Source organism: Gobio gobio (genome assembly GCF_949357685.1).
Source record: "Gobio gobio genome assembly, chromosome: 19".
In the NCBI taxonomy this organism is placed as follows: Eukaryota; Metazoa; Chordata; class Actinopteri; order Cypriniformes; family Gobionidae; genus Gobio; species Gobio gobio.
In genome coordinates, this window is record NC_137112.1 from 33,099,889 (window position 1) to 33,171,977 (window position 72,089).

At 39.5% G+C, this 72,089-nt stretch overlaps 4 protein-coding genes across 4 annotated transcripts; 3 read left to right on the top strand and 1 right to left on the bottom strand.

Annotated features, from left to right (window-relative positions):
• The first annotated feature begins 551 nt into the window (after positions 1-551).
• cntn2 (contactin 2) lies at positions 552-37,514 on the top strand. Its single transcript, XM_079843838.1, has 23 exons — positions 552-781; positions 14,123-14,223; positions 17,323-17,464; positions 17,963-18,138; positions 18,259-18,354; positions 18,467-18,679; positions 18,784-18,886; positions 19,026-19,207; positions 21,966-22,102; positions 22,381-22,516; positions 22,729-22,879; positions 23,016-23,143; positions 23,535-23,710; positions 25,420-25,540; positions 26,806-26,964; positions 28,062-28,211; positions 28,371-28,441; positions 28,592-28,826; positions 30,409-30,524; positions 31,007-31,193; positions 32,072-32,184; positions 35,035-35,203; positions 35,312-37,514. The coding sequence occupies exons 2-23, from the start codon at positions 14,166-14,168 to the stop codon at positions 35,413-35,415; spliced, it is 3,123 nt and encodes a 1,040-aa protein (XP_079699964.1). The 5' UTR covers positions 552-781; positions 14,123-14,165; the 3' UTR covers positions 35,416-37,514.
• A 1,716-nt stretch (positions 37,515-39,230) lies between these two features.
• chia.1 (chitinase, acidic.1) lies at positions 39,231-42,439 on the top strand (the record flags this gene model as incomplete). The annotated part of the gene is made up of 11 exons (XM_079844928.1): positions 39,231-39,255; positions 39,338-39,367; positions 39,488-39,692; positions 39,804-39,860; positions 40,021-40,186; positions 40,282-40,406; positions 40,493-40,616; positions 40,697-40,879; positions 41,815-41,931; positions 42,019-42,145; positions 42,231-42,439. The coding sequence occupies 11 exons, from the start codon at positions 39,231-39,233 to the stop codon at positions 42,437-42,439; spliced, it is 1,368 nt and encodes a 455-aa protein (XP_079701054.1).
• A 2,884-nt stretch (positions 42,440-45,323) lies between these two features.
• On the top strand, positions 45,324-48,744 carry chia.2 (chitinase, acidic.2; the record flags this gene model as incomplete). The annotated part of the gene is made up of 11 exons (XM_079844927.1): positions 45,324-45,348; positions 45,447-45,473; positions 45,607-45,811; positions 45,942-45,998; positions 46,088-46,253; positions 46,356-46,480; positions 46,588-46,711; positions 46,811-46,993; positions 47,116-47,232; positions 47,321-47,453; positions 48,491-48,744. The coding sequence occupies 11 exons, from the start codon at positions 45,324-45,326 to the stop codon at positions 48,742-48,744; spliced, it is 1,416 nt and encodes a 471-aa protein (XP_079701053.1).
• Positions 48,745-57,379: 8,635 nt separating this feature from the next.
• LOC307143626 (acidic mammalian chitinase-like) lies at positions 57,380-59,914 on the bottom strand (the record flags this gene model as incomplete). Its single annotated transcript, XM_079845353.1, has 11 exons — positions 57,380-57,636; positions 57,734-57,866; positions 57,955-58,071; positions 58,156-58,338; positions 58,423-58,546; positions 58,683-58,807; positions 58,906-59,071; positions 59,175-59,231; positions 59,413-59,617; positions 59,774-59,800; positions 59,890-59,914. 11 exons carry the CDS (start codon positions 59,912-59,914, stop codon positions 57,380-57,382), a joined length of 1,419 nt encoding a protein of 472 aa, XP_079701479.1.
• Positions 59,915-72,089: the final 12,175 nt, after the last annotated feature.

Sequence of the window (72,089 nt, forward strand, 5' to 3'; positions counted from 1 at the left end):
ATTGAGATATTTAGGAGACCTAATTTGTGATTTTTCTGTTGAAAGAAACACCTAATTTCAGTCCTTAGAATAAAATGAATAGGCCTTTTCTGTGGCTTACTGTTTTGCATAAATGTTCAATTCCACTTTCAGAGGAGAAAAGTATTTGTATGCAGCAGTGTTGTGCAAGATTATTCAGACATTATTCGGCATCTTTATGAATCAGTGTGGCGGTGGTAATAAATAACAAACGGAACATACGGTATGGTTTCCTCGAGATCTGAGCGTGTGCATATTGTGCCATTGGGGTTTCATTATGAGGTGTGAAGGGGTGTGTTAGTGTATTTGTGTGTGGACTGGTGGGGGAAGGGTACACATTTTACCTCCTTTGAGGAAACCTTCTACCTTCTTTGTGTACCATCACTGTCTATTAAAAGAAAAAAGGTTCATTTACTTGGTGTGCATTAATCGTATTCCCTCATTTGAATCAAATATAGCGTGAGAGGGAGGGGAGAGAAAGGTAGAGAGAGAGAGAGAGTTGAGGGAGTGGGAGGGAAATGATTTAGGTTATCATGAAAGGAAGATAGAGACAGAGTGAGGAAGAGGGATCGTGTCGTGCAGACGACAACATCCTTATTGCGACGGAGGCTGCAGTTGCTTGGTAAAGAGAGAGAGAGAGAGAGAAAAATTTGTAACATTAGTAAAGGCCAGTGCCCGTTATTGACGCAGCGCGCGGCATCAGCAGCGTCACTGGAGGAGGAAGAGACGCGAGCACGTCCTCATTCAAAGCTGTTTTATAAAGGTAAGAAAGCGCTTTTAAAAACGAAACCTTAATGATTAATTTTACATCTGAATTTATATTGCCTTCAAATGGCTGTTTGGCTTTTTGATGACTATTTTAGGACGACACGCGTTGTGTTTATAGTCTGATCTGAGAATTTAAGCATCCTATTAAAATCATCTATTTGAAAGGGATTGCGCAATACAGTCTAGCGGAATTATTATTTGGTAATATTCCGGTTATCTGTGTCACACTGCAGTTATTAGGAGGCCATTATGAAATAAACACGTTTATTGTAGAATGTGGCAGACTGGTGAGAACCGATAGTGGCAGCGTTTTGTTTACACGGGAGTGACGACCCTCATTGAAATCATAGCGGCTGATAGACAGGCATGTGTTTAGTAGGCTACCTTAAACACCTGTCCTGACTACTGGACAAAGTCAACCTAAATTACTCTTTGAGAAAGTCTGTTATATACCAGAAGTGTTATTATAAGGGAGACATGGGGCAATTGCAACGCTGAAACGTTCTGTGTTGAATTAAAGACTATGTGGAGGGGAGACCGGGGCTAGTTGTCACAGATGGAAGTTTTGAGGCAAAATGTCCAATTAATTACATTACAATTAAATGTGTGGTTTTGTATGTTGGTTTCAGACACCTTGTGCAAAACTTGACAAGTTGTCACATTGTTATTATTGGGGCAAGTTGTCACACATGGTTTAAATTAAATAAAATGTTAATGACTTTTTTTGTTTCATAATGGTTTGACTTCTAAAAATCTTGTAACAATATATTTCATACAATCAATAATTTTTTACAATGTTCAATAGTTTTTTTATAGCCAAGAATTTTAGGCATGTATCTATACAGAATTTTACTTTAAAAAAATAAACTACATTTTAAATCTGTATAGAGATATTATTGTACTGTAGCCTTGAAATATTTTGCAGGAAGTTGAAATAGTAAATTAAAGGATGACAATAAAGGCATTTGCAATTTAGACATCTTCAGCAACATGTTGTAAAGAATGCAGACCCGAGTCTGAACAAACTGCTCCAGTTAATAAATTCTGATCATACACAAAAGCTGACCAAGGTCAGTATCCCCCAATACTAACCGCCTTGTTCTGTGACTCAGCCTTATGGCACGAAATTCTCGCTCATGTGTCGGGGTTTTATTCTGTTCTTATCAGTTGAATCTGCAGTACTCCAGAAAAGCCGTCCTGTTACTGAGAACTGATCGAATCATTCTAGGCATGTTTTTCACCATGCTTTTCAGTGGGGTTCCCTTTGAGTTTTGTTCTTCACTTGTGCTCTCAGTTAGGGCTTTCAGCTCTTTAATCTCTGCCTGCCTCTTTCATGCTATCTAGAGCACCAGAAGTATTGAATCTAAGTTAGATCTAATAAGCATGACCATAAACTGAATTTGACTGGTCTTTCACTTCACAAATGAATCTTGATTTTAGTCCAGCTGCATTTTGAAAACTGGCAAGGTAATTTGGGCAAAGCAATAAAAGGTAGTATATAAATGGTCAATGACACAGGTTTATTGGTGACGCTTGTAGTGAGAGAGAGCATTTCAGAGGTGTTTTGGAGGCTGGGGACAGTCATGGCCAGGGGTTAAACCTGATAGTGATAGACCGAGCAGCGCCAGCAAATTAAAGCTCAGTGAAGCACTGTGGAAAAGTACACCATGGACTGCTAATGCTGGCCCGCAGCAGCCCCATCAGTGTGCTCAGGTGTGCGGCTAGAACCAAAAATGTGAGCACAGTTAGAGACTGAGAAAGAAAAAAAAACCCAGAGTAGTACTCAAGCAGATCTTGGACACGATGGTGCTGAATCTGGCAGACTCTGATTTTGGCAGACTTATGACCTAGAATTTCTTATAAAATAATTCATGTAAATATAGCTTCACAATCTACTGGAATGAGGGCGTGTGCTATATCCACCCAGCCTCATAAAACATTCACAAGATAGAAGCAGATGAGGTTGAGCGATCAAGTAGACTCATACCGCCGGGCAGAGGTGTGTCCAGAATCTTTTTGACCGGTCGGGCCCATGTGGGGCACTTCGTTCTTTGGTGACATGAAAAAGAGCCAAAAAAAAACATCCGATTTATAATGTGAAAAATTTTATTTAATGTTAAAAATACAGTACAGTAATATTTTGGAATATTACAAATTATAATTGTATTTTAATATTTTAAATGTAAAATGTATTTTTTCCTGTGATGGCAAAGCTGAATTTTCAGCAGTCATTACTCTACATTCTAATATGTTGATTTGGTGCTCAAGAAACATTTCTTATTATTATCAATGCTTAAAAACAGTTGTGCTAATATTTTTGTGGAAAACATGATGCATTTTTTTCAGGATTCTTTGATGAAAAAAGCATTTATTTAAAATATGAATCTTTTGTAACATTATTATTGTTTTCATGTCACTTTTGATCAATTGAATGCACCCTTGCACAATAAAAGTTTAAATTAAAAAGAAGGATAAAAAAGAGAAGAATAAAATCTTTGGAATGGTAGTGTTAGTGTAACATGATTAGGAACCCATTTACTTTTAATTAGAAGTTGAAGTTAAGCATTAAAAATATTAAAACATATGCTAATTGAGATTGTGTAGTCTACTTGAATACGGAGGGTGCTCTATTATTATTATTATTATTATTATTAATAATATTTTCGGTAACACTTTACAATAAGGTTGTATTAGTTAACAAGAACTCTGTTCAGCATTAGTTAATCTTTGTTAATGTTAGTTAATATAAATACAGCTGTTCATGGTTTGTTCATGTTAGTTCACAGCATTAAATAATGTTAACAAGATTTTAATAATGCATTAGTAAATGCTGAAATTAACATTAACAAAGGTAAATAAATGCTTTATAAGTGCAGTTCATTATTAGTTCACGTTAACTAATGCCGTTAACTAATGTTAACTAATTAACCTTATTGTAAAGTGTTACCATATTTTCTATACAAATGTTAATCATCTTTGGCCGTTTTTTTTATGTGCCATTTTAAAGACAGAAAATAGTCAAAAATACTTTGTGCTTTTTTTTATTTGTGTTCAATATAATATATTATTTTTTAATTGCACACCTCAAAATCCTAAAATACTTCAAATTTTGACCTAGCTGGTCAAGCTTTGCATTTTGGAGTGGCAACTGGCCTGGTCTATCAAATTTCTTGGGTGCGTTAAAGGGATTGTTCACCCAAAAATGAAAATTCTGTCATCATTTACTCACCCTCAAGTTGTTCCAAACCTGCATGAGTTTCTTTGTTCTGCTGAACACAAAAGAAGATATTTAGAAGAATGTTTGTAACCAAGCAGAGCGAGCAACCATTGACTTTGAATCATCTGCTTTGTTACAAACATTCTTCTAAATATCTTCTTTAGAAGATGATGATGACAAAATTTTCATTTTTGGGTGAACTACCCCTTTAAGGTGGTACTTTAATCCTCTACTCGCTATTTACACTTTATTAGCCAGTCCCTATTTGTAGAATAGTCTGTCTCAAACATATCTGTTCTTAGGCTACATTTTATGCTGTTTACTCCCAAGAACTTGAAGGAAATGAAGGAGATTCTGCACCTCAAAAAGTACTAATGGTTTCCATGCTGCTTTTCTACTGGAATGTCAAGGTTAGGCCTTGTGATTAATCTCAGATCAATAAACCTATTTCTGCAACTGTGCAGTGTGCAAACTTATAGCTAGTCCACATGATTAATTTGTTCATGTTGTGAAGTGTTTGAATGACTCATTGCTGAAAACAAAATGCTTTGTCAAATACCCTTAAAATGTGTTTTATGTGGTAACTTCTAAGCTCACTGCGGTAGGCTGTGTTACGGCTGTACACCGATTACATCACTTGGCCACCGCGGCTCCGCCCAAACTGTCGTTTAGCTTTTTCATAATAAAAACCATTTAGTTCAGCTGGGCAATGAACTCTACAATAATAAACTGAAAGCATCTGCTCTGCTCCATATACAGTATGAGCTGCAGAGTCGCAGCAGGAGTCAGATTTCACTTGTGATGAGAGTAAAGGCACGTCCACACCAAGAACGATAACTATAATGAGTCTACACTCTATAACTATTAGCATCCACACCAGCGGACAATATCGCTCTGTTTATTCTAAGCACCTGCTTGTCTGTCACTTTAATGCTCAGGCTTGTTACAGCAGGATGGATCTGCAACAAATAGCTGTTTTCAAACAGGTTTCAGCATTTCCTGCATTTGAAATTTGAAATGACACACTTTTGCTATAAATACCATTTTATAATATCATTATTAAATGCTTTCTTCTATATTCACATTTCATAAGTGGTAGCTAAAAGACCCTTGTAGAAAGCTAAAGTGACCCAGTAATCCTTTCATGGATCATGGATGAAGTGAGAATAAGACACATCCGCGGCGCTATGTGAGAATCTGTGTTAATGTGAGATGAAATTAGATTAGTATGGGAGCTGGAAGTACATTCCTGTCCAGCTGCTGAAAAATGATCCTATAGAGAGCAAGAGCAGTGAAGCCATGAGCTCAGACAGTCAGGATGATGTGCTTGAAGAAGCCAAGTGAATCTGAACTCAAGCATCGCACATTTGAAAGACTCATTCATCCATGAGAGTGTGTACTTACTTAACCCTGAACTGCACACATCCAGGTCATGGGTGCCTTAAGCAATTCAACCGATCACTGGGAGTGGCAATAAAAACGTCTTATCAAATAGAGAGGGGTAGTTCACTGGAAAGGTCGGAGACCATAAGGTCAGATGTCTTTGTCCGAGGGTAGAAAAGGTCAAGGACCTCCACATCTGTTGGGTTATGGGGGCCTCGTTGAGATATGGCCATAGAGAGAATGGATGGGCCTGTGTGTGAAGAAGGAGGTGGCAAATAAGGAGGACCGGGGAGTTTCTCAGCTCTCTGATCTCTACTGTGAAGTGCTCAAGTACAGATGAGCTTCTGTTTTGTGTCCTGCAATGAGCACTTCTGGGATATAGAGTGGTCATTGTTCTGGGATATAGATGTGTCAGTGAGAACATGCCATGATCCAATTGAAGTCACTGGGCATCGTAATTGCCGTCTCTTCCTCGGTACGGCCATTCACCGCCCCAGCGTCATGTTTTAATGGCTCTTATCACATAAATGTGTAATAGAGTGAGTACTCTCTGCAGTCTCTCCTAGTCTCTTCACTATGAGATCGATCGGCAACATTTGTTTCAGTCAAGAGAATAGTTGAATAGTTAGCTGGAATATTATTAATGATATTATGGTTAAAATTAAGGTTACAAATGTATTACAAGATTAAATGCCATTCAAAAGTTGGGGGGTCAGTAAGATTTTTAAATAATTTAATACTTCTATTAAGCAAGAATTCATTAAATTGATCAAATGTGACAGTAAATACATTTATAATGTTAAAAATATTTCTATTTCAAATAAATGCAGTTCCTCCCGAACTTTGTTAACAAAACATATTTTATTGTCTGACATTCCAGTTTTGTTTTGTTTTAACTCCCTCGTTATCGTTCACCTGTTTCTATTTGTTTCTTGATTTCTCAGCTATATTTTGTTTCCAGCCTATTTTTCCCATTATTTTGTTAAGTTTGGGACCCTACGTTTTTTTCTTCCAGTCATGTTCCTGTTGCCTGTTTGACCCCCAGAACTTGATCTGGTCTTGAACAGCTCTCATTTATGTGGTAACCATGATACTCTTATTTTTCTGGATTCTTTGATGAATAGAAAGTTCCAAGAAACTCACACATTTTCTGCATCCCTCCACCACCCCGTCTCCTCACACTTAACTGGTTACTATCCTAACCAGAGATACAGGGGGAGTGCTCTGGGTTCGGGCCAAATTCCAACCTTCGAGTCCTCCCCTCGGACAGCACAGCAAATACTCATACTCTTTCTGATTATTTGTAAGTGTGAACTGGTAAACTGATATGGTACCAATATACATCGATCAGGCATAACATAATGACCACCTTCCTAATACTGTGTTGGTCCCCCTTTTGCTGCCAAAACAGCCCTGACCTGTTAAGGCATGGACTCGACCCCTGAAGGTGTGCTGTGGTATTAGGCACCAAGATGTTAGAAGCAATTCCTTTAAATCCTGTAAGTTGCGAGGTGGGGCCTCCATGGATCTGACTTTGTTCAGCACATCCCACAGATGCTCAATTGGATTGAGATCTGGGGAATTTGGAGACCAATTCAACACCTCAAACTCGTTGTGCTCCCCAAACCATTCTTGTGGCTGAGTGCATTATCCTGCTGAAAGAGGCCACAGCTACCAGGGAATAACGTTTCTATGAAAGGGTGTACATGGTCTGCAACAATGCTTAGGTAGGTGGTATGTGTCAAAGGAACTTCAACATGGATGGCAGGACCCAAGGTTTCCAAGAAGAACATTGCCCAAAGGATCACACTGCCTCCGCCGGCGTGCCTTCTTCCCATAGTGCATCCTGGTGCCATGGGTTCCCCAGGTAAGCGAAGCACACACACCTAGCCATCCACGTAATGTAAAAGAAAACGTGATTCATCAGACCAGGCCACCTTCTTCCATTGTTCCTTGGTCCAGTTCTGATGCTTGCTCCACTGTTGGCACTTTCGGCGGTGGACAGGGGTCAGCATGGGCACCCTGACTGGTCTGCGGCTATGCAGCCCCATACGCAACAAACTGTGATGCACTGTGTATTCTGACACCTTTCTATCAGAACCAGAATTAACTTCTTGAGCAATTTGAGCTACAGTAGCTCGTCTGTTTGATCAGACCACATGGCTTCACTCCCGACATGCATCAATGAGCCTTGGCCGCACAGGACCCTGTTGCCGGTTCACCACTGTTCCTTAGACCACTTTTGATAGATACTGTTAGGGTTAGGGATAGATTGATTCGATCTATCAACGTTTAACTTTTATTCCTTAAACTTAAACTAAACTAAAATGTCAAAGAATGTTCCTTTTGAGATACGGGACAAAAAAACACTATAATCTGCCTTTTGAAGGTCACCATATTTCAGCCTGTTCTCTCTTCAAAAGGACAAGCATATCATCGTACTCTATGAAGTGAGCCAAGCTATTACAGGACATTTCATCTTGGCGGGCTGTCAACACTCACAGACTATCATGTTGATTTTTCAGTTACAAGAGGACTAGTGGGTCCACATGAGGCTGTTTGTCTTCTCAGGTCCCTCGCCCTCACACACTTTCTCTTGTGAGTTTGATACATTGCCGTGGCCTTCAGGGCCAGACTGGCACCACCTTACGTACCATCTGCAAGGCATGGGGAGGAAATGGGGTGAGGTTAAATGTGTGGATGCATATAAGGACAATTGAAACAGGTGGTGCTCAAGCTGCCACAGTAGTTTTATGTACTGAATGTGAGCATCATGCATATTTAATGTTTATGGGTGATTCTTCATTTAGGGCCACGTTTGACTACTTAAATTCTCGAAGAATGAAACTTAATTAATTTGACATGATAAATTCTAAACCGCTTTGATCAATAATACTTTCCTTCTATTTTTTGTTTAGCTTTTAAACCCCTTTACTGTTACTACAGGATGCTTGGCGTTCTTTTTATTTATTGTCTTTTTTTTGTATCACATATTTTAGTAATCATCATAAATTAGGTATCATTCAAAACGCTTAAGAACTCAAAAGTCATCCTGTGAAAACCATTTTGAAATTGGATGTAACGTTGCCATGGAAACAGTACTCTAAATTATTTTATCAGGCTCCTCCCCTATGGGTGGTGTCAGGTTTCATATTACAAAATTTATGTTAACTACTTTATAATCAAAACATTTTCTAATCTTGACAAAACACATATTGTTGGAAAGGTCTGAGTCTCAAGGTTCCTTATGTACTATTTTGTGATAGCAGTGATATTTGGACAGAAATGTATTAATTTGTTACAGGAGAATGCATGGAATGTGTGAGACACCTGGCTATTTTTGGTACAGCGCCTAAACAAAATAACATATGAACTTAAATATTTGTGATATCATCTTTCAATTTGGAACACAACTTGGTTAGATAAATGGCTTTGATTTTATAGTAATTTTAGAGTCAAATTATTTTGTCAAATATATATTTTATATAAATATTTTTTTAGTACAGTACGTACATTTGATTTACAGTAAATGTATAGCTTTTTCATACTTTCATTTCAGCAATCATCTGCTGAGTGTCTTCTTTAAAACAAGACCAAAACATAGGTCTATATTCCAAGTTAAGGGGTTAATGCATTTATTATAGATGGGTTTAGTATTTCAACATTCTGAAACATGTGGAATAAATAATTTTAAATGGTCTAAATGAAGAAGTATTAATAGAGAAAATTATATATTATAGTAATAGAAATATTCAAAGCTAATATAATATATCCTTTGAAAATAGGATGATTGTTTAAAAAAAAAAATCTTGAGAATCACTCGTATAAAGTCTTGAATATGTCCGAAAGTCTTTTAGCATTGCAGATCTGCAGTACAAACTTTGCCTGCAGACTTACCGGGAACCGCAGAGCAGCGGCCCTTGCTGCGATTGCCATTACTTAAAATACAAATTGAGAGGTGCCACAGTGCAGCTTAATACCAATTTAGAGGATCAAGCTTTGCTTAATGAAAATATCATATTTGGTAATGAAACGTATCACTGTTTAGACTAAGCAATTTTAACACTTAGGATCTGTGAAATCTGAGCCATTGAACAGAGATCTGGTTTCAGATGTTCACACAAGCCAAGGCAAAAACAGCATTTTAAGCTGACGATTCTTATCACCACCGGCTGCCACGTTGCTGTCTAAAGCCATGCCAAATTAAATTGTTTTTTTTCTGAATGAAAGGTACCACACTCGTATCAGTCACATTTGTTACTTAATTAGCCTCATTTGGTGCTTGGCTTTAGTTTATAAAAAAGACCCATGGTCATTTCTTTTTGGATAGCAGCCCTTTAAACCTCATTTAACATTTCTTTTGATTATTGCCGCTTCAGTGAGTGACAGCTAGGTGAAATATCGAGAAAGGCAAGACTTAAATTATGCATAAGAGGCAGTATGTCAGCAGAGTCAATGAGCCCTTGCAGGATTTGTAGACCTCCACCCTAAGTCGCATAGTTATCATCGTTGGGAACCGCTACAACATATAAAAAAAATAGAGACTTTATTAAAAGTGCTTGGTTTCAAATAAAAATGGTTAACATTGAATAAAAATGTTTTATGATGTGCAATATAAATCTGAATGTTTAAAGACAATGATTAGGTAATGACAAAATTAGCTTTCATGCAAGTCTTTAGGGCTGCAAAGAGTAGAAGAAAAAGTGCAATGGAAAATGTTAGTGCAAGTGTACCGTATCCCATTCATGACCCAATAAGCATCCGTCTGCCCTTGTGTTTCATTTCAGTACATGGCTGGATAGAAACATAATAAGTCTACTGTAAGCTTGGGTAAGCTCTTGGTAGTATCTGTTAATTACACATTGCCGTTTACACTTTAATTATACTCTCTGCTCTGTTTTATTGTCATGGTTCATAGATTCTAGGCTTAATGGCATAGTCTTTATAATGATTGGGTTTAATGTACTCAAGACTTTCAGTCTGAAAACAGCAAGTTCTGTTCAGACACTCACTCAATGACTCACTGCTCTGAGCAAACAATCACAGCAAACAGCTAATCGTGGCATGAATACTCATGAAAGGATGCTCATGGTGTTGAATCCACTGATCTGTAGTTTTAGATTTGCTGTGGAGTGACGACTAAGACACATAAGTGTTTATTTTCTTGTTAGAGAATTGGTAAGGGAGGCACCTGCAAATGCAACGCAGTAGACCTAAAACAAAAGCATATAGGTGTGCTTTTTCTGCATTATTATTCATCCCACCGTTGTTGTTTTAGCCCCAGCTATCAAGTGCTAACTTTATCGGCAAACTTGAATTGCAAACACTGAATATTTATTTGGTGACAAGGCCGTGACTTGGGGACACTAAGCCATACATTTTAGATCAGTCTTGGATTGGTTCAGTGAATAACAATTAGATTTACTTTAGGAATATTCAGACCCTCTAGATATTTGTTGCTGTATCAGCTGAAACATATAGGAATTTTGTAGACCAGCATTTTTTTACCCTTCATTTTTAAGCAGGTGCCCAACTGAACCTGAGGATAAAACTATGTAGACTGATAAATTCTTTAGATATGTTTTTCTTTTTTGTGACGTTTCTACACGGATGTCTGACATAAATAGGCCACCTGCTGGGAAATATCCATTTTGGTGGGTGGGGGAAGGGGGTTTGTCCCATTAGTAGATGTCAGGGCGACAGTAAAAGAGTCATTGCCTTAGGCAGTCCTTGAGTCCTACAAGAAACTTGATGGAATGGATGGAATGGCCATAGGGAACACTAAGACTTTTTCAGATGGGAATGTCCAAACCAACTTACATTCAAAGCAAATATATTATAGGATATAAAAGCCGGAAAAAGCTCTCAGACTGGCCTATACAAGCTGCAGCGAGTCTCAGCCTCAGACGTCATGCCCATTGACCGTTGGCTGAACGTCTGATGCATATGGCACAGAAAATGGAAAACCTTTTTCTAAGTCATAATCTGATTTGTTGAATTCTCAAGAATTTTTGGGAGATGTGTGTGTCACGTTATTTAACGGTCCACCTGGAAACAAAGCCGTCGTGATGCCAAACCCCCTTATGGAAAAAGAAAGCCGTTGTGTTTACAACTGTGACAATGAGCGCTTATCAACTATACACTGGATTATAATAATAATAAGTGTTTTGCAGAAACAAATAACACAAAATACACAAAAGAGAAAAATAAACAATAATCATGAGAGAAAAATAAATAAAGGAGAAAAAGAATGCGCAATCAAAACTGTTCAAAAATTAAAACGATATAAAATTGATACAAATGTTCAATTAAAACATTGGACAAAGTATTATCAAAAGTATGTCAAGTTCACTGCACACTATTGTTACTGTAAACTTGCAGGACGTTCTTGAATTAATTGCACACCAGTCTTTACATTTTCACTACCCCAAACATGACGCTGAACAAAACGTGTGATTGGCTGCTTTACATGTCGGTCAGACATCCTTTTGGGTAATCCTTGGCGTATGAAAGCTGCAGTGGAATCCAGCCCTTCTGCCATCTTTAAAAATAAAGGTTCCAAAAGAGGGGTTTTGCATCAATGCCATAGAATAAACCAATTTTGAACCTTTTTCTAGTATAAAGAACCTTTTGTTGAAAGGAAAGGTTCCATGGATGTTAAAGGTTCTTCATGTAACTATATATACGCCAATAAAGAACCTTTTTATTTGTTAGAGTGTATTTGTGGAAATTGTCGCCAACAGAAAGCACTCAGCCGTGTGCCCTCATACTGGCTGGACAAGCTGTTATGATTCCCCTCAGCTCTGAGGTTTGAAAGAGACACAGCAAAATAAGAGATTTTAACAGAGCCGTGTTTGAAAAAGAGGCATGATTCACTGTTGGGAGGTGTGAACCTGAGAAATACACAAAGATCTGGATAACTGGTTTCGAAATGCAATTAAATGTGCCCCCATTACTTAGATTATTTTAAATAAGCATGTTTTTCCAGGATCTAAATGTTGCCTTTTTCTATAGTATATTTTTTTAAAGTGTTGATTGTGTAATATTAAATTGAAGAAATACATAAATAAAGAAGTATAAAAATAAAGTAACATTTTATTTTAAATATAGTACATATTTTATTTTATTTAAAAGAATATAGTGAAAACAAGTTTGAATTATAAGCATTTGATAATGGGGAATTGTTGCACTGTTTTTGGGTCCCAGGCTATCGCCCATGATAGAGAAGGACTGAAAAGAAATTAGTTCTATGCATGTTTGAGGCCATAAATGGTAAATCAAAGCACAACAGAGAACTCACTGTACATTTTTAGCATTTGTGCATTCCTTGACAAACATCCCTCTCATATTCATGCGTGGATCTACTGCGGCAGGGAAATCATGTCAGCCACATCCTGGCAGCCAGCACATTATACCATGCTAAGTAGACTGCGGTTGAAAAGACTGTGTCAACACACCAAAGCAGTGCTGATAAAACAAGCATTTGAGAGCAGTCAGGTGGCAATCAGAGTCTTGTTTGGTGTAATTAAGAAATTTCTCTGATGAAAGCCCCTTTCTCTCTCTTTTAAACCTCTACAAACGACCGCTGGGATGCTTCCAGAGGAACGTTCACATCACAAACAGCACATCTGTGCTGACGCTTGGTGGTTCTCAACTTCGCCTGCAGACTTACCGGGAACCGCAGAGCAGCGGCCCTTGCTGCGATTGCCATTACTTGAGCCAGGAAAAAAGATGTGCAATTGCCAATTACAGGGCTGGGGGGTTATGTTGCACAGCGGAGGAAACAATCCTGCACACTTGAAGCAGATGTGAGGACCGGATGGCGAATGGTGCAAAACAGCTGCTGCCCCGGTGCTTTCTTGTCAATTTAACCGTAAGACAATTGGTGTAACATGCCCCTGTTTTATTAGCCCCGGCTCCAAGCCGTTCATCAGCAGGTGACACATTGGGGCAAGGGAGCGGTGAATATTACAGTGTAGAATAGATTTTCAGGGTGTCAGAATAACTCAGAATTTGTCGGCAATTGAAAACACATGGCCATGCGTCCTCACATTGGTTAGCCCAGGCTGTTATGATTCTCCTCAGCTGTGAGGTTCGAAAAGGACAAAGAAAAACAGAATATATCCACAGCTGGCTTTATTATTAAGAAGCCTATACCTGCTGAACGGAACTCATCTCAGACCAGCCTCAATCTCAACTAGGGATAAAACAGTTAAGGTTTGACAATAAACCGCAGTGTTAGTGTTATCATATTTTATCATTAAAAACTAATTTGATTGCTGTAAATACTGTCCAGCATTAAGCACAGTGCCTGCCATTTTTGATCAGACCAATTTGAAAATTGGACCAAATTTTTATTTACCTCTGTAAATTTTATCCGGCTTATGCAAAATAAGCTAATGTGCAATTTAAATTCTAAACAATTTGGATAATAAAGCAACTCATCTCTTTTGTTAAACATTTAAAGGCTGAAATGTGAGGTTTAATAAAAAAAAATATATGTATTGTACGTCACTACCACCAATATTTTTTTGGTTCATTTCAAATCTGGCCATCATTGTTAATGTTATTATTTTCATTTTCATTCAAACAAAAAGTGCATAGAGCTGCTATTTGATGGTATTCGAAACAACTTCACATGGTAAAATGATTTCAGTGTGTACCGTTTCATTTCTACTCTCAACAAAGGTTTTTTTTAGGGAGAGTCATCTGGCTTTCTGTTTTTTTCTTTCCTAGGAGCTGAAAGCATCTCTCGTCTGGGTGTGGTTGCGGTAAGAGGATGAGGATTCTGTTGTGTCTGCTGTCTCTCAGCTCTCTGCTTCTGAGCTACACATTGGGTAAGTATGATCAGGGGTGGTTGCATAAACTCCCAAGACTAGTCTTACTAGTTAGTCACATTTTTTCTTTAAGTCTTCTCAAAACCTGAGAGAGTGGTCTAATTTGATACAAAAAATTAAGAAAGATTGCCCCTTTACTAACCGCTAGCTGGTCATACTACTAGACACAGTCTTAACATAATGGCTGTGTTTATGCCATTGTCTCCCATCATCTCATCTCATTCAAGATCCCATTTGCATACTTAGTAGGTCTTGCACAGCCCTTCCCCCATTAGCCAAACTTTGTTACCACTCACCCGTTGCTGTTGTTGTTTTTCTGTATTCCCTCTGCTCCAGCATTTCCTTGTTAAAACATCATTGAAATGTACGTTGTCACTTTGATGGTGTCTGGGATGTGTGGTTTTAGGGTTGTGCATCAGTGGGGGGCCACAAATTCAGATTAATTATTCATTGTGTTATCTTAGATCAGTGGGCAGAAGGGATTTGATTTACTTGAGAGGTGTTTTTGTCGGCTGAAGTAATCCAGGCCCATTAAACATTGATAAAAATGTGGCTCTGTCCATAATGCTATTAACGTGGCAAACGGCACTCTAGTCAAAGTTGTCTTAGTCACACAGGCATAAAATGTGGTCCACTTTGCAACAAATTGTGGCAAGGAACCGCCGTCTGACCGACATTAAGTGACCAAGCAATGCAAGTTTTATTTTTACATCCCATTTAGTGGCAGGTTTATCTGAAAAAAAAAAAAAATCTCAAAATTTAATTACCGGATTAGCTGAAATGAGTTTATACAAAGATTATTAGTACCACCTATTTCACAGACATTTGTTCTTCAGCAAAACTGCTCACTGTTTCAACTACTTTTACTTTTAAAGAGACTTTGTTTCCAGGCTGACACGTCAATCCGAGTGCAATGTCTGCTAGACCTGTGTTGCTCATTTTTTCATTTAAAGTACATACAATACTATTCAAAAGTTTGGAGTCAGTACGATTCAGTACTCCGTGCTGTTTTTGAAAGAAGAGTCTTATGAAAAGTCCAAGACCACATTTATTTTATAAAAAATACAGTAAAACAGTTACATTGTGAAATATTATTACAAGTTAAAGGGATGGTTCACCCCAAAATGAAAATTCTGTCATCATTTACTCATCTTCATGTCATTCCAAACCTGTAAGACTTTTGTTTATCTTTGGAACTCAAATGAATAAAAATATATTTTAATGAAATTAAAGATTTCTGTCCCTCCATTGACAGACTACGCAACTACCACTTTCACGCTTCAAAAAGTTCATAAAGAGGTAAACGGAAGCTCAAGCATGCTTGCTTGATGTGCGAGAACCAATGAGGTTCATTCTGGTGTGTTACGCAGCACGTTTGAGCTTCCGCAAGAAACCAATAAGGTTTGTTCTCACACGGCAAGCAAGTACGTTTGAGCTTCTGTTTATGTTCGCTATTCAAAGTTTATATGTGAATAAAAGCCTTAATTCAATCTGTCCATCATATAAAGCGACCCGTTGCATTCATATTTTTTCATGATTCTTTGAATAGAAAGTTAAAAAAAAAAATTATGACAATTGGAAATTGTCAGTGTAAAGAGCAAAACCGTGTAATGGCAATGGAATGGAACAAATAATTTAAGAAATACACAAACACACTTATTCTCATATAAATTATTCTGAGAAAAATGTCCAGGTACGGATGTATCATTGCAGGCATTCAGATTGAATTGGCTAACAAAACAATTACTATGTTTTAATCTAGTACACAGAAGCAACCACACATAAAGACTGTGATGATCTGTTAAGAAACTTCAGTGGAAAAGAACTTAAGTGGCAGTTTGGATCTGTTTATCCCCATTACTGGGAGCAGCCAACACACCACTGAGTTTCATTGTAATCTCAGAGCAGAAAACCTCCCGGGGAGCCGGTTCCCCTTCTCAACTCATCTCTCCTCCTCTGCCTCTCTCCTTATTGCCCTAGATTCCCGTGGGTCTCAGCAGAACTCCATACACACACTCATTTGAGCACACACATGCATACATATACACGCCTGTGCATGTAGATCTCCAATGAATTTAAAATTACAAATTCACAAATCTAAGCGCACACACAGTCACTGAAATGTACTAAAATTCTTTCAAAGGATTTTTGTCTTGTTTTACAAATCTTTAAGAATGATATTTTACTGGAAAACAAGATGTTTTTCTCAAAAAAAGCAATTTGATAAGATAAGAGTGTTCTTCTTTAAAATTATGTTGACTTATTTTTTCATAAACCTTGTTCAATTTTGTTAGATTTATTTGCTTATAATTTTCCGGTGGGGTATAACTTCCTTGAAAACAAGTCTTCAAAAAATAAATCTATCTTGTTTTAAGGATTTTTTTATATTTTTACTGGAAAACAAGATAAAAATACTGATTATTTTTTTGTAGTACTCAAATCCATCACAAGCTCCATTTAATACACAGTCCAAAATAGAAATAAGAAACACAAATGCATACACGGTCCCAAATAATCCAAACTCATTCTTGACCCAATTCATAATGTATCAGATGCGTTCTCGGCTACCTGGAGACTTCACTGTATGTCTTCAAACTCCCCTGTTTCCCCCGTTCTGTCAAAATATCTGAGTGCATGCAATTATATCTGACAGCTTGTATCCCCTGCTGACTTTCCCCGGGTGGAGAACACTCCCACTCTGAGTGCAAATACGTTGTAGTCGTTAGGCACGCATGGCCCCCCTCTGTCTGTCTGGTTGGCACAGTACACTAGCTGTCAAAGGAGGCAGTACAAAAGACCTGAGCATGACAAGACTACTTGATATACATTAATCTCAAGGATATTTTACTATACCCTTGATTTATTTAGTGTGATTTTCATAGTTAATCATCCAGAGATAGAACCAGAAGGTTGTTGGTTCAAACCCTTTGAAGTGTGATCATCATGTAAAAGGCCATTAACACCAAGCTAGACTCCTATTTGATAAATAAAGAACATGTTTTGTTTGACTAAAAAAAATATTGGGGGGGGTTAAAAAAATGCGACAATGTTTGTGTAAATGTTTCTCTCAGACATTGTTTGTGTGCATTTTTTTTAAAGGTGGAGATGTGTGTGTGTCGGGTCACGACAGTGGGCCGGTGTTTGAGGAGCAGCCATATAGTCTGATTTACCCTGAGGGGATGCCAGAAGGCAAGGTGACCCTGAGCTGCCAGGCTCGCGCCAGCCCTGCTGCTGTTTACCGGTACTCAGATCAGATTTTTGTCACTTACACCTTATTGAACAAAACAGGACCTCAATTTAATTATTATGACCTATCCTTTTAGAGGATATAGACATAGTAGTTGTAATATTGTAAATGTCTTTACTGTTACTTTTGATCAATTTAATGCATCTTTGCTGAATAAAAGTATCAATTTCTTTAAAACCTTTTTCTAGTTTTAAACAATTTTTTTATGCTTACAAAAAAACAGTGGGATATGAAAAATAAACCTGATCTTGATATATTCTCTGAAAATATGTTTCAATATACAAGTTTGCTTCTCAAGAATTTAAAAACCTCATTATTTTTAGGAGGTTTGAGGAAAACAAGGCAAAAATACTGATTAAGAATTGTAAAAAAAATTCATGATATGTATGCTGTCCCCAAAATGTTATACCAAAATTAAATAAATCATTGATTATCCAATTTTTGACAGCCTCCTGGCTATTGAAGTTAAATCTTGTATGTGATTTTTCACAGGTGGCGTGTGAACGGCACTGAAATAGTATTTGTTGAGGATTCGCATTACACACAGGTTGCAGGAAACCTTGTGATCAATAATCCCCAGCATGGGCGAGATGGTGGGTCATACCAGTGTCTCGCCATTAACCGCTGTGGCACCATTGTTAGCCGTGTGGCTAACCTCAAATTCGGCTGTGAGTACAACTCAAACATTTATTATTGTCCAAGTGTGAAAATTAGGCCTTTCTGAATAAAAACAGCACTAGATGAAATTGCACACTACAGCTGCTGATTTAATGTTGTGTGTTTTTTAGATCTCCATGATTTTCCCCCTGAGAGCAGAAGTCCTCAGACGGTCCATGAGGGTATGGGAACCTTTCTTGCCTGCCAGCCACCAACCCATTACCCAGGTGTGCACACACACTATCAGTTAGCAAGACATTTCACTCTGTATTTAACCTGATCAGTATATTTATTTCCTCGAATGTTAATTACATCTTGCATCCATTTGCTACCACCAAGCTTTGTCCTACCGCTGGTTCATCAACGAGTTCCCCAACTTCATCCAGCCAGAGGCGGGCAGATGGTTTGTTTCTCAGGTGACGGGTAACTTATACCTTGCTAATGCTAGAGCCAATGACACGGGCAACTATTTCTGCTTCACCACCATCAGTATGGACATCAGCACCAAGAGCATCTTCAGCAAAGCCGTCCAGCTCACTGTTTACCCTGATGGTTAGTTCAAAGTTCTATATTTCCCTTTGAAACAAGAAACAAGCTCAACTACCTGCTGTTATCAAACTTAATCTTATATCTTGTTTTTTCCCTGGGTTCTACAGCAAATCCAAGGAAAGCATCCCCGATTATCCGAGTGCGTTTTCCTGCAGAGACATATGCATTATCAGGACAAACTGCACAGCTGGAATGCTTTGCATATGGCAAGTAAGTCCCCTTTAGCTCCCCACTTCCCTTCGGAGATCACTGGTTCATCGGTTCAACATAATCCATCACTCAGTCAGCTATAAAAATTGAACTTTTTTCTCTAACATCCTCGTGCTCACTTTTTAATTTCCTCCCTTAGTCCCATTCCTAAAATCCGCTGGAGGAAAGTGGATGGGATTTTGCCCCCTAAGGTCGGAGCAAGTGCGGAAGGACCCATCCTAATTATTCCTGAACTGAATTTTGATGACGAGGGCATGTATGAGTGTGAGGTTTACAACTCAGAGGGCCGTGAGACACATCAGGGACGCGTTTCTGTGCAAGGTAGGCATGACGTCAGAACAAGATGGATATTTTTGAAGATTTTCCTCTCGTTAACTTTAGTAGAAGTTTGATTTGTAAAAACGTTGTGTATAACAGTGTTGTTATTGTTAACTAAAACTATTAAAAACTAATTTGTTCACTGAAATAAAATATAAATATTAGATAAAAAACTTGCTATTTTAAAGGTTCCATATTTAGTTTGGCAGTATCCTACAATAGGTTTACATGCGTTCAAGGTCAAAAAACACTTGAAATTTCTCCTAAAGGATCCTAAAGGATTCAGACTCTCTAGAGATTCAGAGATTCAGACTCTCTGCGTTCAAGGTGCGTTCTCTGCGACTCTCTAAACTCCTCCTTTCCGAAAGCCTTCTCTGCTCTGATTGGTCAGATGGCCCAGTCTGTAGGTCTACCTCTTACAGCACGGATCGGAAACGTCCATTACCATATTTTAATTTCAGCTCTGGAGTCTTCCTCAGCACTTTTATACACAGTGACACAAACAATAACAACATTGTCATTTTTACTGTATCAATTTAAGAAATGCATGCAAAGTAGATTTACTTTCGCAGTGCAGAAAACAGGGTCTTTTCGACATGTCGACAGCACGTATCAAACTTCTCTAGGCTTCAGCTACAACTACAGTGTTTGAGTGTCAAAGTAGATGTTTTTCATGGGCAGCCAATGAAAAACATAGACCATGCAAATTTGTTACAAACCTACATAGGTCCGTGCAGGAAGTGAGACTGGAATTACGGACTACTTGTTTCAGGTAGTTCAGAATCGGTTCTTTCTTTTGGGAGACAATAACTCTTTTTTTTTATCATGCGCCTTAATCTTTGAAACTTTGCAAACCTTTTACATTCACATACAGCTAACTCATTGCACAAAAGGTAATATCCGAAGAAAAGAAAAAAATCTATGAATGAAAATTAGAAATGTTGCTGAAATAAAATTATTAATTTCTAAAAACGAATTAATAAATTAAACTGAAACTGAAAAAAAAGCTGAATAAAAAAATGACAACAAACAAATAAAACAAAATTACAACCCCGTTTCCAGAAAAGTTGGGGCATTTTGTAAAATGCAGTAACATCAAGAATTGTTGCAGTTGTTGATCTAGCTGACAAATAAACAAAGAAAAGATTTATAAAGAAAGAAATACCTCCATGTCAATGGTTCCTTCATACATATGCAAGTCACCCATGGCGTTTCACTGATGCACCCCCATACTATGACAGATATTTGCTTTTGTCGCTGATGAAGGTCCCTTTCGTCTTTGGGACTGAGAACTCAATGCCCGTTTTTCCCAAAACCATTTCCACTGTTTTTTAAACCAGGGGTTTTCAAACTTTATGACGCTAAGAACCCCCAAAATATGGTGAACCTTTATGGGGGATCCCCTTCCTAAAACCCATCTATATATTTTTATGTATGAAACAACATTTTAAAGTGTAAGATAAATAGTAAGTGTGACATTATAAATGCAACACAGTGTTTCCACACTTAAATTGGCTATACTTAATGTTGGATGTATAAACCTGAAGAAGAAAATGTTCAATTAAAAATTATTTCTATAAGCAACTTTCACAATAAATGTATGTAAGCAGCTTACGTACTGCGTAATACTGCCTTACAACCCCAGTGAGCAAGATAAAGGGGACTATAGGGAGAAACTCACTAGAAAGATACAAAGCAAACACATACAATTCTGGAAAGTATATACAGTATATGGCAAGAAAGGAGAGAACCATTCAGACTGTTCGGTAGACTTTATCCATTTTTGCTTTGTCTTTTTATTCTCTGGAATTTTCTGGGGTCCCCTTAGAACCTTCTGGAGGACCACAGTTTGAAAACCCCTGTTTTAGACCATCTGAGATGAGCTTGGGCACAGAGAACCCATTGGCATTTGTGCGTATACTCTAAAAAAAAAGGCTCGTAATCATAGGGGAACCTTTTTTAGTGCTATATAGCACCAATTTTGGTGCTTCAGTGGTTCTTCAGCGGTTCTTCAGAGGTGCTATATAGCACCTTAGTCAAAGAACCGGTGAAGAATCTCTGAAGAACCGCTGAAGAACCTCTGAAGAACCACTGAAGAACCACTGAAGCACCAAAATTGGTGCTATATAGCACTAAAAAAGGTTCCCCTATGATTACGAGCCAAGAACCATTTTTGGTGCAATATAGAACCTTTTTTTTTTAGAGTGTAGAATTGATGTATAGCTTTCTCCTTGCATAACAGAGATTCAAGTTGCATTTCTTGATGCAGCGGCAGACTGGGTTACGTGACAACGGTTTTCCAAAGTGGCTGTATTTAACACAGTAGCATGACAGTTTCTCATGCAAAAACAGTTTAACTTGGATATTCTATAAACTTTTCACTTTTATTGTGTGTTTTGCAACCATAAAAATCAAAATTTGTTTATATTTACAAAATTCAATTAAGTTGGTCCGTGAAAACAATGGAAATATTTTCTTTGTACGTTTGTTAGATAAAGAAAGGTTCAAGAGAATGAACAAATTCTTGATTTTATTGCATTTTACTTAATGTTTTCTTGAAATCGGGTTGTACTAAAATTAAATGAAATTGAAAACATAAAGGTAAAAGCTAACTCCAAATATTAAGAAATAATATAATAGTATATAAATAATACTTAAATAATACACTGGTGTATAAGCAAATTAAACAAAACTTCTTTATCTAATAAATGGATTGATGTGTGTTAATCTGCTGGGTTGTGTGTGTGTTCTCACTTTCCAGCCCAGCCTGAGTGGCTTCAGGTCATGAGTGACTCTGAGGTGGAAATCAGTTCAGAGCTGCAGTGGAGCTGTGCCGCTGCGGGCAAACCAAGACCCACCATTCGCTGGCTCCGTAACGGACAGCCCCTCATCACACAGGTCAGCCATATACACACACACTGTAGCTGGATCGTCATCTAACAGTGTGTGTGTTATCACAAATGAACAGGACCTCTAGCTGTCAAGACTCAGACTGATATATGTTAACTCATTTTTAGAAAACTCTTCATGTCTTGGAGGCAGTGAGATGTGACAGTGAATAACATGCTCATTATCTTCAGCTCTAGGTAGATTGAGACGAGAAATGTTGTGCGGCCCTCTGCTGGTGTTAATATGCATGTGCATCATGTCTCTTACACAATCTCACACCTACCTAGGTGCAGGACCGTGTGGAAGTGAAAAACGGGCGACTGAGGATCAATAACCTCGCCCTGGAGGATTCCGGGATGTATCAGTGTGTGGCCGAAAACAAACACGGCACCATTTACTCAAACGCTGAGCTCAGAGTTCAAGGTGTGCACAAATAGATCGCAACATTAGAACGAATCAGCGTATTGTTTCATAAGCAGTAACATGTTTCTCTTGTTATCTACCTTAATGCACTTCAGATCCCCTTCTGCCCACCCAGTCATGCCTGAACCCCAGTTATAGTATGATCTATGTTTAAATCCTCTCTGTGTGGTTATCCATCTCCTTTCCTGCCCCGTCCTGTTGCCCTATTTCAGTCCAGGCTCCGGACTTCAGGTTAAATCCAGTGCGTAAGCTGGTCCCTGCTGCCCGTGGTGGACAGGTTAAAATGGAGTGTAAACCTCGGGCGGCTCCCAAACCCACTCTCTTCTGGAGCCGTGGCACAGAGCTACTGACCAATAGTACAAGGTAATCTTGGCGTTTCAAAGATCTCCTACATGAACTCGATATATTTTATTTTTGACACAGAATTGCTTTGTGAGTTTGTTTGAAGATGCTTTGAGTATAGTGATCTCAAAAAGACCATATGACGAACTCTGTCCAGGATAACTGTCACTCCTGATGGGATTCTGTGGATCTTCAACATCAGTCGTGCCGATGAGGGAAAGTACACTTGCTTTGCAGAAAACTACCTTGGCAAGGCCAACAGCACAGGACACCTGTCTGTCAGAGGTAACATAACCTCATTTCTTTGGTTTATCTTTTTTAGAGGTCTCAGGTTATCAGTGTGGCACTAAATATTATAACAGTGTGTTTACATGCACAATTTTGCACAGATTTCTCTTGGAAATGTGTAATATCACATAAAACCCATAAACCGTGTTTTGTTATGGGGAAAGGTCATTAACGGTTAAGAAAAATCTGTACTTTTTATCTTAGTTGCAAGTAAACACCTTTATCATCTGTCTTTCTGCATATTCATTGTGCACATATCTTCTGTTATGTCTCGGTATGAGTGCATATCAACCTCTAAAATGCTAATATTTAGTAGTCATCTGCATTTTATTGTGGACTCAAATGCTTTAATTGTATAAAATGTTTTTCACCTTGTTCTGTCATACAGATGCCACAAAGATCACGCTAGCACCCTCTAATGCAGACATCAATCAGGGTGAAAATGTCACTCTGCAATGCCATGCGTCACATGACCCTACTATGGACCTCACCTTCACCTGGTCCCTCAATGGAGTTCTGTTGGACCTAGAGGAATCAAATGGACACTATCGGCGCATGGAGGGGGTGAGCACTTGGCAATAAATGGTGTTTCAAAACTGTAAACTTTTTCATGAACAGAAATTCTAAAATATTTCTTATTCGAAATAGAACATTTTTGTAACGTTATAAATGCTTTTACTGTCTATCACTTTTTATCAATTTTGATGCTTCCTTACTTAATAAAAGTATTCATTTTCTTCAAAAAAATATTACTGACCTCTAACTTTCAAACTGTAGTGTATGTTTGTTGGATTTTGCATTGCATGGCACTGAATTATTCAGAGTGCAGCTTGTGAGGGGTGTTATTGCTTCTTTTAAGCGCTCAGACTATTTGCCTGGCAGATGATATGTCAAAAAATCCCATAACTTTCATAAAAAAAGAACACAAGCTATATCTAGGGAAGATCATAGAGACTTAAAGGAACACTCCACTATTTTTGAAAATAGGCTTATTTTCCAACTCCCCTAGAGCTAAACAGTTGATTTTTACCATTTTCGAATCCATTCAGCTGATCTCCTGATCTGGCAGTAGAACTTTTAGCATAGCTTAGCATAGATCATTGAATCTGATTAGACCGTTAGCATCTCGCTCAAAAAATGACCAAAGTGTTTCGATATTTTTCCTATTTAAAACATGATTCTTCTGTAGTTACATCGTATACTAAGACAGACGGAAAATGAAAAGTTGCAATTTTCTAGGCCGATATGACTAGGAACTATACTCTCATTCCTGCGTAATGATCAAGAAACTATGTTACGCAGCGCCTGAAAATAGTCCCCAGCTAGGTAACTAAATGATGTTTCATTAACAAAGTTCGGGAGGAGCACATTCAAATGATCTATCTAATCATCATGTCATTCCAACCAGCTGTCAGCAATCAGTAATCAACATGTCTACCAATCAGCACAAGTGGAGGATCATATAAATACCCAGTCAACTCACCAATGTTCCTCGACAAGTTTTGCAGCATCCCTCCACCACCCCATCTTCCTCACACTCACCTGGTTACTTTCCTAAACCAGACATACGGGGGGAGTACTCTGGGTTCGGGCCAAATACCGAGCTCGGAGCCCTCTCCTCGGACAGCCCGCCAAATATGCACACCATTCATTCTATCTGACTTATTTATAAGTGTGAACTCGTGAAGTGGTTACGAGTATATTGAAACTATTTGGTCATTTTTTTTGAGTGAGATGCTAACGGTCTAATCAGATTCAAGCTAAAAGTTCTACCGCCAGACCCGGAGATCGGCTGAATGGATTCGAAAACTGTAAAACTCAGCAGTTTAACTCTAGGGGAGTTGGAAAATAAGCCTATTTTTTTTTTTTAAAGTAGAGTGTTCCTATAAAACTTTGCTGTGCCATAGCAATATGTTAAAAATATCTTAGAGCACTTCAGTAACAGCATAGTTGTTTCACTCTAGCATGCAAGCAAATATCACTTCTACAAAAATATGAAAAACTAGTTATGTTCATAATATTTAAAATGAGCAAGATTATTAAAAACCATCTGAATTTGTATTCCAATAGCAGCAGGCTCCTCTCACACTGAGATTAGCTTTAATAGGATTCACTTCAAAGCAAATCCCTTTTAGACAGTTCATTTTAAAATCCAAATCTAAAGCCTTGACAGATTAGGCATTTAATAAAAAAAACATAATAAATGCTTTTATGATGTTAAAGTGGGCTAATACTAATAAAGTTTACTTTTCTTTCACTGTCACTCTATACAGAAAGAGACGATCGGTGACCTGGTGATTGTGAACGGACAGCTCAGTCATGCTGGCACATACACCTGCACAGCCCAGACGGTGGTGGACAGCGCGGTGGCCTCGGCCAAGCTAGTCATGAGGGGTGAGGGCTTCCAGCTGGCTGAGCAGTGACAGAGACCTTATTAAAACTCTGTTTACCAGATTGCAGCCTTTGGCTGTTTCACAGCCCCGATCATTTTTGGCCAGACAACTCTTGACACTCAGCCCTGTGAGAATTTATGAAATTTAGAGTCATGAAATATACATTTAGGCCCAATCCCATTTCTACCCCTTAGCCCTTCCCTTTCCCCTACCCCTTCGTTTTGCGCGTTCACGTGAAGGGGTAGGGTGTCTCGATTCTCTTTTGGCTGGAGTGGTAGGGGTAAAGGGAAGATAGCCCTTCAAACAAAGATTTTTCAGGACCACACTTCGAACGAAGGGGTATGAGGAGTTCCTCTCCACCGACTACCGTGCTGCTAGAACGTGTATATGTTACCACTCGGGATCGATCACTTGCGTGTCGCCTGGCTGCCAGTTTCTCCGTAGCTTGCTAAACGCACTATTTGAGTGATTTGAACACATTAATAATAGTTAAAAAAATATATATCTGGTCATCCTTCATAACGCAGTCGATATTTACATCACATATCGTCTGTAAACTCTTGCGTTATCAAGGCGACAACTGACTTGTCGTATAGGCTAACATTATCGCAGCACCACAGTAGATAACAAAACAATATCCATACCGGCCGGCTCGGATCAGCACGGAATGGAACGGTTAAAACAAAGAGAACAGTTTGGCCCGATGGAAAAGTGGCTTCATAGTCTTGTATGTTCTGTATCATTCTGTATCGTCTTAGGAAACTCTAGCTCATACGTTTTTGAACTGAAAACGAGCGCCGTTTTATTAAGTCCAAATACAGCGCAAAACTCTGTTGGGAGTGAGTAATTTGTTAAACATGCTCGCGCCTGATTTCTGTTAGATATAGCCTACGTAATTCATTGCTGTTCATACTGGTTAAATGTTACGGGACACTAAAAGAAACGGGGTATGATGACGTGTAATGGTATAGTAGTCCCATTTCTAAGGAGAATATTTTCACCCCTACGCCTTGGCACTCTGTTTCAAGGGGCAATGGGAACGGTTAGGTGTAGGGGTAGGGGAAGGCGAAGGGGTATAAAATAGAATTGGGATTGGGCCTTAACAGATCTATATCCTTGGGGTTTGGTTTGCCTGTTTGATACAGATTTTTTTTTTTAAAGCAACCCCAACTACACCACTAATGTTTTTGCTGTGTGTATGAATATGAATGTATGACAAAACTGTTGTAGAGTCTCTGGCAAAGCTGAATGTTTCTCTCTTTAAAGGCCCACCAGGACCTCCTGGTGGTTTAGTGGTGACTAGTGTCAACGACACATCGGTTGAGTTGAGATGGAGCCGTGGATATGACAACCACAGTCCCATTGGCAAGTATATCATCCTGGGCCGCTCCTCACAGACTCACGACTGGAAGAGGATGAGAACAGGTGAGGTTACGAGTCCTTAAGGTGTCATATAAACACAAAAGCTGCATAATGTTAAAATTAACATTTATGCATAATTTATTTTATAAGGATGCTTGAAAATCAAACATATGTTGTGAATTCTGAATACATGTGTTTATTAGAGCAGGGTTTCTCAAACTTTTTTTAACTTTTCTATGTTTATAACCCCAAACTGTTCACAGCCCCTCATTTGCATAAAATATTGCAAATTATATAATCAAATCAGTATTTTTTCTTAGTCTTTATATTTGGTTGGTGGTTGATGTTTGTAGACATGTATGCTCGGTTCTTCTATTTACAATCCTATCTAAATTAATGGACAGTATTGACTCTACTCCAGGGATTTTTTAGTGAGGGTTGGGGGATTGTTAAATGTGATTTTTTTTTTGTTGGAAAAATCAAAGATTTCGATTCACAAGCTTGTGATTCAATTCAATTCTGATTTTAATTCAATTTGATTCAATATTGATTAATTGGGGTATGTATCAGGTACAGTACATGGCACATTTTCTCATAGAAAAAAAAACTTAACTAATGCTGTTAACTGGGCAGGGAACCCCTGTTGGTACATTGCTATGATATTAAATCTACTTACATTTAAATTGCACATAAGGAAGTTTTTATAATAATATCAGTACATTAATAACACTTTTTAATGGCATAATTATGTGTCTACTCGTATTTTGAAATATTAACATTTAAATAGTGGTTGTCATAAAAATATGATGGATTTATTAAATGTTGACATTAAATGTTGATGGACAGATTAAGTAAAATACAATGAATATGCAATATAGTGCATATATTTAACAAAATGCTACTCTCTAGAGTTCATTTTACTAGCTAGTTTATGGACATTGAATGGCTTTTGAGATAATTTGAGGTAAAGATAACATTCATTCATCAACTGAAAACAGCATAGCTATATAAGAAACTATACGGATTCGTCAAAATTGAACGATCATTATTTTTAACCCATCTCTAGTTTTTGGTACCCTGAAATTTTTCCAGTTTTTAATCCCTTTTTGTTTCAGTCATTGTTGCACCGATATCACTTATTGATTTACTTTTATTTACAGACCCTGCAAACATAGAAGGAAATGCTGAATCTGCACATGTGATAGATCTTCGACCCTGGATGGATTATGAGTTCCAGGTCGTTGCTAGCAACATTCTGGGAAGTGGAGAACCAAGCATGCCCTCCCAGCCTGTCCGAACCAAACAAGCAGGTCAGAACCATTACAAAATTTGTTAGTGTTGAACAAAAATGTAACTGAATTAGAACCAGTGACATAAAATATTAGTGTGGTTTAACATAGAAATATGTTTGGTAGATATTAGGGTATTTTTTTCCCACTATATAAGTGGGTTATTATTTTGTCTTGCAGCACCAACTGTGGCACCCAGCGGACTTGGTGGAGGTGGAGGAAACCGTAATGAACTTATCATTACATGGACTGTAAGTGCCACGGACCTCTGCTCTAATAGCATATAATATATGTTTTATACCTTAATCTGTATATAGAGTTGCTAACCGATGGTCAATCAATGTCTTTTTTTACTCAATCCTCACCTTCTGTTAAATGATTTCTTCTGGTATGAATTACAGCCCATGGTCAGGGAGTATCAGAATGGAGATGGCTTTGGTTATATTCTGGCGTTCAGAAAGCAAGGCATTCCAACATGGACGGTGGTGAGGGTGCCACATGTGGAGTCCTCACGATATGTTTACAGCAATGAGAGTCTGTCAGCCTACTGCCCTTTTGAGGTCAGAATCAAGGCCTACAACAAGAAAGGAGAAGGTCCCTTCAGCCAGATTGCTGTAGTACACACTGCGGAAGAGGGTGAGAAATATTGCGAAGGATTATATTTTGTGCCATTTTCATTATATTCACATATTCATTATATATGATTAGACATTTCTTAACCACTAGAGGGCAGACAATGGAGAAACATCTCATAGAAACGTCTAAAAATGTCATATCATGACCTGAGAACATTGTATTTTAGCAAGTTTCTTTGAGACCATGTAAGCCACAGTTTAGTCTGGATAACCTTTAATAAGCACATTCAGGGCTTTTCAGAGATACCAAATGTTTTATGGGACATTTTATGGGAATATGATAGTATTTTGTAATTATCATTTAAATCTGACTCATTTTCATATTGTTTGTCGTAAATTATAATCTCAGGACCACTTTAATGGGGTTTCAAATCAGAATATGACTTTCTGTTATGAGACATGCATGGATTTCATACATACCAGGACTTACAGCATGCTTATCAGGCATTTTAGGGAGACATAGTAAGTATAAGTATACAACAATATTTCTATGAAATATGAGATATTGTGAAAATTTGTTGCCAAGTTATACTCTCATTATCATAGCTACTTTTATGTTGCTCAAAGAACGCATTAATATGCTAATTAGAGACAATGAATGGATACATTGTATATAATGGGAAAACCCATTTTTGGCCACTGTTAACCCATGTTTACACAAATATTGAGTAAAGTAAAATAGTATATGAAATCATTTTCTAATATCTTTCACACCATAGTTGAGAATCTTTGTACACATATTTGTGCATAGTTTGGTTTCGGTGGAAGTTTCCTGGCGGTGTCGTCATCCTGAAAACCTTGATTTACTATTAAATGCAGGCGCTTGTAGTATGCATACAAAATACAAAATATAAACATATTAAACTTTTTCCAACTTTGTTCTCATATCTGTTTTACAGAGGACAAGTTATAGAAAACAATAAGAACCTAAAAATGCTGAATATAAAAATGTAATATTAATAAAAAGAAAACATTGTTTTGGTTCTTAATAATCAAGATTTTTTTTTTTGCCATTTGTTTTCTTATACTCCAAACAGTGTAATGATGTAAAAAAAAAAAAAAAATCCTCTCAAAAACATTGAATCAAAGCTGCAAGAATATCTTGCCCAGAAGTTCTGCAATGTCATACAGATGAGGCACAACCACTCACATTTACACAAATAAGAAAATACACCAAACTGCTCTGTATATCCTCTCAAAGTTTATTTGAACAAAATCCATCATCATTCGTATAACCATTTGTGCAGAACATTTGTGCTCAGAGTATTTTATGCACGTGTCAGAGTGTAATGCTGGCTTTGAAAAGAGGCTGTTAATGAATGAAAAGACAGTGCAAATTATATTGTGACCAACATCAAAGTGCAACTCGTGTGTAAGTGCAGCGATATGCATGTGAAGAGGGAGTTTACAGAATTCTAAGGGTCAGAGAGAGGGTGGAAAACGATCTACAACTAAATTATTACTTTTTATTTGACATAAAAAATGTTACCAAAAAAGATTATATGATAAACAAATGTATGATATTATCACTCTAATGCCTCATAACTATCATAGTCATCATTTTGTTTCCTGGTCTTCCCTAGAACCTACCGTGTCCCCGCGAAGGATTAACGCCACTGCTCTGACAGCTTTTGAGATTCAGGTGTCCTGGGACCCCATTCAACATCTGAACATTAATGGAGTTCTTCGGGGTTATGAGGTCAGTACAGACCCATTCTTATTACAATATCTGTAACTTGGATTGATAAATATAAATAGCATGACAGAGTTGATGGATGTACACGATTGTGTATCATTTTTGGCCACCTTAGGTGGCACGTCAGGATATGTGAGCTTTGCCCGTTGAGCGAGGGACTAATAGAGGTGCTGTTATCTGATTAGTTCCTTTTTATGAACAGCACGTCTCAATCAGATCAAGGAACATTAAACACATTATTTAGATAAGATGTTACCTTTTAGATAAAACCATGCTTTGAAATTCACTGGTTTCAAAGGGTATTTTTGCAGCTCATATTTAATTGAATAGGCTAATACATGACAATCATTTTCATACTTTTCCATCTTTCAGGTGCAAAATATGATTCCATTATTTGTTATTTTTGTGTACAGAGTTCACATTCTGGTTTTCAGTATGAACAAGCTTGTCACAGAATTAAGATTGCCCTCTTGCTCTGGTTACAGATTCGTTACTGGCGGCAACATGAGCGTGAGGCAGCTGCGGACCGGGTGAGAACTGCAGGGCTGGAGAGCATGGCACGAGTCACGGGTCTGAGGCCTAACACTCTTTATCACGTCACCGTATTGGCCTACAACAGTGCAGGCACTGGTCCACCCTCCCCAAGGACCACTGTCATCACCAAGAAACCTCGTAAGACCTCATTTCTGGCTCAGGGAGCATTGGTAGCCTAGCTAAAATGTGATTTACTTGAGTAGAGCATGATTCTGGAGACTTCTGGAACAATTTTCCTAACAATCTTCACCCAAATGCTACCTATCTTCATGACTGAACTTTAGCTTTGAAATGTGAAAGAATGTCAGTTGGTGTTTTAACATTGAAAGAATGTTGAAGCAACGTTAAAAGAATGTTTAATGCTAATTGTTTTAAATAGGTTAACAAAATAATTAGAAAACCGATGCTGAATTTGTGGATCTGTTCAGAAAATAAGACATTGAAACAACAATGGTGTGATGTCGACATTGATTAGATTTGCAAAATTTAAAATTCAACTGGGATTCAACCTTGATCCGTGACTTTAAATCGCTCCTGAATAAAATGTCAACTGGGTGGCTGATAAGAATGTTGTTTCAAGAACCACAAAGGCTGATTGATGTCCAACTTGCATTAAGCTTAGTAGCTTAATGGTGGAAAAGTTGAGAGAAGTAAAAGGTCTTGTTACATCACATCATGTTGTCGTGCTATTTTGAGTTTTGTGAGTTGACTCAAAACTGCCTCTATTAATTTTCATCCTCCTCCATGGTGAAAATAAAGTGTCACTTGATCTGTTCAAGTAGGTTGACCTAATTCTGTAGATTGCTGTTACTATCATAGAAATGTAATAAGTTTGCCACTAAAAACGGATAACTAGAACAATCTGTCACTTCCGTAACAGTTCAAATGCCACCAACAGTCCTACATGTAATTCACAACTTGACATTTGCAATTCCTGACAATGTCTTTGTCACTGAGAATGGTGTGAAAGCCAGTGCGCTTTGTGGACTTACTTTTGCTTGTATCTTTATTTCTAGCCCCCAACCGTCCTCCAGGTAACGTCTCATGGAAGGTTGCTGGTTCTTCGGTTACTGTGAGGTGGGATCATGTTAAATCCATGGACAATGAGTCTGCTGTTCTGGGTTACAAAGTGAGTGACACACAGTGCCACTGGACACTACAGCTATTTGTTTGTTGCGTACGTGTTTGTGTTGGGTCATCTGTCTGCGTCTGTATGTCATCAGAATATTTGAGATTCAGTCATTGCAATCAAAGGCAGGATATCATATAATTTCATACCTCTGAGGTAATTTGATAAAAGGTGGCATAATGTCACGTGAGAAGAGAACATGTCGTCTCTTATGGAAAACCAAACCACCAACCCTATCTGCCCTTTAACGGCGAATTAACATTTAAACCAGTTGTGTATATCTCATATCTAATCTGCGGTAGGATTCAGGTCATCTTTTGTCAAGAGAACATATACAGATTCCCAGAAACTGATCAAATCTATACCTTAAAAGGCACTTTGGATACAAGCGTCTGCCAAATATATACTGTCCATGTTTTGGTTCATTTGAAGTTAAAATTTCCAAAATGCAAGAAATTTCCGTGCTCGCTTTATGATGTTTTCTAAACAAAGTTCCGGAGGAACACGTTCAAATTCAGTACGAATCCAATCAGTACGAGATGAGTCCTATATATATACATAGCCGACTCACCTATGTCCCACCTATGTTTCCTGCATCCCACCACCACCCCATCTCCTCACACTTGGTGAACTATCCTAATCAGAAATACGGGGGGGGGGGAGTACTCTGGGTTCGAGCCAAAAATCCGAGCTCGGAGCCCTCCCCTCAGACAGCACGCCAAATATACATAAATTTTTTTCTATTTGATTATTTGTAAGTGTGAATTCGTTAATCTCCACAGTGTGGGAAAACTTTCCATTAGGATATAGTTTATCAAAGTAACTTCTATCAGAAAATCACCTGTAAATGTAACTTATGACTCTTGATATCTGAGGTAGATTTTTGGTGAAGAAACTAATTGTCTCATGTTAAACTATGAAAAACAGAAATGACAGCCAGTTCAATATGTAAAACAAAAATTGGAAGAGCTTTTTACATGTTTTTTTTTATTGTTGATTTACAGAACATATGTAAGCGCAATTGCAAAATATATAAAGATATTTATATAAATGTATATTTATGTAAGTGCTTCATATATGCGCACATACTTAGGTACCATTTATGCCATTTTGTAGTATAAATAGTAGGGATGCACCGAATCCAGGATTCGGGTTTGGATTCGGCCGAATATTGGGCTTTTTGACGGGGTTCGGTTTCTGCCAAACCTCTGAATTTTTTTCCACCAAACCGAACCCTAGGTTTGCACTGTACGCGCTCCGCTGTTCGAATCCAGTCGGCTGTGAGAAAGTGAAAATGGAACTCATGAACAGAAAACGTGGCAGTACTTTAAGTCAAAAGAAAGGCGATTCACGTTGAGCTACATGTTCAATTTGCAATACCCATATGTCTCGTGGTGGCAAGGACCCTAAACAACAGCCGCTGTTAAAACATTTGCATAGGAACATCCGAAAGAATACGAGTTGTGCATGAAGGAATACAGACAGCAGCCAAAATGCAGCAACTTCAGGTAGCAGGCCTACCTCAATCCACAACTTGTATGTTTGTTAGATTTTTTAAGTAACATTTCTAAGTGATGTGGGTTAGTCTGGAGAGCAGTCTGTTGACAGTTAAACCTGCGGCCGAAAACAACCTCTCAATCTGTCTCCACAGCGTGAACCTCTGACTGCGTGCGCGCCTCCTGCGCTCCCTGTTGTGTTGTTCTTTGAAACGACAGAGGGCGACTCTGTTCTATAAACCATCAGGAAACAGCGGCGAGTAGAACATACGTGACAATGTTTACTTTAGTAAACTTGACCAAAACCACACTACGAAAAGCCTTAAACAAGGCTTCAGATGGCACTGATGCCCCAGGAATACAGAGATAACGCCTCGCTAGAGTGGCCCGCCTCGGGAAGCGCCGTTCATTTGCTTTCTACCAGTCAGGAGCTTGTACTACTGCTGTATTTTTCTGTCGAAATGGTCCCACACAGTAAGCTTTTCCATTGCTTCATTTTGCAAAATATATCTGGTTTGTGGTTGCACATGTCGACGCGCTCCTTGAGTGAACAAATAACGCTATACAGCATATTTTTCTTTAACCATGCAGCAAAAAAAACAAAACAAAAAAGCGTTAAAAACATTTAAACTGTTTAACTGGTAGTATTAATCGGTCAAAGTTCTTACATTCGGTTAACGGTTAAACGGTCAATAGCATCCCTTCACTACTGTGGAAGTTGTTTACTTCATTAATGTGTTTCCTGTGATAATGGAGAGAGGATGGGAGTAGGATTTGGTATTCGGTTTCAGATTCGGGCGAATCTTAACCAGTGGATTCGGTATTCGGCTGAACCCCAAAAATCTGGATTCGGTGCATCCCTAATTGAGTAGTGCTCACACTGAAAATTCCATATAGAAAAAGGGAGCTTTAAATACCTGGATGATGCGCTTAATTAACCGAAAAAAGTACTGCACTCAATTACTCGCAGCTTTAATTACATAGCAAAAGGGGAGGGGCTATCAGACTAAATAATCGTATAAAATCCATACACTACACGGTTGAGTTCATAGTGTATAAGAGCATATAGTATATAGTGCGTCATTTGGGACACAACTATTCAGTACACTGTTATACATTTATATTATATAAAAGTTTGACCCAAGCTTGATTGCTTGTATCATCGCAAAATGTAAACTATATTTTTGACCAGCTCAAGGCATAGCGATATTACAAACATTGACATCATGATTTTCTGTAAAGCTGCTTTGAAACGATGTATATTGCTATACAAAATACATTTGACTTGACTTGAAATATTACACTGCTGTCTTGAGAATTTCATTCTCAAAAAAATACTATATTATTTGTATAGGTCCTTTACAAGCATGAAGGCCAGTCTGCCTTGAGGATACTGGAGAAAAGCAAGACCTCCATCAATCTGCCATTACCCAAGGACAATGGTTATGTGGTTTTGGAGATCCGCACTTGGGGAGAAGGAGGAGATGGAGCAGCCTTTGAGACCATAGTGTCTCGAGACTCAGGTATGTGGTGCGAAGAGTAGTTAAGAGTACTGGTTTTAGTAAAGGAACTCAAGAGGTAGTGTTTAAGTACTAAATATGTTTCTGAAAGTCAGTGTGTTTGATCCACAGGCACTGGAATGATGGTCCAGAACAGTGCTGGCACTTCAGGAGCCCTCTGCACATCTGTTCTGGTGGTCACTGCACTCGCTCTCATTGGCTCGTCAGGACTGTGATGCTAGCCAATGATGAGGCATTTCTTATGAATATCACAGAGAATGAACCAGGTTTTTCAGAAGGGGCAGGGCTGTGGGTGGTGGGGGGGGTTTGATGAGGATCGTCAGAATGGTTGCGTGTGGTGCAAAGTTTTGGAAATGTGAGAGGTGGAAGATTCTTTTGTATAAAAAGGCTTTTTTACAAGGATGACTGGTCATTGTGGAATACAAAGAGAGTTGTTGCGGGAGACTTTTTGATTGTGTTCTCATTTTAGACGCTTGCCTTATGGAAACTCAAACTTGACTGGTGGTCATGTCAGCATTTGGTTGTAGTTTCTAAAATTCAACAACAGCTCTGATTTATAGGTGTAAATACACATAGATGTATTGGTGACATTCCATACTGGATAAAACAAAACCTTTTTTTAATACATGTGAACTGCAAAATGTGTGTTTAACTTTTTTATTTATTCTTTTAATTTTTTGTGACTATGTAACTGGAAGCAAGAGTGGATCATGATTTTTATTAACAGTCTTTTGTATCTGTGTTGAATGATTGTAGCATTCTGCCTTTCCCTCAGTGTTATAGTTTTTAAAGATGAAAGGTTTCATAAACGCAGCGGTACAACAGAAGCTGTGCAGTTGTTAAAGTGGGCTTGTGTTGCCACAGTTATCACTCTGTTATCTCATTCATTATTATTATTGCCTTTTTTTCTCAAGGCTTACATAAAAATGACGTCCATGGGCTGTTACATTCTTTCTTGGCACATTACAAGAGTGCGACGCTGGACATTGATCAATAGTGAAGATAACATTCATGGATAAATAAGTTAATTATTATCCTATATCATAATTTATTATAAGGTATTGTTTTCTTCCCAGGACTGAATCCTGGTCCCTAATGGCCCAATTTTGGAGGCTGGCACTAATGGTGGAATACTTATCATACTTTAAGTGAAAGGTTCCATTTGGCTTGAAGAATTAGGAAACGTGGCTATTCCTAGTGAGGGTTCTGTGGGTCTCAGGTCTGTTTAGAGTGTTTGGAGGTCCCAGGACCTTTTTTATTTTTTATTAATTAAGACTAATCTAAAAATTCTTCGATACTGTGGCACGAACTAATAAAATACAAACTGAAATGCACTTTCAGTGTAGCAGGTCAAATCTGTCAGTATTTAAAATCATTCCATGTGCGTAATTCTACAGTTCTTTAAAGTTGTTGCGTCTAATTTCAGTCTGACACTCAGATAATTTCTTACCAGAAATCAAGAAGGTAAAATGTCTGATTTGTGTTTGAATTTTGTATATATTTCTTTATTTTCTCTCCCCTGCATTGCTTTTTATTAGTGCCTGTTCAACAGGGTGATTTTCCCTTGTAATTATATATTTTCTATTTAATGTATTTAATTTTCTATTTAACACACTGTTTTCATCAAGTTGTTAATGTAAATATTGCCGTTTTCTGCGTCTGAGGATTGCTTGATAGTTTGATAATTTTTTTTACAGCTTCTCTAACACCATTTCATATTTTGTCCATGGGATATTAAATGTACATTTTGATTCATGGATCACTCAGTGGAATTTGAAACACTTTTAGCCAAAAGCTGTGACACATAGCAGCATTATCGGTAGCTCTTTAGTGGTTCTAGTCCCAAACCCTAGTAGCAGTCGGGTAAATGTTACACTTTCTGAATGTAGAAGCACTCAAAAGTCATATTAGGAATATGAAACCAAAACTAGTGTCCTCTTGTACTTTTTCAAGTGATTTTAATTGCATTATGAGTGTCCAATTCCACGACTTTCTTTTCTCTCGTCGTTTCCTTAATTTCTGAAATCATTGCTGTGTTTCACATTGTGTAGTTTGCCCTCTTGTGTTGAATCAGGGCTTTGTTGCTCACAACTCAACAAACAATTTCTGAAATAGCTGTATGTGCGCTTACATGAGTCGAATGCCACGCTAGTAGTTTCACTCTGAAGGTCACTCAGGTCGTGATGTCAAATTGTCTCTTTGAACTACCATGTACCCCAGTTGTTGTAAAGGTTGAGCCTGTCCACTGTGGACTGAATGTGAATAATGCAGCACTTGTAAATATTCTTCAATAAAAAAAAAACATTTTGACTGTATTTGAAGGAACGTTGTTCGTTTTTTAGTGATTGGCGTAGTGCACACATTCATACAGATGCGCTTGACTAAGATACACCGTCATATGAATCATACATAAAGCATGTAGTATGAATTAAAACCTCCATGTACACTTAAACCGATTCACTTGAAGTGAATAACACTGATTATCTCTTCATCACGGCACCTGTTAGTGGGTTTTTAACATTTTGCCCTCAAAGTTGATGTGTAGGAAGAAGCAGGAAAAATGGGATTTGAGCGAGTTTTTGACACATTGTGATTGCTAGACGACTGGGTCAGAGCATCTCCAAAACTGCAGCTCTTGTGAGGTGTTCCTGGTCTGCAGTGGTCAGTATCTGTCAAAAGTAAAAGTGGTCCAAGGAAGGAACAGTGGTCAACCGGTGACAGGGTCATGGGCGGCCAAGGCTCATTGATGTATGTAGGGAGTAAAGGTTGGCCCGTGTGGTCTGATCAAACAGACGAGCTACTGTAGCTCAAATTGCTCAAGTTAATGCTGGTTCTGATAGAAAGTTGTCAGAATACACAGTGCATCACAGTTTGTTGCATATGTGGCTGCATAGGCGCAGACCAGTCAGGGTGCCCATGCCGACCCCTGTCCACCGCCGAAAGCAGTGGGCATGTGAGCATCAGAACTGGACCACGGAGCAATGGAAGAAGATGGCTGGGAAAACTTGGGTCCTTCCATCCATGTGGATGATACTTTGACACATACCACCTACCTAAGCATTGTTGCAGACCATGTACACCCTTTCATGGAAACGGTATTCCCTGGTGGCTGTGGCCTCTTTCAGCAGGATAATGCGCCCTGCCACAAAGCAAAAATGTTTCAGGAAAGGTTTGAGGAGCACGAGTTTGAGGTGTTGACCATAGTCCCCAGATCTTAATCCAATCGAGCATCTGTGGGATGTGCTGAACAAACAACTCCGATCCATGAAGGCCCCACCTTGCAACTTACAGGACTTAAAGGATCTGCTGCTAACATCTTGGTGCCAGATACCACAGCACACCTTCAGGGGGTCTAGTGGAGTCCATGCCTCGATGGGTCAGGGCTGTTTTGGCAGCAAAATTGGGACCAACACAATATTAGGAAGGTGGTCATAATGTTATGCCTGATCGGTGTATGTCAAGATGCCCTGATTTCCAAATTCCTGTGTAAGCTAACATGCTTAGATGAGCATGCTTTTTCCCCCTTGGAATATTAGTGTTCTGCGTATTCAGTCTGAATATAAGAAACAAATCTGTTCACATCTGAATATCTTTATGCAATGTTACTGTAATTGAGGGATTACATTTTATGATTCTTATTATGTCTATTAGCCCATAATAACCTCAAAGATAATACCACCTCTCCGTAACGTGCCAGTTATATGACTTGTTATTAATTTTATTGCCCAAAACTGATGAAGTTAGCACTTATCACCTGTACTTTGGAACTATTAATAATGTATAAATATACATGATCATGAACAGGTTTTCACCAAACTGCCCATTCTCAGTGCAGCTGACGCAGGTAACAGCTGACAAAGCTTTCCTATGTTTTATTCTTTTCTTTATAAATAATATTTATAAGCACACTTATTTTCATGACTATGGCAAAACTTGACATGCTAGTGAATTTGCGAATGCAATTTGATGCAACATTTCTTGTGTTTTACAGCTCTGTTTCTGAAGAATACCGGTTTGGATCAAGACCAAAATGACTAAATTAACTCTTTTAGCAGGTATGTTCCATATAAAAAGATATTTTGTACTGTAAGTATGTTAGTTTATTTTTTATGCACTATCATGTTGTCTTTTGCATAGGACTGGGCGTCTTGCTTACAGTACAGATTGGTAAGAACCTTCAATAATTTCACATGTTACCAATAAAATGAATGCATAAGGATTCATAATAAATATTCCTGGATGATGAGTACAGACAAAATATGTTAATAATATCATAATTTCTGATAGCGGCCTCTACAAAGCTGGTGTGCTACATGACCAACTGGTCCCAGTACAGACCTGGCGATGGAAAGTTCTTGCCAGACAACATCGATCCGTTCCTCTGCACTCATGTGGTCTATGCTCTGGCAAGCATCAGCTACAGAAATGAAATCACAACCGTCGAATGGAATGATGAGGAGCTGTATAAGTCACTGAATGACCTGAAAAATGAGTAAGCAATTTACAATATACTCAATGCATTATAAACCATTATTGGACAAATAAATTCATACTGATCCCTTTTGGAGACTTTTTCGAGATTGTTTTCATATGTTTGTAATAGAAATCCTGCATTGAAAACCTTGCTGTCTGTTGGAGGATTGGTCAATGGCGTCAGTCCGTAAGTGGAACACAATACATCTGTGCAAGTCATAAATATAAAATAAATTACATAACAGGACACTATCATATGAAGTAAAATGAAACAGGCATAAATCCCTAGCCTAACAAGAGTTACTGAAACATAGCACATGTACTGGATATCTTTTTTTGCACTTCAGATACATTGGAATGGTGTCCACTCCAGAGACCCGCAAGACTTTCATCCGTTCTGCATTGTTGTTCCTGCGTCTCCATGAATTTGACGGTATGGACATTGACTGGCAGTACCCTGGTCACAATGGCAGCCCACCAGAGGACAAGCAGAGGTTTACTACATTCGTCAAGGTGAGAAGTCTAGAATTGTCAGAATAATGCATTTTCCACTGATAAAGCATATGACTTTAGGTCTGACCATGTTTCTGTTGTGTGAAAATTCTCAGGAACTGAGAGACGCTGTTGAACAGGAGGCCTTAGACACGAAGAAAACACCTCTGGTGCTCTCATGCAAAGTGTCCGGCATCAAGTCCACTATTGAAAAAGCTTATGAGATTCCTGAAATTTCAGGGTGAGTTTTGTAGTTTCATCGAGCTACAATAACGCGCATCTATGAAACGTTTTTTTTTTACTTTCTCCTTCTTTCTGTCCTTATAGCTTGTTGGACTTCTTGACCATCATGTCTTACGACTACCATGGCCACTGGGACCCCATGACAGGACACAACAGTCCCCTTTTCCGCAGCTCCTTTGACAGCGGAAACATCATTCACCACAATATCGTAAGCTCAAAACCCATGAATTCAAAAGCCATCAAATGTAATCTGAGATCTCTTAGCATTTTCCTTTCTCTCTTCATTAGAATTCCTCTGTGGCTTTCTGGCTGGGCAGTGGAGCCCCCGCTGACAGGCTGCTTCTTGGCTTCCCCACATTCGGACGCACATTCATGCTCTCCACCTCACAAACAGGTCTCGGGGCCCCAGCCAAAGGCCCCGCTGATGCCGGCCCCTACACGCGCGAAGCAGGCTTCTGGTCCTATTATGAGGTTTCAACACGCTTCTTTTAACTTTGATCCGTTCTCAACTGGGTTTACTTCAGAAGACATCAAGTGGCACTCGCAACCAATTTGTAAACTAAATATGTTGTATATTATTTTGTATACAAATATCATATTTTTAAGTGAATAACTACTATCAAAGTCAAATGGTTATGATACAACAGTTCTGGCCCTTCGTGACTCTTTTTGCAAGTTGCATTGATATGCCAGTAGGTGACAACAAGTGACCATTCCAAATAGTTTGAACTAATGATTCAATGACTCACTCTTAGATGAGTGAGTCATTGAACCATTCATTCAAACAATTTGTTTAAAAACACTGATTCATTCTGGAACAAAGTGATTGGCTGCGTCCGAAAATTGCATACTTTCTTGAGTAGGTACTTATTTTAAAATATAGTATGAATGGTATCTGGACATGCATCAGTAACGCCGCTTCACTGCCATTCATAAATCCTTTCCCGTGGCCTCATGGGATAGTAAAGTGTCCATCGTATGCACACTTCAGAAACTGCCCGGAAGAAGTAGGTCATCCGGTTACTATTTGCCTACTCTTTTATGCAGGGAATTCGGACATACTTCTTTTGTCACATACTGTGTTTATGTAGCCATTGTCTTTATGAGTAAGTCATTGAATCATTCTCTCAACCAATTCGTTCAAAAACACTGATTCATTCAGGAACGCCATTACGTTGTTACTCAGCGACTGTGCTGTTGTTGTTTTTTTAACCGTTTACACTGATGTAGCAGAAATAGAAAAAGTAACTGGCAATATGATGAGTATTTCGTTTCTAAATGAGTCTTGTAAATATTTGATGCTGTCGATAGCCAGTAATTTACCACTCAAAACACACAGTGATTGGCATAATCTATGTAAACTTTGGAAGACGAACATCTGAAAATGAGTTTTGTTTGGTTCACAGATTTGCCCCATGGAATCAAGTGTCACTGTTGAATGGATCAATGAGCAGATGGTGCCCTACGCAGTTCAAGGAAAGGCTTGGGTCGGATTTGACAACCAAGAAAGCTTTACTGCTAAGGTAAATCAACCGCTGTTTTCCAGAATCTAAGGCAATGAAATGTTTGACAAACTTCTGACAAACGTTTCCTAATATTTGCTTTAACAGGTACAGTACCTTAACTCCTTAAACATGGGCGGAGCGTCAGTGTGGACCTTGGATTTTGACGATTTTTCTGGCCGTTTCTGTCTCAACGGAGCTTACCCTCTTGTCAACCATTTGCGCAACTCACTTGGTAAAAATTTTAGACCATAAAGTCCACAACATTTATTCAGTCTTGTGTTATATGTTCCAATGTAATGCTGAATCTCTTTTCAAAGGTTTCCCACCCAAACCCACCACTGCACCACGTCCCACCACGACCGCTGACCCCACTGCCTCTTTCTGTGTTGGTAAACCTGATGGGCTGTACCCCAACCATGCTGACGAGACCACTTACTTCCACTGTTTCCGTGGAAACACATACCTGCAGAAATGCCAGCCTGGTCTGGTCTTTGTTGACAGTTGTAAATGTTGTGATTGGCCTTGAGCTCAAGTTCAGATCTGCTCTTCCTGTTCCATACAGCTGTCCAAGAGTCTCCTATTGTTGTGATATACCTCATCGTCCAACTATCCAATGCTCATCATTTGAAAAAAATAAATAAATGTATGCATAGCCGTATAGAGTTGTTATGGTCATATTTTTTCCCTTACATTTAACAAGTCATAATGTCCTGTTCAATAAAGTTTCGTTTTCTCTTGTTGTGCAGCAAAACAATGTACTCTTTTTGCTTTCACTCTCAATAAAATATTTATAGCAATCTGACTTATTATATCTTCCTTAAATTGATAATCTGAAAAAAAAAATAGCGACAGACCTTATGTATGAATAGCTTTATGAAACTGAAATAAGTATTTTAATAGACAGGACAGGTAGGACAGAAATGTCCACCATCCATCAGACACATCTTCAAACAGTTTCTCCAAAAATAATCTTATTTGAAGAGAATAGGTCATCTCCAGTTGACAACATTTGAATGCTTTATCAATCTGTGTATTGCATTACATACAGTAATGTAGCTTTTCCATCTGAATCCAAAGGAATATAATGTAACTGTGCATGTTCTCAGATTTATACGGTCCCACTGTGTCCTCTGGCATAATTCTGCTTACCAAAGTAACTTGAAGAGTACAGCTATATTAGCCTGCCACGTCATAAAGACTGACTTTTCTGATAATGTTACACATGCATAAGGACTTCAATATTTTTATTCTTATATTACAGCTGAGCTAATAAACTGCCAGCAGATATCTAGGACACTTAATTTGGCACAAGATTAGATACATTTTAATGCTAAACTACGTATGTGTTGTACACACTTTTTTTGTTTATCTTACATTACAGTAAATCCTCATTTGATCATTATTTCAGTGTCAAAATATATAAAATTGTTTAATAAAGAATATGCATTTCACTAATAAAGGTATGTGTTTAAAGTTATCCGTGCATTTAGGCTAGTATAGTTTAGTGAAATAAATGTGTCATTAATCAATAAACGATCATGATAATACTTATAATAAGTTCTCATTTGTTAATGGATTAGCTAATGTAAACTAACAACTAGTAATATATTTTTATTGCATTAATGAACCCTTTTTTACTGTTAGATAATAAAAAAATGTCCTGCTCATGTTAGTTCACAGTGCATTAAGTAATGCTAACAGATTCTACTTTTGATCTTAAAAAGTAGTAAATGTTGGGATTAACATTAACTAAGATTAATAAATGCATGTTAACTCATGTGGTTAACTTATGTTAACAAATGAAACCTTGTTGTAAAGTGTTTCCATAATCATATATTTAAAACTTAAAACACTACCGTTCAAAAGTTTAGGTTCAGTATATGATTTTTAAAGTCTCATGCTTAATATCAATAAAATTGCATTTATTTAATAAAAAAAAATACAGTAAAACAGTAATATTGTGAAATATTATTACTATTTAAAATAAATGTAAAAAAAAATGGTTCTGTTCCTTAATTTTTTGTGGAAACTGATACAGGATTTTTTTTTTTTCAGGATCAACTGATGATGAAAAAAACTTTAAATGTTTTAACTTTTGATCAATTTAATACATCCTTGCTATATAAAAGTATTAATTAATTGTTATATATATATTTTTTATCTTATTGACCCTACATTTTGAAACTTATATGAGATTTCAAAGTTTAAAATGTAAATCCTATAACTTTTAAAGTATCAATTTCAATTAGTTCTTTCAAACAGTCATAATTTGTTGTTTTGCAGCATATTTTCGATCAATAATATTCTTTCTTAATGTTCTTTTCTTTCATCTTTTCATACTGATAACATCACCAGTGATAAGATATGAGCAATACAACAGTGATTTTCTCTTTCAACATCTCCACAGCTTAGCTCTTATTATAAACCCTTTACTATGTATTTATATATTTTGTATTTGATTAAACTGTTCTACACCGTTAATGCACAAAAAATGAGGACAAATCTGACACTGCCAAAGTTTAATGATAAGCACAATTCATGTCTGTTGTTTGGTTTTGGTTTCCAAAACAATTGGGGGATATTATACCAATTCTGGAGCGATAAGCTTGAAAGCACCACAACCGTTTATTATGTGGTTCTGACTGCACGACAATCTTATATAAGAAAAAGATAAATTTCTTATATAAGCCTCTGTGAATAATATTGACCCCATTTGATCTGCTGCAATCCATACGGAAACCTTTCATTTAGATACCAAATATCTAGAAATCACAGCTAAAGTACCATTTGATTGGTTAGCGTATCAATTACTATTAACAGATATAATTGATTGACTATCTACTAAATGTATTGTCTCAGAGTTACAGTTATAGAGTAGTTATATTTCCCTTTATGTTTATTGCACATTTCCATTGCATAATGACTCTGTTATACATTCTTACAAAAGTAAATACATAATATTGTATCTGGCCTCAGCTGAATTTTCATTAATATGTAGAACTTAATAGATCCCCTGCTAAATCCATATAAGTGTAAAAGACATTTGCACTTTGCGTTCATTATATTGCAGCGGTCCCATTTTTTCATCTTATCTATGATTTTAGCTTCACACAAATTGTGCTGAAAAGGCCAAAGGTATTTTAGTTACATATTTTATTGTCATTTCAGGTCATAGTTTACAGGCGATACCATATCATACACCATTCTGATAAATCATCCTATATGGCCTGGACAACTCCCAATTCCAATAAATACCCAGGCGTCCTGAAGTTCCTCTTTACATTTTTCTAGCGTGAGGTACCCCAGGTATGTCAGAATGTCATTCAGCTTAATATCCTTAATTCTGCTATTAGTTTAAATGTAATTATTAAAACTCTTCTTTGTTACTTACAGAAAAATCGGATATAAAAATGGGGAAGCTTACACTTGTAGCAGGTAATATGTCAAAATAATATACACTACACAATATGAGTTTTATTCATTCTTTTATATTTTTATATTTGTCATTTACATAATATCATTGCATATTCTAGGTTTGGGCTTGGTGCTCTGCCATGTTGGTGAGTCAATGAGTATTTTATTTTATCATATCACATTCATTTTGACGAACTATTAATCAGAAATCAGAAAGGCGATTATCACTGTAGGGAGAAAATGTCTTGTCTAAGAGCTTCTTTTTGTATCCATAACCAGCCTTCTCCATGGAAATGGGCTGCTACTTCACCAACTGGTCCCAGTACAGACCTGGAATTGGAAAGTATACACCTGCAAATGTCGACCCTTTCCTTTGCACGCACCTTTTCTATGCTTTCGCAATGCTCAACCATGCCAATGAGCTTATCACATATGAGTGGAACGATGAGACTCTCTACAAGGCCTTCAATGAACTCAAGAACAGGCATGTATTAGTTCAAATATCATGTTTAACACTTTTCAGATGCTGAAATTCTACAATCATTTGCTGTGAGATTGTATGAGAAAAGAAAAATTCTGAAAATATATGAAATTCTAAAATATTATCCTCACAGAAATCCCTCTCTTAAGACTCTCTTGGCTGTTGGTGGATGGAACTTTGGTTCAGCACAGTAAGTAATCTGTAAAATTTATGAATTTTGGTTTTATCTTGTCAAATTGGTCGAACGAAATGCAAAAACATTGTTCCTTAAATTCTCAGGTTCTCCATCATGGTGTCCAATGCAGCAAACCGTCAGAAGTTCATTCAGTCTTCCATCAAATTTCTGAGGACTTATGAATTTGATGGCATGGACTTGGATTGGGAATACCCTGGATCAAGAGGAAGTCCACCTGAAGACAAAGGAAGATTTTCACTGCTGTGCAAGGTGGGTCTGATTATAACCCAGTGTCTTTTTAAGCAAATATGGTGGTGCACTTTACTTATTTAATCTCTTTTTATGTATAATTATCTATGTTGGTCTTTGCAGGAACTTGTTGAGGCCTATGAGGCCGAGGCCAAAGCTACTGGCAGACCTCAACTGCTGCTGTCTGCTGCTGTATCAGCTGGTAAAGACACAATTGATGCTGGATATGAGATTGCTGAGATTGCCAAGTAAGTATAACAACACTGAATCATGACATTTGCAAATTGGCAGAGCACTGAGGTGAAAGTATGCAGTAGCATGAGATGTTTTAAACCCCTCTTAACTTTTGTCTCAGATACCTGGACTTCATCAATGTGATGACTTATGACTTCCATGGAACTTGGGAAAGATTCACAGGACACAACAGCCCCCTGTACCAAGGCTCAAAGGATGAAGGAGACCTGATCTACTTCAACACCGTAAGAGCTGATTTACTGTAACACATAGAAGGTGAAAACAAATAACGATCTAATTTTTGAATTCCTCCATTTTAAAGTGAAACTCTCCTCCTCTTTCAGGATTATGCTATGCGCTATTGGAGGGACAATGGTACCCCCGTGGAGAAACTCAGAATGGGTTTCGCAACATACGGTCGCACATTCCGCCTGACATCTGCAGATACTGACATTGGAGCCCCAGCTAGTGGACCTGCTGCAGCTGGAGCCTACACTCGTGAGGCTGGATTCTGGTCTTACTATGAGGTGGGAGATTTAGAAAAGCCATTTTGTCCAAAATGGAAAACGAATGGAATATAGGCCTATTCATTCATACTCAAGTATCTCAACATCTAATACAATCAATTAATATGTCAATGTCTTTATAGGTCTGTGGCTTCCTAGAGGGAACAACAGTCCAGTGGATTGATGATCAGAAGGTGCCCTATGCCACAAAGAACGGCGAGTGGGTTGGATTTGACACCAAGGAGAGCTTCGATACTAAGGTACTTTTGAGTCTTTACTTGAGTTGGATTTTATTGTCACTCTTTGCCAGCAACAGACTTGAAGCTCTCTTTTCCTTTTAATTTATAGGTCCGTTATCTGAAAGACAAGAAATTTGGTGGAGCCTTCGTGTGGGCGCTTGATCTGGATGACTTTGCTGGACAGTTCTGTAGTCAGGGGAACCATCCTCTCATGGGCCATCTGCGCAATCTTCTGGATATCGGTAGGAATATTCACATGTTGCCTTTACGAAACATTAAACTGAACAATTCAATTATATATATAAACATCCTATGTACAGTCAAACCAAAAATTATTCCGACAGTGGGTGCAGGACACTATAGTTCATTTATGTAAGTGAGGATAGCAAAATAAATTATACCAAACATATGACATCACGACATACGACATATTATACCAAAAATATTCTCCTAAAATGTAATACAAAATTTGGGACCAAAATTATTCAGACACTTTGACCTGATCATGTTTTGCTTAAGTGTTTTTTCTTGAATTGCTAATGCGACCTTTTACACCACAGACTGAACAAAATGAAGCATTGCTTGGTAATTGGTTGGCCTAAATTGGTATTATCTAATTGTGTACTTAAATTTAACAGCTGACAGCTGATTGGTTGATTGTAATCCATTACATACCTTTCTATAAAAGATATCTGACATTATCAAGACGAAATTGTTCTGACACAGAGTTCTTCTCATATTTTATCACTATTTTATAAACTAAAGCGAATAAACTGTGATAATGTGAGAACATTTTGAAGATGTCTGAATGAATTTTGGTTTGACAGTGTATATATAAACATACAGAACCCCTGATTGGTCCATTGTTGAAACTAACATTAATGAGCTGCGTTGTGTGTCAAGAGTTGATATTCTTTTATTACTATAGCTAAATTGTTCTAAATATAAACGATAATTGTGATAACTTTTGTTCTGTAGGGTCTGAATTGTGATCACTAGGTGGCGCTGTTCGCCCCAAGCTCATCCCTAAAATGCAAATTTTCTAACCAGTAGGGGGTGGTGCCACCAAACTTCATAGGCATATTCAGACAAAGATGGCAATGCCACCTACCAATTTGTATTTCGATATAGTTTTGCCATTTGCAGAAGGGTAAAGAATTATAAGCTAGAGAAAACCTATTTGACCTATAAATGTGATGCTAGAGGGTACAAGTGGGAGACCCCCAAATCAGTGCTTGGCCCCTAGCTAACATACCTTTATTTTTTTATTTATTTTTAGAATTGCCTCCTCTGCCTCCAACCACCACCCTCAAACCTGGACAAACAACCACAAGACCCACCACAACTACCACCACCACCACTCATGCTCCAGGACCAGGATTCTGTAACGGGAAGCCAGATGGACTCTATCCTCACCCTGAAGACCCCAACAAATATTATAACTGTGCTGGAGGCAATACTTACATGGATAAATGTGGCCCAGGCACTGTGTTTGATAATAGCTGTAAATGCTGTGGCTGGCCTAAACACTAAGGAATTACTCATGTGAAAAAACATCTACGAACAGTGAAACAGGACACTACAAATTGTCTTAAGCACACAAATGAATCCAAACTAAACATCTATGACTTTATGTTTCATATAAAGGAGATTAATGTAGACTGAGCATAATTCTTTGTGCTTTATCTTTCCATTTGAGTGTATTTTATTAGTGTATAATGCTTGTTTTTTTCCTTCTTTAAATCTGTTAATATGACTTGTGTGCGTAACAAGGAAAAAAGGAAAAAAACAATAAAAACCTCATATAAAAATGCAACCACCAAAAGAGATTCAGGTTTCATTTGATTGTAACATCTTGCATTCAAAACTGAATGCATGATGGGATCAAAAAAACAAAAAAACAACTCATTATTCTATTCTATGACAGAAGTTTAATTAGCACTTTCATTATGTAATGGACAAATTTATGTTTTATCAATAATCAAGACAGAATTCAACAGCCCAAGCAGAATATCGGCAGTCTGGGCAAGAAATATTCAGTAAATTAGTCATTTGACACTGAAGATCTTCATATAAGAGGATTACAATTACAAATCTTGGTTTATTTATAACTGTTTATAAACTGATCAGGCATAACATCATAACCTAATATTGTGTTGGACCCCCTTTTGCTTGCCAAAACAGCCTTGACCCATCAAGGCATGGGCTCCACTAGACCCCTGAAGGTGTGTTGTGGTATCTGGCACCAAGAAGTAGCAGTAGATCCTTTAAATCCTCTAAGTTGCGAGGTGGGGCCTCCATGGATCGGACTTGTTTGTTCAGCACATCCCACAGATGCTCGATTGGATTGAGATCTGGGGAATTTGGAGGACAAGTCAACACCTTTAAACTCGTGCTCCTCAAACCATTCCTGAACCATTTTTGCTTTGTGGCAGGGAACATTATCCTGCTGAAATGCTATGCAGCCCCTATACGCAACAAACTAGGATACACTGTGTATTCTGACACCTTTTTATTAGAACCAGCATTAACTTCTTGAGCAATTTGAGCAAACCGTGTGGTTTGATCGGACCACACGGGCCAGCCTTTTCTCCCCAAGTGCATCAATGAGCCTTGGCCGCCCATGACCCTGTCGCCGGTTGACCACTGTTCCTTCCTTGGACCACTTTTGATAGACACTGACCACTGCAGACCGGGAACATCCCACAAGATCTACAGTTTTGGAGATCTGACCCAGTCGTCTAGCCATTACGATTTGGCCCTTGTTAAACTCGCTCAAATCCTTACTCTTGCCAATTTTTCTGCTTCTAACACATCAACTTTGAGGACAAAATGTTCAGTTGCTGCCTAATATATCCCACCCACTAACAGGTGCTGTGTTGAAGAGATAATCAGTGTTATTCACTTCACCTGTCAGTGGTCATAATGTTATGCCTGACCGGTGTACACTTAACATACTATCTCTGAGTTTGCCTTTCTGCTGAATAGACAGAAACAGAAACTCTTCTAAATTAGCATAGCAAAACATGAAACACTACTAAGTCTCCCTCTTAACATTAAAAAAAAAACATTAGATAACAGCCCAGTTTCAGTTAAATTTAAAGGGTTAGTTCACCCAAAAATGAAAATTCTGTCATTAATTACTTACCCTCATGTCGTTCCACACCCGTCAGACCTCCGTTCATCTTCAGAACAGAAATGAAGATATTTTAGTTGAAATCTGATGGCTCTGAAAGGCCTCCATTGACACAATGGCGCGGTTCACTCTCAAGACCCTTAAAAGGTACTAAAGACGTCGTTACAAAGTCCATCTCACTACAGTGGTTCTAAAATAACTTTATGAATCGGCGACAATAGTTTTTGTGTGCAAAAAAACCCTAAATAACGACTTACATAGTGATGACGATTTCAAAACAAGGCATCATGAAGCTTCGAAGAGTTATGAATCAGCGAGTCGATTCAGCGGTTTGAATCGCCAAATTTCAGCAGTTTGGCGGTTTGACACGCGATCCGAATCATCATTCGGCTCACTGATTCATAACGCTTCGAAGTTTCATGATGCCTTGTTTTGAAATCGTCATCACTATGTAAGTCGTTATTTAGGGTTTTTTTGCACACAAAAACTATTGTCGCCGATTCATAAAGTTATTTTAGAACCACTGTAGTGAGATGGACTTTGTAACGACGTCTTTAGTACCTTTTAAGGGTCTTGAGAGTGTACCGTGCATTGTGCCAATGGAGGCCTTTCAGAGCCATCAGATTTCAACTAAAATATCTTCATTTGTCTGACGGGTGTCGAACGACATGAGGGTAAGTAATTAATGACAGAATTTTCATTTTTGGGTGAACTAACCCTTTAAGTTAGTCTAAATTAAATTAAAAGAAACAAGTTCATAAAACTCAAAACAATGAAACAATTCAGATTAAAATGTGTCAGTTTTGTAAAATCAGAAAAAAGAAAGTTCAAAATGTTCATAAAAGTTAATTTGATTGAACTGATTTATTTCATTTAAGTTGGCTCTACTCAAACCAATTCATTATTCTGAGCACTAGGGTTTACATATTGGCAGGTATTTTTTGGAATGTTTGGGTAATGTTAACAGTTGGTGTCCTTGACTAGAGTATGTGACAGAATTATGTTCATACTTTATACTTCATACTTTGATGTCAAGTTAATCAAGTGAAATGGAAACCAAAAATGGAACCACAAAAGATATTGCTCATTCATTGATTTCACTGTGAGAAGTAAACTTGACTTATACTGCATAAATAGTCCTACTATTCCTTCAGGTCTAGCTACATACTGCATGTTTCTAATGCTGCGTAAACACATGCTGACAATTTGCAGAACACTTGTTCTTTTTCTATTTCCAGCCTGCTCAGGAATTTCCTAGAATGGCTGTTTTGGATTTATGAACAAAGGAAAGTCTGTGGTGGTAATGTTACTTCAAGGGACCCTTTTTACAGACTATGTGTTTCTACCGTTATTAACATTGTAAATCTAGCTAAATTTTTTATATGTTCATTTTTTGTGTTATTTTGTCTTGGCATCAAATTTCAGAAAACTACCTGTTTGGGTGTTTCTATTTACAAGACGGCTGAGGGAGTGACAGCAATTTTGACATCTTTCTGTTCTCTGTCCACAGTAATCAATCACTCAATATTTTTTCCTCTTCTGGAGAGTCATAGAAACACTATCTGGATTTGTTTTTTTCTTTTACCATTAGAGCAAATAGAAATGCAAAAATATATATATTTGTTGTAGTTTCCATTCACCACTATTGAAGTTTACCCAACTATAACAACATCCACTTCTCAGAACCCTGGAAATGTAAAAAGGGTCATACTTTAAACATGAACTTGTTTTCTTTAAAAAACACAAGTTATGGTTCACTGAACAGCTCTATTAAAACGTAGACAAACAGAACTTCACTGTACCTACTGATATAGACTGCTGATATGCTCATACATAAAAAGATGATGTGCTTCATATCATAAAGAATGTCATAAACCTGGTTTTCAAAATAGGCCAAGTGGTATAGCTATATTAAATGTATTGCCTTTTACATCTTCAGATTCTTTCCTGTTTATGTGGATACATACTATTTATCTGGTATCCAAGACTCTTGATAATGTACCTTGATAATCGGTTGCTTTTATTGACCATACACTCTGCACTTCCCTGTATCATCTGACCGTATAATAACTGTTGTTAATTTATATTGAACCTTTTAAATGCCATCCCTGAGCATTGAAATTAAATGCAGCATTTCACCTTCTAGTTCAAAGTACACTATATTGCCAAAAGTATTGAGACACCCCTCCGAATAATTGGAGTTCCAATCACTTCCATGGCCAAAAGTGTATAAAATCAAGCATCTAGGCATGCAAACTGCTTCTAGTCAAGTCAAGTTTCACAGTGTTAGACAGGAAAATAATGCAACAGAATTTGATTCGGCTGTACAGCCGCTCTGGAGAAAACGGTGATGTTATCATCTCATTTCAATTATCATATAGTGACAATGCGGGCAGATCAGTAATTTAGTTGAAAATTTATTTGAATTTTATTTGAAAATTTTGTGTCCCCAACTGAGCAAGCCAAAGGCGACAGTGGCAAGAGACCCATTCTTTCATTTGTGAAAGAATGGGCCGCTCTCAGGAACTCAGTGAATTCAAGCGTAGTACCGTGATAGGTTGCCACCTGTGCAATAAGTCCATTCATGACATTTCCTCACTACTAAATATTCTACGGTCAACTGTTAGTGGTATTAGAACAGAGTGGAAGCAATTGGGAACAACAGCAACTCAGCCACGAAGTGGTAGGCCACGTAAAATCACAGAGCGGGGTCAGCACATGCTTTCTGCAGAGTCAATAGCTACAGACCTCCAGACTTCGTGTGGCTTTCAGTTTATCTCAAGAACAGTGTGTAAAGAGCTTCAAGGAAAGGGTTTCTATGGCCGAGCAGCTGCATCCAAGCCTTACATCACCAAGTGCAATGCAAAGCAGACTTGTTCTCTGGAGTGACGAATCACACTTCTCTGTCTGGCAATCCAATGGATGAGTCTGAGTTTGGCGGTCGACAGGAGAACGGTACTTGCCTGACTGCATTGTGCCAAGTGTAAAGTTTAGTGGAGGGGGAATTATGGTGTGGGGTTATTTTTCAGGGATTGTGCTTGACCCCTTAGTTCCAGGGAAAGGAATTCTTAATGCTTCAGCATACCAATACATTTTGGACAATTTCCTGCTCCCAACTTTGTGGGAACAGTTTGGGGATGGCCCCTTCCTGTTCCAACATGAGTGCGCACCAGTGCACAAAGCAAGGTCCATAAAGACATGGATCAGTGATTTTGGTGTGGAGGAACTTGACTGGCCTGCAACGAGTCCTGACCTCAACCCGATAGAACACCTTTGGGATTCATAAGAGCAGAGACTGTGAGCCAGGCCTTCTCGTCCAACATCAGTGCCTGACCTCACAGATGTTCTTCTAGAAGAATGGTCAAAAATTCCCATAAACACACTCTTAAACCTTGTGGAATGCCTTCCCAGAAGAGTTGAAGCTGGTATAGCTGCAAAGGGTGGGCCAACTCCATATTAAACCCTAGGGGTTAAGAATGGAATATCTTTAAAGTTCATGCACATGTAAAGGCAGGCAATCCAAAACTTTTGGCAATATAGTGTATATTTCCATCATGAGGTGATGATCTAGTCAGGTTTAATTGAACACACCAACTTTTTGGGACTTTAGCTTATTCACTGTATCCCCCAGAGTTAGATATGTCCATACATACCATTCTTATCTCCGTGTGTGCCATAACTCTGTCTGACGCACCCACCGCTAGCCTAGCTTAGCACAAAGACTGGAGGCTCCATCTAGCCTACTGCTCAATAAGTGACAAAATAACGGCAACATTTTCCTATTTAATGTTGTATTTTTGATGTGTATAGTACTAAGACAGACGGAAAATGAAAAGTACTCGACCGATATGGCTAGGAACTATTCAGTTGACTAAGCAGGTTGTCACATTGGTTGTGTTGACGGAAGTTAGCCTATTTTCAGGCACTGTGTAATATCATTGTAATATCACAGTTCCGGTGGTCCCGAGTTCGGTGGTTCCGAAACAGAGGAGGTGGGGAAAGGCTCCCTCCGTGACTGTTCCAGTGGTCCCTGTTCCAGTGGTCCCTGTTCCGGTGGATCCTGTTCCGGTGGTCCCAGTTCCGGTGGTCCCAGTTCCGGTGGTCCCAGTTCCGGTGGTCTCAGTTCCGGTGGATCCTGTTCCGGTGGTCTCAGTTCCGGTGGATCCTGTTCCGGTGGACCCTGTTCCGGTGGTTGCTGCCGTTCCAGATCCGCCATCCAGACATCCGGCTCTGCCCGCGCCGCCCTGGTCTCCCGAACTCTGCGGGTCGCCCTGGTCTTCCGAACTCTGCGGGTTGCCCAGGCCTCCCGAACTTTCTGTCCCTCTCGTCCCGCCCTGGTCTGTCCCTCCCGTCCCGCCCTGGTCTGTCCCTCCCGTCCCACCCTGGTCTGTCCCTCCCGTCCCACCCTGGTCTGTCCCTCCCGTCCTGCCCTGGTCTGTCCCTCCCGTCCCGCCCTGGTCTGTCCCTCCCGTCCCACCCTGGTCTTTCCCTCCCGTCCCGCCCTGGTCTGTCCCTCCCGTCCCGCTCTGGTGTGTCCCTACTGTCCCGCCCTGGTCTGTCCCTCCCGTCCCGCCCTGGTCTGTCTTTCCTGCCCCGCGCTGGTCTTATGGAGCGTCTGCTAGCCGCTCCGTAGGGAGGGGGTAATGTCACATGCCTGTCCTGTCTTGTGCTGCACATGGGTGTTTTGTTATTTTGGGCCATGAGCTCGTGTCATTGTCTGATCCCTCCCCATTGTTATCTGATTAGTGTTTGATTTCATCCATCTGTTCCCCCTTGATTATTTTCCCTTTATAAGTCCCCTTGTGTTTGCAGTCTGTGTCAGATCGTTGTCTTTAGTCTCCTGTTCCCCGTGATCCTGGTTTCTAGTTTGTTTAAGGTTTGTGTTATTTCATGTTTGAGTCCACCCCCCCCCCCCTCGTGGGGTTTTGTTTTGTATTTATGTTTTATTTGTTAATAAATTCCATCTACTCCGCATTTGAGTTCCTTCCCTGACAACTATACACATCACAACATGTAAAGAGGAAAATGTTGCCTTTATTTTGTCTTTTTGAGCAGTAGGCTAGCTGGAGCCATTTACCTCCAGTCTTTGTGCCAAGCTAGGCTAGCGGTGGGTGCGTCAGACAGAATTATGGCACACACGGAGATAAGTGGTATGTATAGATTTATCTAATTCTGAGGGATACGGTGAATAAGCTAAAGTCCCAAAAAGTCACCGTGTTCCTTTAATATAAAGCAGGAAATATATGTTGTGAATTGAGGTATCAAGCTAATTTAGACTTCTTAGTGTAGTCTAAAATAAGAAAGAACTGACTCATGCTTGTCATCCACAGCAAGTGAAAAGTCAATTAATCAGAATAAATGAATCCTAGAAAGCATAGAGCTAAATTATTATTTTGCCATTTTTGTTGTTTAATTCAATTAAATTAATGTATTTTGCATAGCGCTTTTCACAATACATTTTGTTTCAAAGCAGCTTCACAGAAAATGCATGTTTCAGTGTTACAACCAGGAAGTATTCTGTTATCACTCAGAGATGATGGTGTCAAAGTAATGGCAGTAATATACAGCTATAAGATAATATGTTTATTGGTTTGTAAACCAAGTATTTAATTAAGCAGACACAATGAACATGTTAAGGAATTATTACAGTTTTTTATCGTAATGATTACAAAATAAGGATGGTTAATATTTGACAGTTTTATATGAATAATTATAATAATATTAATAAGAAGAAGAAGAACATGTGTATTGCACTTTAAAAGTCAATTATACTTTCTTAAAAGCAATCCTAAAACGAATTGGTAACCAATGTAATGAAGCTAAAACTGGAGTAATACAATTAAAAGATCTAGATTGTGTCAATAATCTAGCAGTGGCATTTTGAACTAATTTAAGAAAATTAGAAGCCATTCATTTTTTTTATATATATATCTGCTAAGCATTCTTGGAGGACATCTTAACTTGCCAGATCATTGGGTTGCAGTGATAAATATAACTGTAAATCATCTGCATAGCAGTGAAAATGTATATGATGTTTCCAGATTACGGATAAGGGGAGGATAAATCATCTCCAACTGACACTAATGGTTTCATTCATAACCTCCAACAGTTTGTTACCTACTTCTTCTATTTATTTATTTTAAATGAAAGGTAATTTAGATATTGGTCTATGGTTATTAGCAACTGCAGGATCAAATGAGGGCTGCTTCAGGAGTGGTTGAACTGTCGCAATCTTGCGCTCCTCTGGAACACATCCAGACACAAGAGAGCTATTCATTATAGACAACAGAATTAGAACTAAAGTCTCAATACCTAGCTTAAACAGTCTTATAGGAACCACATCTGTATGCTGGAATGCTTCATAAATACCCTGTTCTGATATAGGTGAAAAAAGAATCCAACAAGACCTCCCTACAACCTGATTGTTCAACACATTGAACCAAAGCATGTATGTCGATCCAAAGTTTGTATGTCGATCCAATATAACAATGTAGCACCAAGTATTCTGGTTAGACTACAGACCATTAGTATATGGTAGATAATATGTGGTGCTAATAAAAAATCTGGTATTTAACTGTAAAGCCATTAAAAACTCATTGATGATAAAACTGCACTTCACACAGATTGAACTTTTTTTTATCATGTCACTGGCATCTTGTGTAGCCTGTATTTTTTTACTTGCTATTTTGTTTGACAAATTTTGAGTGTTGTTTTTCATTTGAGTGTGTTTTTAAGTTATAATTGTGTAGGGTAAAAAAACTAATACAATTTCCATAGAGTTCTCCTAAGATGACAAGTCAATTTATTAATTTCTTCTAAACAAGGAGAAAATGAACACGAAACAGGTTTACAAAGGAGTCATTTAAAAAGATGTCTTGCACTTACAAACTATGCCTAGATGGAATGAACACATTCAAGAAATATGTTCAGTTCACACTAATGTTCCTTTACATGAAACAGTTGATGTTTAGTGGTCATTTGTGTGCAATATCCTGTTTCACAATTTGCAGATGTTTTTCAGAAGGTTTTACATTAGTGATGCCGGGCCCAAACACAGCACTTACAGCTGTCATCAAACACAGTGCCTACTGCACAATTTTCCAAGAAGGTTTTTCCGCCAGCACAGCTATAATATTTATTGGGGTCTTGAGGGTGAGGATAGAGTCCATCTGGCTTCCCGTTACAGAATCCTGGTCCTGGAGCATGAGTGGTGGTGGTGGTAGTTGTGGTGGGTCTTGTGGTGGTTTGTCCAGGTTTGAGGGTGGTGGTGGAAGGCATAGGGGGCAATTCTGGAAAAAAGCATATTAATTAAGCATTAGTTTTTGTTTTTTCTTTTCTTCAAATACAACCAGTCTTGCAAAAAATACGATTTGTGAATATTCCTACCGATATCCAGAAGATTGCGCAGATGGCCCATGAGAGGATGGTTCCCCTGACTACAGAACTGTCCAGCAAAGTCATCCAGATCAAGCGCCCACACGAAGGCTCCACCAAATTTCTTGTCTTTCAGATAACGGACCTATAAATTAAAAGGAAAAGAGAGCTTCAAGTCTGTTGCTGGCAAAGAGTGACAATAAAATCCAACTCAAGTAAAGACTCAAAAGTACCTTCGTATCGAAGCTCTCCTTGGTGTCAAATCCAACCCACTCGCCGTTCTTTGTGGCATAGGGCACCTTCTGATCATCAATCCACTGGACTGTTGTTCCCTCTAGGAAGCCACAGACCTATAAAGACATTGGCATATTAATTGACATATTAATATTCATATTAATGAATTTTGGACAAAATGGCTTCTCAAAATCTCCCACCTCATAGTAAGACCAGAATCCAGCCTCACGAGTGTAAGTTCCAGCTGCAGCAGGTCCACTAGCTGGGGCTCCAATGTCAGTATCTGCAGATGTCAGGCGGAATGTGCGTCCGTATGTTGCGAAACCCATTCTGAGTTTCTCCACGGGGGTACCATTGTCCCTCCAATAGCGCATAGCATAATCCTGAAAGAGGAGGAGAGTTTCACTTTAAAATGGAGGAATTCAAAAATTAGTTTGTTATTTGTGTTGCAGTAAATCAGTTCTTACGGTGTTGAAGTAGATCAGGTCTCCTTCATCCTTTGAGCCTTGGTACAGGGGGCTGTTGTGTCCTGTGAATCTTTCCCAAGTTCCATGGAAGTCATAAGTCATCACATTGATGAAGTTCAGGTATCTGAAAAAAAAAACACCACACAAATCAGGAGGGGTCTAAAACATCTCATGCAATGCTGATTCAATGGCCCATGACCCTACATAGGACAAGCGGTTTTGAAAATGATTGGATGGATGATTTTGGTGTCATCACTTACTTGGCAATCTCAGCAATCTCATATCCAGCATCAATTGTGCCTTTACCAGCTGATACAGCAGCAGACAGCAGCAGTTGAGGTCTGCCAGTAGCTTTGGCCTCGGCCTCATAAGCCTCAACAAGTTCCTGTGAAAAGAAAGATAAATAAAAGGGAAAAGAGCTTAAGTTCGGAAAATGCTCACCAAAATTTGCTTAAAAAGACACTAGGTTATAATCAGACCCACCTTGCACAGCAGTGTGAATCTTCCTTTGTCTTCAGGTGGACTTCCTCTTGATCCAGGGTATTCCCAGTCCAAGTCCATACCATCAAATCCATAAGTCCTCAGGAATTTGATAGAAGACTGAATGAACTTCTGACGGTTTGCTGCATTGGACACCATGATGGAGAACCTGAAATGAATTTTGGATTGCATTTCAGTTGACCAATTTAACTGCTGCTCAAATGTGATAATGACATGACAAAAAAAGACAACAAAAAATACAGATTACTTACTGTGTTGAACCAAAGTTCCATCCACCAACAGCCAAGAGAGTCTTAAGAGTGGGATTTCTGTGAGGAAAATGAAGATATTTTAGGATTCCATAATATATAACAATATCTATTGATTTTATGTGTTAATTTCCTACTTTTTTGCTATTTGTTTTGTGAAATACAATATCTCACAAACTGAGTTATTCAAGAATTTCAACATCTGAAAAGTGTTAAACATGATATTTTAACTAATACATGCCTGTTCTTGAGTTCATTGAATGCCTTGTAGAGAGTCTCATCGTTCCACTCATATGTGATAAGCTCATTGGCTTGGTTGATCATTGCGAAAGCATAGAAAAGGTGCGTGCAAAGGAAAGGGTCGACATTTGCAGGTGTATACTTTCCAATTCCAGGTCTGTACTGGGACCAGTTGGTGAAGTAGCAGCCCATTTCCATGGAGAAGGCTGGTTATGGATACACAAAGAAGCTCTTAGACAAGACATTTACACACTCAAATGCACTTGCAGTATCCCATCTCTCATCTCAACATTGCAATCAAATATGGACATTTCATAAAAAAATAAGAGATTATGTGATCTAATAAATGCTCATTGACTCACCAACATGGCAGAGCACCAAGCCCAAACCTAGAATATGCAATAATATCAGGTAAATGATAAATATAAAAACATACGTTTACTTTAAATTCCACTTAGTAGAGTACATTATTTCTTACCTGCTACAAGTGTAAGCTTCCCCATTTTACTGCAAATTTTCTATAAGAAACAAACTGTTTTCTTAATTACAATGCACTAATAGCGGATATAAACATTTAAGATGAATTCACAATCTGGAAATTCCCTGATGGTTACATACCTGGGGTAGCTGTGAGATGAAAATGTGAGGATGAACATCAAAACCCTAAGGTTTTTATACTAGTTGGGTGTTGTCTAGGCCACCCTAATATGGGACGATTTATTAGGATGTTGTAAGATATGGTATCTACTGTAAACTATGGACTGAAATGACAATAACATGTGGAAATAAAAATAAAAAACCTTTGTCCTATTCAGCACAATTTGTGTGAAGCTTCATAGATAAGCTGAACAATTGGAACTGCTGTGGTAAATATGTCTTCTATTTTAACACGGATTTATCAATGTTATTTAAAAACATTTTAATATGGTAGATGTTCAGCTAAAGCCAGATTTGTAGAAATTATAATATCATGTATTTGATCAAAAGAGGAGGTAATGCCATTGACTGAGATGTATAAGAATAATATTTATGTCTATAATATTGTGCCAGGGACATAAGTATTTATATTAATTTCAACATCATGTGCCCTATATTCTAGTCATGATCCAACATGTCTCAGAAGAAATAACAGTGATGTCTGGCAGCAATGGCATTGAATACCTGAAAATGTGCATAAATAGGCAAAAAACTCAATAATCTGAAGAACAGAAAAATATGGCGAGTGAAAAATGAACAAACATATATATTGCTTTGGTAGTTGTTGTGTGAAGTTTGACTTTATTTCTTATTTCTAGGAACAGAAATTATTAACCAAACCAAATGACACAAAAAAAAAAAAAAAAACTTCAGCTGTGATATCTAATCTAAAATAAATATTTGGCCTGATGAAAGGTGTCCATGATGTGTATCAAACTTTTATGGGGACAAACCTATGTGCAGAGGTCCTTACAAAGATCATTTATCTATCTAAGATGTTTTGATCAGTTAATTCAGGTGTCAAAATATTGCATGGTAATAAATTAATGACTCATGTGCTCTTGAATGACTCATGGTCATCATTTAAATTAACAAATACATGAAATATAGCTGTTTATCCTTTTAGTTTGCGACATCCCTGCGTTTAAAGATGTTTGGTTGTTTCAACCCAAATTTGGGTAAAATATGTGCAAACTCATAAACTTGGGTTAAAACAACCCAGCATTTTTTGGAGTGTGTGGGGATGATGAAACAGTTGCTGCTGCCACAGAGAGGCCTACAGGTAATGTTAATACTATTTAACTATTTAATACTATTGACGAGTGTAAGTTTATATCTAAGTATAAACAGATCGTGAGAGAATGGCATGGAGGACGATCCATCAAATTAAAATAAAAAAAGATCTTAAATCAAAAAGTTTAATTCATGTAGAACTATGATGATGTAATCTCAATTTTGTGTATTTTCACTTATCAGTTAAGGATTTAAATAAGGATATAAACTTCATCTTATAAAAAAACTATAAAAGGACATGCCATTTTAGATGGTCTCTGTGTGACGAAAATGTGTGCAATGAATGAATCTACTAAATGCATGAATGAGGTATTTACACACTACTTACGCTCTAAAAAGGGGGAGGAGATCAAAAGCAACTCTGGGTTTACCAAAGAAAACCTGCTACCGGCCATGGTAACTGACTCAGAAATGGGCCTGGCTTGACTTACCCCGTTTTCTTGGGTTTGGCATACCTCCCATTCGGAAACAGAAAACCCAGAGTTTCAGGACTGCCGCATACTGGATGTTTTTCCCTTTTCACACCATTCTTTGTAAACCCTTAAAATGTTTGTGCGTGAAAATCCCAGTAACTGAGCAGATTGTGAAATACTCTGACTGGCCCGTCTGGCACCAACAACCATGCCACGCTCAAAATTGCTTAAATCACCTTTCTTTCCCATTCTGACATTCAGTTTGGAGTCCAGGAGATTGTCTTGACCAGGACCACACCCCTAAATGCATTGAAGCAACTGCCATGTGATTGGTTGATTAGATAATTGCATCAATGAGAAATTGAACAGGTGTTCCTAATAATCCTTTAGGTGAGTGTATATATATTAGAGATGCACAATTCTGTAACTGTCACAGAGTCAGCCACACCGTCACAGCCCTAATCATCACCTAATCTCTAGGACCCGACCACTCGTTCACATTCACCAGAATACTGATTTGCTGCACCTGCACCTCATCAGAGACTCTCACTATAAATGCACCCAGTCACCATTCACTCTGTCTGGTCTCGTCTCAATACATGCTGATTCTACAGACGCCTTAAGGCTCTACTCACCTATAATCTACTGATCTTCACTCATTGAGTTCCCTTGCGATACTACATGAGTACTGCATCGTTCGTCTTATTAATATAAATAAGACCAGACGCTACGGGGAAAACTCATTTTTCTCCGATTCTGACGCAGGGAATACTGCACGTTGATTGGTTCAAAGAGTAAAAGAAATTGAACCAATGATGGCATGGCATGCTCGAGCCTGCCGAAATGGGTGGAGACTCGGGCTATAAAAGCGGCTGTTTCACCATGGCAAATCGATTAATTCTCCTTCAGCGACGCAGATAACATCTCTTCGTTGGAACTCGGATTGAAGCAGCTTTCACCTGCAAGCAGCTGGACTCGCCGCTGATCTTCACGCCTTCGTGCAGTCGATCAGCCCGCCTCCCTGCTCGCCACTCTTCAACTCGCCGCTCTCAAGCAGCTCGAGCCCGCGCAGCCCCCACTTCGAGCAGCCGCAGCACTCTCAGCTCTTCATCTCGCCGCTCAGACCGCTGCTCAGAACGCCCTCATGTTTTGTTCCACCCGTCCACTTCTCTCATCCGGACTAATGTCCCTCTGCGGCAGAGAGTGACTTGGTTTTGTTTTGAGGATCTGATGACGAGCCGCAAGACGACAGTACCGAAATTTCCGGACTATTGAGCGCACCTGAATATAAGCCGCACCCACTGAATTGTCTTTTTTTTTTTTTTTTTTACATAAATAAGCCGCACGTGTCTATAAGCTGCAAGTGCCTACCGGTACATTGAAACAAATTAACTTTACACAGACTTTAACGAAACACGGCTTGTAACACAAAATTAGGAGTAAACAGTAGCCTACCAAGAAAGTCATTGGTCACTATCTTCCTCCTCCTGTGCACTGAAACCACTGAAGTCATCTCCTTCGGTGTCGGAGTTGAATAGCCTAAGAATTGCTTCATGCGATATTGGATCGTTTTCATTGTCGCTCTCGTCACTTTAATCCGGAGGCAAATCCCCCGCTGAGCCCTCTTCAACACGCAACAGTCCAGCCTTTCGAAACCCGTTGATGATAGAGGATTTTTTGACAATGCTCCACGCTGTCAGGACCCACTGTCAGACTTGACCATAAGTTGCTCTTCGCATTCGGCCTGTTTTAGTGAAGGATTTCTCCCCACTTGTCATCCAAGCCTCCCACTGAACACGAAGCGCCACCTTAAATGCATGATTTACACTGATGCCGAGTGGCTGCAAATACTTTGTTGTGCCTCCAGGAATCACAGCTGGAATTGAGTTTGTCTTCTTGATGGCTTCTTTCACCGAATCTGTTATGTGTTATGTGGGCCCTCATGCTGTCCAAAACGAGCAATGCCTTGTTCCTGTGAAAGAATCCTCCCGGTCGCTTGCCGTAACAATCCGTATGCCATTCATGCATTAGCCTTTCTGCCATCCATCCTTTCTTGTTGACTTTCACAACAATTCCTCTCTGGAATTTTTCTTGTGGCATCGTTGTGCGTTTAAAAATCACCATCGGTGGAAGCTTTTCTCACGATGCCGTGCAGCTCAGAACACAGGTGAAGTGAATTTTTTCCTCGCAGTCGGGAGGGAGCTGCTGACACAGACTCGTCCATACCCTGATGGACAAGCCTTTACGTCTCATAAATCTGAGACACCACGATGGTCCACCTCTAAAATCCTCAAACTTTATTGCATTGGCGATTGTTTTGGCTTTCAGTCGGATCTGCACAGTTGAAACACCTCGGCCGTCTGCTCTCTGTGTGTTGACCCAGTCTTCCAAGCTCATTTTCTAGTTCGGGCCATCTGCTTTTCTTCCCTCTGAAAGCTTTAGTTGTCTTTTTGCACCGAGTCAATTCCTCAAGCTGCTGTTTCCAACGTCTTATCATCAACTCATTAAGACCAAGCTCCCGTGCAGCAGCTATATTTCCTTTTCCAACAGCCAGATTAATCGCCTTCAACTTCAAAGCTGCATCATATGCTTTTCTCCATCTTTTTGCCATGATGAGGGTGACAAAATGACTACCGTAATCAGAATGAGTTTGAGCATGCTCAATTTAATCTAAACAGTAAACAAAAAAGATGTTTGACACTGGACGAATCTGTGGCCGCACATCTGTATCCGCCGGCCGCCATTGGCTGGAAAACCAAGGCCGCTCACCCATCCAAACCTTGCTACCACCTCGGCCATTGCTGGACGTGCTTACACCTGGCAGGCCATCCCTGGAGTGTCAGCCTGGGTTCTGAACATAATAAAACAAGGTTATGTACTCCAATTCGCTCAAAGACCCGCATTATTCAACGGCGTGGTCGAAACCTCTGTGGAAAGCTAGGATGCACATGTCATGCGTTCCGAGGTGAACATCATTCTGGCAAAAAGAGCTATAGAAATAGTTCCCCCAATGATGAGCAAGTCAGGCTTTTACAGCAGGTACTTCTTCGTCCACAAAAAGGATGCCGGTCTAAGACCAATCCCCAATCTCAGACATCTGAACAGGGTCCTAATAAAGCGCTCGTTCAGAATGATCACTCTGAAGCAGATCTTCCCGCAAATACGCTTGGGAGACTGGTTTACTCTGGACCTGAAAGATGCTTACTTTCATATCCAGATAGCCCCCCATCACAGGCAGTTCTTGAAATTTGCCTTCGAAGGAGTGGCATATCAATATACAGTACTGCCGTTTGGCCTGTCCCTGGCCCCCCGCACTTTCTCGAAGTGCATGGATGTGGCTCTCTCCCCTCTGAGACAGATGGGAGTTTGCATTCTAAACTACCTCGATGACTGGATCGTTCTGGCCCAGTTAGGCAGAACTAATATTCCACAGATCCGTTATTCTCAACCACTCAACCAGTGCTTGGGTCTCAGGGTCAATTTTGCAAAGAGCTCATTATCCCCCAGCCAACGTGTATCGTTCCTGGGGATAATTTTAGACTCAACCCTTTTGAGGGCCACAGTCACTCCAGAGTGCGCTCTGGCCATTGAGCAGCTCACGCAAACATTTACAACCAGGGTTTTTCTACCGCTCAGAACGTTTCAGAAGATGCTAGGCCTTATGAGCTCAGTATCTCCAGCTCTGCAGATGGGGTTGCTTCATATGCGGCATTTGCAGTTCTGGCTGAAACCGCGGGTCCCGCCCTCAGCTCTGGCCCCTTGGATGAACCTTTGCTGGTTCAAACAAGGCATGGCGATATGTGCTATGGACAAGAGCAGTGTTGGGTGTAACTAGTTACTAAGTAATTAGTTACTGTAATTTAATTACTTTTCCCTTGAAAAAGTAAAGTAAGGGATTACTCTAATTTTTACTTCACATGTAATCTAACTAAATACTGTATATAGACTGTAGAACAATTATATTTAATATAATAATTTTTAGAGTAACTTTCCCAACACTGGACAAGAGGAAAGTTGTTTTCACAGACGCCTCCAAGTCAGGTTGGGGAGCTCTGTGCGACAACCGGCCAGCCTTCGGGGCTGGAAAGCGAGCTACATATCAACCGCCTAGAAATGATGGCGGTATGTGGAGCTCTCCATGTCTTTCTTTCTCTTCTGGTGGGGCACCATGTCTTAGTCAGATCAGACAACATGACAGTGGTGTCCTTCATAAATCACCAGGGCGGCCTCTCTTCAAAACCCCTCTTCACTCTGGTGAAAACCATCCTAGAGTGGGCTCAGTGCAATCTACTCTCTCTGAGAGCAGCGCACATACAGGGTGCACTGAACGTAGTGGCGGGCATGCTGTCTCGGAGCAACCTTCCTTCAGAGGAATGGTCGCTCCACCCCCACTCGGTTCAGAAAATTTGGGATGTCTTTGGGAAGGCAGAGGTCGACCTCTTTGCCTCAGAAGACAGTCATCACTGCCCAATATATTTCTCAAAAGCCAGGGTTGGCCATGATTGGCCACGATTGGCCCAGCCTCCTCCTTTATGCTTTCCCCCGATCACTCTGATTCCCCAGGTGATCAAGCAAACACAAGGTTCTCCTGGTGGCTCCTCTTTGGAGGACCCAACCATGGTTCTCTGAGCTGTCTCGGTTATCGCCCCTGAGGCCATGGCCGATCCCTCTGAGATGAGACCTCCTCTCCCAAGCGGGAGGGACAATTTGGCACCCCAGACCCGAGCTGTGGGACCTTCATGTGTGGTTTCTCAACGGGAGCCTCTAAGCCTCCCTGAGAACATTTTAAACACTATCTCTCAGGCCAGAGCTCCGTCTACGAGACGCCTCTATGCCTCAAAGGGGGCCGTCTTTCGCCTCCTGGTGCAAAACACGGGGCGACGACCCTCTGAACTCTGACATATCTCAGATATTGTCATTTCATCAAGACTTAATGGATAGAGGCCGTTCTCCCTCTTAAAGTCTATGTTGCGGCTATAGCAGCTTAACACGCTCCTATAGCAGGCCAGTCTATAGGAAGAAACAATCTTGTTGTTCGCTTCTTAAAGGGCTCCAGGAGGCTAAACCCTCCTCGTCCCCTCACAGTCCCTACTTGGGACCTGTCTCTGGTTCTCAGGGGCCTTAAAAGTCCTCCATTTGAACCTATCCAGACTGCTGACCTTCGACCCCTGACGCTAAAAAAACGCCTTGCTGCTAGCGTTGGCATCGGTTAAGCGTGTGGGAGACTTATAGGCGCTCCCTATGAACCCCTTGTGTCTTGAGTTTGGGCCTAACGACTCTAAAGTCGTCCTGAAACCTAGACATGGATACGTTCCAAAAATCCTATCTACCTCTTATAGGGCGCAGATGGTAGTTCTCTCCGCCCTATCTCCTTCTCAGGATGAACAGGAGCTGAACCTTCTCTGTCCTGTCAGAGCCCTGAGGACGTACATTGATCGCTCCGCATCTTTTCGACAGGCGGAGCAGCTCTTTGTTTGTTTTGGTGGCTGTATGAAAGGTCTTCCGGTCACAAAGCCTAGACTATCTAGATGGATAGTAGATGCCATAGCTCTTGGGTACTCCTCCTTGGGCCTTCAATGTCATTTGGGAGTCAGAGCACACTCCACGAGAGGCATGGCCTCCTCATGGGTGTGGTCATCTGGCGTTTCCATTGATATCATCTGTGCGGTGGCCGACTGGGCCTCACCGTCCACATTTGTTAGATTTTATAATATAGAGGTCCCTGCGCTTCAATCGCAGGTCCTTTCTGCATAAACTTTTGACACTCATGTGTGTTGTTATATCGCCGACTTAGTCTGGGAATAATCTCTGTCTGCCTCATATATTCATAAACTAGGCCCCTAGAGGTCCTGGTAATGGGGTTTTGATGTGTGACTATTACTTTGTGTCCTGGAGCCCTTGGTTAAGCGATTCCCACTGTATTTAGTCGTCATTTTAGATAGCACTATGTGATTGTATTATCTCTGTAGCGTCTTGTCTTATTTATATTAATAAGACGAACGACACGTACTCGGTTACTAACGTAACCTTGGTTCCCTTAGATACGGAACGAGTACTGCGTAAGTTGCCATGCTACGCGCGACGACACCTCTTGGGTCGCTTCAGTCGAAACTAAACGATTTGCCATGGTGAAACAGCAGCTTTTATTGCCCGAGTCTCCGCCCATTTCGGCGGGCTCGAGCGGGTTCGCTCACCAATGGCTCGCGCATGCCCCGCCGTCATTGGTTCATTTTCTTTAACTTTTTGAAACAATCGACGTGCAGTATTCACTGCGTGATTGTATAAAGTCTTCAGAATCTGAGAAAAAGGAGTTTTCCCCGTAGCGTCTTGTCTTATTTATATTAATAAGATGAACGACGCAGTACTCGTTCCGTATCTAAGGGAACCGAGGTTACGTTAGTAACTGAGTACGTTCTCCATCACCTGCAAGATACCACACTCTGAGTCTGCACCAGCTAAGTCACCATTGCCCTTCTACAAGTCACCATCTACTTCCATTGCCTGGTTCATGCTATTTCAACCCCACTACAATTAATAAAGAACACTTAAGCCTAGTTCAGACTGCATGATTTTCAAACTCGTCGGATCACAGTTCTTTTCACAGTGTTTTGAGGTCATAATATAATACTTAGCAAGGAGCCTTGTGAAAAGTCTTTATTGGTCCATAATCTGTGCCTCTAATCATAATTTTGTATGAAAAGGATTAAAAGTGCTTGCTGTTTTACTGCCTAGTGTTCATTTCTGTTGAAAATTACAGAGATATGTGTATTTGTACGTATTTTGCAGAAATGTTGCCACAGGTAGGCTACGTTTTTCCAACGTGCCTGTATTGCAATATCTACAGATTTCATTTTAACAAGAATTTGAATACAGTACTATGAATGTGTAACATGTTTGTCTGTTTTTTAGGTCTTTTCTGAGTGTTTTGATTTGTCTCATGTTCCTTTGTCACAGTTTTCCCGCCAGTCCATTGTTACCATAGTTACCCTCGTTAGTTATGTTCGTTTCAGCTGTGTTCAGTTCATTATCTCGTTTCAGTTTGCTACTTAAGTTCTTCCCTGTTCCTCACTCTCTGTCTGGTAACCGCTATGCTTAGTTGTGCTGTTGCCTGGCTTTAGTTTATTATTATTAAAACATGTTTGGATTGCATCTCCTGAGTCTTCTGCCTGTTCCTGCTCCTACACACAACTGTGACAGAATGTAATTCATGCTTTAATTGCATAAATAAAGTGTCTTAGACCAAGTGTCTTATTTAACCATATCAATTTGATGACAAATAACTTTTTGAAATCGGAAAAGATTTAATAAGCATAATTAACATAATAAAAAAAGGAGGATTGTTAAAAAGTAGTTTGGTGGCACTTTTGATGTGGATAGATAGGATAACGATATATTAAAAAAACAAAGCTTATCTTTCTGTCACTACTATTTCCACCATCATTCCCAAGTGTCAGAATGAGTCTCGGAGTCAAATGCAAGTTCAATGTTTATTTAGAAGTTACAAAGAGAGGTCTAGGCAAGACACATATCACACTCCACAGAATTGAGTCCACATGCGGCGTCCCACGACGTAATCCACTCTGGTGGGTAACCGGAGAGAAATCCTCACTTTGAATGACTGACAAAATACTCCATGCACTGGACAGAAGACGAGGCAGCGCCTGGTAGAAAAGACAGCCTGCCGAACTCAGGATGAAACTGGATCTCGCCTAAAAACGCACCAGTCACACCGACAAAGCAGGGCAGAGTTCTCTCAAGGACAAGTTCGCGAATACCACAAGCGTGTGAATTCCGGGCGTTGACAAGCCTCCAGATGCCTGCGACCGAACCAGCGAGTAACTGAAGAGACAGAAACCAGGACCTCCAACTGGACAGAACAGAGACTGAGACCAACCAAAAAACAATGAGCACGCAACGAGAGACAGGAAAAGGTGCTATAAAAAGGGAATAAACTGATGAGACACGACAGGTGAACAATTAGTGAAACGAGTGGGAGGGACCAGTGAACCCGTGAGGAACCACCACCAACAGGTAAGAAAATACATACACACACACACATGATCACCCAGGAGTCCTGACAGTATCCCCCCCCCCATGACCGGCACCGGATGGGCATGGAGGAGACTCACCCTGTCGCCGACGGAGATCCTCGATCAGAACAGGGTCCAGTATATCCCGGGCCAGAACCCAGCACCTCTCCTCCGGACCGTAACCCTCCCAGTCCACTAAATACTGAAAACCTCTGCCCCTGCGACGAGAATCTAGTAATCTCCTAACAGTATAGGCAGGAGCACCATCCACTAGACGAGGGGCGGGGGGTTTAGGGGCAGAGACAGGGGGATTGTTCCGGGCAAAAATCACAGGTTTAACCCTGGATACATGAAAAACTGGGTGAACCCGACCAAGAATAGGAGGTAACTTAAGCTTGACCGCTACCGGACTAATGACCTTAGATATACTGTATGGCCCAATGAAACGAGGAGCCAGCTTACGAGAAGGCTCACGGAGAGGCAGATCCTTGGTGGAAAGCCATACCTTTTGTCCACACACATAACGGGGTGGAGGTCGCCGGTGACGGTCAGCCGCAGCTTTGGTTCGTCTGGAGTTTTGTAATAAGAGTGATTTAGCTTTCCTCCAAGTGCGTCTGCACCTGCGCACGAAAGCTAAAGCAGACGGAACCACTGCGTCGGGCTCCTGTGATGGGAAAAGGGGAGGTTGATATCCGACAGATAATTCGAACGGAGACAAATTAGTGGATGCGACGGGAAGAGAATTATGAGAGTACTCGACCCAAGGAAGCTGTTGGCACCAAGAATTCGGATATTTAGACGACAGACAGCGAAGCGTTCGACAGAGATCCTGATTAGCCCGTTCGCATTGCCCATTGGTCTGCGGATGATAACCAGAAGACAGGCTGGCTGTAGCGCCGATCAGTCTACAAAACTCCTGCCAAAAACGAGAGATGAACTGAGGACCCCTATCTGAAACTACATCAGTCGGAATACCGTGTAACCGAAAGACGTGATCAATCAAAACCTGAGCCATCTCCTTGGCAGAAGGAAGTTTCGGTAGGGGAATAAAATGAACCGCTTTAGAAAAACGATCCACCACAGTCAATACGACAGTGTTACCATTAGATGCCGGTAAGCCGGTGACAAAATCAAGGGCTATATGAGACCAGGGGCGGGAGGGCACGGGCAAAGATTTAAGCAGACCAGCGGGAGGTTGATTAGATGCTTTATTACAAGCACAGACTGAACAGGCTAATACAAACTGTCTGACGTCTGAAGCCATAGAAGACCACCAAAAACGTTGACGGATGGCAGCCAACGTTCTCCGAATTCCTGGATGGCCAACAAACTTGGATTCGTGACCCCACCGGATGACATCGGAACGTAAACGCTCAGGAACCCATAGACGACTCGCCGGACACCCCTGCGGAACTTCCCCCTCTCGGCCGGCCTCTCTCACCCGCTGTTCGATTCCCCACACGAGGGCACCGGCCACCCTCCCCTCCGGGAGAATGGTTTCGGTCCGCTCCGACCCGGAACCCTCGAATAGGCGGGAGAGAGCGTCAGGTTTAGTGTTCTTGGACCCCGGCCGGTACGAGAGGGTGAAGTTAAAACGCTCAAAGAAAAGTGCCCAGCGAGCCTGTCTAGATGTTAATCTTCTGGCTGAACAGATATATTCCAAATTCTTATGATCCGTCCAGACCAGAAAGGGTTCCGAGGTTCCCTCCAACCAGTGACGCCACTCACACAGAGCGAATCTAACCGCCAGCAGCTCCCGATTACCTATGTCGTAATTTCGCTCCGCTGGGTTTAACCGATGAGAGAAAAAAGCGCACGGATGCACTTTCCCGTCAACAGAGGATCGCTGAGATAAAACGGCGCCTACCCCGACATCAGATGCATCCACTTCCACTATAAATTGTTTAGCCGCATCGGGAATAGAAAGAACAGGTGCAGAGATGAAACGGGACTTTAATTCATCAAAGGCCTCCTGAGCTTCAGTATTCCAACGGAAACACACTTTAGAGGAAGTAAGAGCGGTAAGAGGTTTAGCGATCTGACCAAAGTTTCTGATGAAACGCAGATAAAAGTTGGCGAAACCCAGAAATCGCTGAAGCTCTTTACGAGTGTCGGGCACTGGCCATTCGGCGACCGCTTTAACTTTAGCGGGATCGGGGCGAATCTCTCCCTCGGCTATGACGAAACCCAGAAACGAAACCGACTCCTTGTGGAACTCGCACTTCTCCGCCTTAACAAAGAGCTGATTCTCTAACAACCGTTGTAAAACCTGGCGAACATGCTGGGTGTGTATCTGCATTGAGGGAGAAAAGATGAGAATGTCATCCAGATACACGAAGACAAATTTGTTAATCATGTCACCCAGCACTTCATTGACCATGGTTTGGAAGACAGCCGGTGCGTTACAAAGACCGAACGGAAGAACGCAGTATTCCCAGTGCCCTGATGGTGTATTAAAAGCTGTC

What these genes read in the sequence shown, in the direction of transcription:
- cntn2 (XM_079843838.1), top strand. Translation starts at nt 14,166, where the DNA reads ATGAGGATTCTGTTGTGTCTGCTGTCTCTCAGCTCTCTGCTTCTGAGC. An exon ending in GACAGCCCCTCATCACACAG is followed by an intron (nt 22,103 to 22,380) that starts GTCAGCCATATA and finishes ACACCTACCTAG; the next exon opens with GTGCAGGACCGTGTGGAAGT. An exon ending in AGTACACACTGCGGAAGAGG is followed by an intron (nt 28,827 to 30,408) that starts GTGAGAAATATT and finishes GGTCTTCCCTAG; the next exon opens with AACCTACCGTGTCCCCGCGA.